This window comes from Theropithecus gelada, chromosome 18, assembly GCF_003255815.1.
Source record: "Theropithecus gelada isolate Dixy chromosome 18, Tgel_1.0, whole genome shotgun sequence".
Lineage (NCBI taxonomy): Eukaryota > Metazoa > Chordata > Mammalia > Primates > Cercopithecidae > Theropithecus > Theropithecus gelada.
The window spans coordinates 12301095-12372860 of NC_037686.1; the positions used below are offsets into that span (position 1 = coordinate 12301095).

General features: G+C 42.1%; 1 protein-coding gene across 1 annotated transcript; it reads right to left on the bottom strand.

Moving 5' to 3' along the window:
- Positions 1 to 18631: 18631 nt before the first annotated feature.
- On the bottom strand, positions 18632 to 26342 carry ADCYAP1 (adenylate cyclase activating polypeptide 1). The gene is given in 7 exon segments (XM_025365252.1): positions 18632 to 21313; positions 22415 to 22513; positions 22989 to 23120; positions 25290 to 25400; positions 25727 to 25990; positions 25992 to 26024; positions 26227 to 26342. Coding segments are annotated over 7 exon segments (945 nt in total). The 3' UTR covers positions 18632 to 21123.
- Between the last annotated feature and the right edge of the window lie 45424 nt (positions 26343 to 71766).

Here is a 71766-nt window from a genome sequence, read left to right on the forward strand (position 1 = left end):
ATCATTACAACATTGGATGCCTGTATCAAAACATCACATGTACCCCATAAATGTATACAACTGTTATGTACCCATAATAATCAAAAATAAAAATTTAAGAAAAAAATGGACATAAACCCTCTGTGCTGAGAAAAACAATGGAGTTCACCATTTTGAGTCATACAGTGAATATGAATATCAAGCCAGATTATAGTCAAACACACTAATGAGAAAGCCAAGCTTAACCAATTGATGTAACCAGCTATTGCCATCGGTTTATGAATAAGCGTCACTAAATTAAACATGACCTTGAGGTTTAGATCAAGAGAAAGTGAAAGAGTTTCAGAGGCCAGAGCAAAGAAGCTTCTCCATCAATGAAAGATGGTCCAGTGACATTCCAGCAAAGAAACCTAATACTCGGATTAGGGCTCTTGAAGTTAGAACGTTCTCACCCAATGGTCCACGCTTCAGCAGGAAATAATAACATCAGTATAGACAGTCCAGGTTTCACAGAAACCATGTCAAAGAGAAGAGTAGATATCTCTCCAGGCCTTCCATAAGACCAACGGCAAGCCAAAGTATTGCAATTGGGGGTTTCTCCAGCTGGATAAGGACAGAACTAGTTTATGTCTCCTCCTTAGTCTATAACAGATTTACTCTTTCTTTCAATAGTTATTAAGGCACTGCTAAGTACCAGTCACTGTGCTAAATGCAGAGGATATGGTGGTGAGAAAGATTAACACAGTCCCCATCCTGAGGAGGCTACCTAGACCTAAACCATGATACCAGAGGCACATTTACCCCGAAGCTCAAGAAGCTGCCACTTCAGGACCCATTTCAAGGCCTGCAGCTAATGTTTTTTCATAATTTTGTATAATTTTCTTTAAAAGATTCCCTCCAAAAAATGAGCAAACTTCGGATTCCACAAAACCTGGCCCCAACTCTGTTGATGAGTCCTGTGAAGAAGAGGTTTATTTCCATGGTGGCACCTCTTATATTGCTTTACACATATTTATTTATATCTGTCTTTCCCAAGAACCCCGAGCCCCTTGATGTTAGGGGTGTTTCTGGTTTTATCTTTGTGTCTCTGATGTTCAATGCACATTTTTTAAATGAATTAATAAGTGGAGGACTTTCATTAATGTTCAGTTCTCAATACGCTAAGCAACCAATGGTTTTTATGCTTTTGAATATCATTTGTTTCCTTTTTGCTTCCCTATAGTAAAGGTCTTATTAAAAATTTCAATCTGACCAAGTGGAACAAGTGGGAAATCATTGATTCTTACTGAGACCAGGGAGCCAGAAAAAAAAAAGAGCCTCTTTGTTGCCAAGTAAGGTTATGGCAGAGTGGTTGCAACAGAAAAATCAGTGAAACTTGAAGTTGCTGAGTCAATTAGGAAAATGAAGTTATTGGAACAAATTGTCTTCTCAGACCAACAGTTCTCCAATTTTAGCATACTCACCTGGAAAGCTTGTTAAAATATGGTTAGTACTCACCTCCAGATTTCTTAATGCAGTAGGCATCAGGTAGGAACCAGAAATCTGCATTTCTAATAAGGTCCCAGGTGATGCCGATGCCACTGGTCCAGGGACCACACTTTGCAAATCACTTTGCCCTGTACCACTGATCCACAATCTTAGCTGTACATTGGAATCACCTGGAGAGTTTTAAAAATGCTAGTCTCTGGGTCCTCCCTCACCCTTGTTTTCTAATTAATTGGTCTGGCTGCTAAGATTTAGGTACAGTTCCCTCAAATAATTCCAGAGTGCAGTCAAGATTGTGAACCACTACCCTACGCCATGGTACATTAGACGCTTAGGTCATAAGTCTTGACCTACCCATCACCTTACCAGAAGCAAGAGTATCTGAATCCTCATTTCTGGAAAATCTTAACAATCAGAGAAGAATTTTTAACATCTTACGTGGTTATGGCCTCCAGACACCTACCCTCTGCCCCATCCACCCCACCTCCCTTGGAACAATTCCAGGTGGAGGCAAGCTTTGTGCATTTAAACAGCCCTAGCTAGTAAAATCCAAGGAAGACTCATTTCGGCCTGGCTGCTCCACATACACCTTGTTTCCAAGCATTTGCACATACTAGTGACTACCTGGGATGGCTCCCCTACCCTGACTTCCATAAACCCCAATCTGCTCCTCTCTGACACTGTCTAGATCCCAGCCTCTTTAATTTGGTTAGTCCCTCCTGCTGGTTCCCACAGCAATTTTTATAACTACATTCTTCTCTCCTTACTTCATAATTTCTGGTTTGCATTTCCATCTTCCTCACAGAAAAAAAAAAAAAGTGAGCTTCTTGAGGGTAATCTCTCTCTCCCTGGTAGCCCTAGTACCTCCTTCAGGTATTAAATGTTTTTGGTTTTGTCTTTGCTTTTGTTTTTGGAGACAGAGTCTCACTCCACCACTACAACCTCCGCCTCCTAGATTCAGGCGGTTCTGCTGCCTCAGCCTCCCGAGTAGCTGGGACTACAGGCATGCACCACCACGACTGGGTAATTCTTTTGTATTTTCAGTAAAGATGGGGTTTCACCATGTTGGCCAGGCTGGTCTCGAACTCCTGACCTTAAGTGATATGCCCATCTTGGACTCCCCGAGTGCTGGGATTACAGGCATGAGCCACCATGCCTGGCCTTAAATGTTTTTTGAATGAATGTCAAGTATTGTATTATTCAGATCATTAACTCCTCCTTTGGGGCAAAGGAATTGACTCTTTTGTCCATTTGGGGCAAGAGAATTTCTTACTTTTCCCAACTGTCTCTCCATTTCTATATGTCATTGCTGAAGGCCTTTGCCTTTATCATAATTGAAAGGTAAAAAACTATATCGTAAAATCTCATACCAGAAATTGCAAAACAACCAAAATAAGCCCAAACTATTTGAATGGAATCTCAAAAGAAGAACCTGAAACAGAGTTATATAAAGTGAACTAATTAAATAAGGAAAATGAGAATTTTACTATTGCATTACAAGTTCCTGGTTTTACCTAAGTGAATGATTAAAAAAAAAATAGTGTGGAAGAGCAAAATGACTTAATGGTAAAAATCTAAGCCCCAGAAGATCCTAGCATCCCTTCTATTCTAAACATAGCTCAGCCACTGGCCCACCATGTGAATGAGTCACTGCTCTTCCTTGACTTAAATCATCCCTCTTATAAAACTTGTTAAAGAAAGACGTCACTGCAAATTAGATGTTGTAGCTAAGTTTAGCCATCCTCAGGACATAAATACTGTAACTTATGTGACTTCAATCATTTTTGTTTCATGATGACTTATATTTGGGCATGTGCTTGAATATGTGTTTATATACATAGTGTAGCTAAAGATATACCTTCTGCTTAGACATAGGTTTTATATATATATATATATATATATATTTATATGCAAATATCCACAAAAGCACCTTGCACAGAAACATCCTCGAGCTATTTTAAGAGGCAGCATTATTTTACTGATGAATGTTCAGAATTCAGCTGACTTGCCCCCAGCCCAACCTCTATGGATTGACCATTCTCCTCAGAGAGACTGTGTATGCCTGTGCATGCACACGTGTTGAGGGGAGGACAGGAAGACCTGCCCTCCCCCAGGCCCTGGCTTCTCTTCAGACAGTGCCATTCACATTGAGCCTCACAGGCAAGTACTGCCTGGTGTAACTTGGGGAGTAATGGGGCCTGTTGACCAGAAACACTCCTTCAAAAGCTTCACACAGAAGCCTGAGTTTCCAGTCATCGCCAGCAGTACTTTCAGTCTTTAAGAGTCTTCTTTATGAACATGCACATTTTACCTGGATCAGGACACTGTGTTATCTGGCAAAGTTTGCCCATTTAAAATGAGTGACTGGAAAGGTTCATTTTTCTGGTCAACCCTCTACTGCTCCCCTATTGTCACGCCTTTGGGATTAGAATCCTGAAAGAACGATGAGAAGAAAGGCTACAAATGGAGAGACCTAAGAAACCCTGAATCTTGCTTGAGAGGAGGAAATCAGACACCTGCACAGTCCAGCAGCCTGATCCCAGGCGCCAGGGAGCAGGGAGCAGAGGAGCGTGCCAGGGACCAGAAGCCGGGAAGTGGGATTAAAGACTAACACTGGCCATGCAAGACAGACCACTGCACAGGAATTTACAGTTCACAGAGCACTTTTTCATCTCCTTAAAATCTGGTAAAATCCCAGTGAATTGAGCATTGTTATTTTCCTTCTCGTTTCATGGGGGACAAATGTGAGACTCAGAAAACTTGAGTGGCTCATCTAAGGTCACTGAGCTAGTAAGCAGCAGAACTGGACTGTAAACCATGGTCTTCAAAATCCAGTGATCTGGTTTGTTTGTTGGTTTGTTTGTTGATTTGTTGGTTGGTTGGTTTGTTCGTTGGTTGGTTTGTTGGTTGGTTGCTTGCTTGCTTGCTTGCTTGCTTGTTTGCTTGGTTGCTTGGTTGGTTTTTAGAGACAGAGTCTTGCTCTTTCACCTAGGCTGGAGTGCAGTGTCATGATCATGGCTCACTGCAGCCTCGACCTCCTGGTCTCAAAAGATCCTCCCACCTCAGCCTCTTGAGTAGTTGGGATTACAGGCATGTGCCATGTGCCAACATGACCAGCTAATTTTTTTAATTTTTTGTAGAGATGGAGTCTCACTATGTTGCTCAGGCTGGTCTTGAACTCCTGGTCTCACATGATCCTCCTACCTCAGCTTCCCAAAGTGCTGGCATTACAAACATGAGCCACCATGGCTGGCCTCAGTAAGTCTCTTTACCATATTTTTCAGCCTATGTGTGTCAGGACAACCAGTAGATGTGCCAAATGATTCTGTCCCCTGCAATACACACGGATCATAGTTATATACCTCTACTGAGTTTCCATTTACTGTGGCCACAGCTGACCCCAGAGACCTAGCAGTAGTCAGCCAGGCTGCTCATATCAGGAAAACTGGTATACCCTGAAACATGGAGGGAATGGCTAAAGGAGAAATTGAAGAGGGAGGCTAATATTAAGACAGGTAAGCAAGGTATCCCAACCCTTCTAAATCAGGAGAGTGCGTCGCTCACATCTTCCTATGGGTGATAGGATGAGCTGAGACCACAGAAAATACGGTGCAGAAGAGGCCTCAAGGGTGCCTCTTTCCGGGAGGGGTTGAGGCCCTGCTGGCAAATATTTACCCAGTCTCAGCCTACACCTCAAATATCCAGTCCATGTTGTCATCTAGTCTGTCTGTAAATGGTGAAAAAGAGGCATTCTTCACTTTCCTTAAGAGACCCGTTCCTGTGTTCAGTACTCTTTCCTATTAAAAAGGTGTTCTTGGCCGGCCGTGGTGACTCACACCTGTCATCCTAGCACTTCGGGAGGCCGAGGCTGGTACATGACCTAAGGTCAGGCGTTTGAGACCAGACTGGCCAACGTGGTGAAATCTCATCTCTACTAAAAATACAAAAATTAGCTGGGCATGGTGGCTGGTGCCTATAATCCCAGCTAGTTGGGAGGCTGAAGAAGGAGAATCGCTTGAACCCAGGGGGAGGAGGTTGCAGTCAGCTGAGACCATGCCACGTCACTCTAGCCTGGGCAAAAGAGCAAAACTCCATTTAAAAAAAAAAAAGTATTCTTTTGTGTCTGATTTAAATGTTTTCCATCCACTTGCTTAGGTCTCAAAAAGAGATCATCAGTGCCCTTAAACAATATATTTAATATGTTCACGCCTACAAATAACTCCTTCAGGTTTTTTTTTTTTCTCTATTAAAGCAGCGCCAACTCCTTGGACATTTCCTAAGGCGTAAGTCCCATTTTTCATGGCTTTAATCAATTCCATTGCTCATCTGTGGTCCCTTTCCAATTTTCCCACATTCACCTTAAGATGTAAAGACCACAGCACAGTGTGCTGGATGCAATACTCTGAGGAACAGACCAATAAAAGGCTGGCTTCCCAGCTTCTGAAAGAAGACCACACAATAAAAGCCAGGGTCATGTTCATGCCAAAATATCACTAATACATAACAGCCCCGCGTTGCTGGTTCGTTCAGTGTGCGCTCCATTTGCCGCCCACCTCCCTGGTGTATTTCTGTGGGCTGTGGTGAGTGCTCCTGCACATAACCTTGTACTGACCCTTCCTGAACAGCACTGCTGGAGAAGAGAGAGCCACAGGAGTTTACAAGTTTAAAATGCGTTAAGAGCAGCCACTTCTTATTATCACAGATGACTAGAGCATCACAAAAGTTTAGAACAAAAAGAACGCTCAATCTAGCACCACAACAAGAAAGGAGGTACTATATATATATGTATAATATATATATACACACACATACACACATACATATATTCACATATGTGTGTGTGCATGCGCATGAGTGCATGTATGCACCAATGATGCCTCTATAAGTACAAATAGCCTAAGGACATTGGCAGGTGATTTATACACTGAGGTCTGTCTGTATAAAGGTAAGCATCATCCTCATTCACCAACTCACAGGGTTGATAAGCAAAAAGACTAAGAGAAAGCCAGAAGTACCTGGAGCTTGCTAGAAAATTGATCACAGCAGGAGCAGCAATCACTCGGCCAGTTTTCTCTCTTGTTTTTGCTTTCCACGTGCATATAAAATCAAGCTGCTTGCTCCTCACAAAGACAAACTACTACAACCTGAACTTTCCATTTTTTTTCCCTGAAGCAATACAAGATTGCGGAAGTGAAAGCCCCAGAAACGTTCTAATCAAGAATGAGAACTAAAACCCAACAACTAAGATTTAGGCAAAGAAGAAAAGAGACTCCAGAATCAGCACAGAGCCTGCTGCTGCTGCTGCTGGAGGCATTGCTAACACACTCACCCAAGCCTTAGCTCTTAATAGAGACATGTTTGTAGCTAAATGCCCCAGGCCTCTCTCTGCCTGAAGGGGCTAAGGCCCTGCTGGCAAATATTTACTCAGTTTCAAAACATCCCTTCCAGAGTGATATTTTTCTTTACTGTGCTGATGAAATCCACCCCTTGGAGTCCAGTAAGATAGCACCATGTACCACTAACCCACATGGAGCGTCCACCACAGGGCCCGCACCATCTCGCATAGTCCCAGAGTGAGTTTAGTTCTCTGAAATGTTGGTTTAATGCCCAAATTGCAAGCTAGGTAACATAAGGTGGACATTTCAACAGAAAGTAGCTTGCAAAACCAATAAATCTGATTATATTCATTTAATAATTGAATTATATTTCCAAAAGGATGGACCACTATGTGTGAGATACAGACCTATTAAAAACACAGTGAAGATAAGAGATACCTGCACTTCCACGTTCATCACAACACTATTCACAAGAGCCAAAATACAGAAACAACCATCTGTTGATATGCCCATCAACAGATCCATTGATAAAGAGTACGTGACATACACATGCAACAAAATATTATTCAGCCATGAAAAAGAAGAAGATCATGTGCTACAGCATGGATGGGCCTTGAAGACGTTATGACAAGTGAGATAAGCCAGACCCAAAAGGACAAATACCATGCGAGTCCATTTCCATGAGGTAGCTAAAGTAGTCGAATTCACCAAAGCAGAAAGTAGAAAAGCGGTTGCCAGGGGCAGAGGGGATGGCAAAATGGGGAGATGTTCAAAAGGTAGAAAGTTTCAGTTATGCAAGGTGAAAAAGTTCTACAGATCTGCTGTGCAACATTGTGCTTACAGTAAACAACACTGCACATATCGTATGCTTAAAAATTTGCTGAGGGTAGATCTCATGTTATGTTTTTAAACACAAATTTTTAAACCTGATTCATCTCTACTGCATTGTAAATGGCAAACTGAATTGACAGTAAAATTATGTGCATGTCAAAAAGTAATACACACACACAACGAGGATAGAGTAAGAACGAATGAAGATAGGGTTCTGGTGTAGACTCAGGCCGGGTCTGCTATGCTCAGCATCCCTACATCTAGAACCAGGGCCAGCTTCATGGGTGTATGAACCATACCCTGTGCTCAGAACAGGCACACACTTGATTTAATACTCTGCTGTTGCTATCTAGAAATTCTTAATAATTTTTTAAAATTTTCATTTTGTACTCAGCTCCACAAATTATGTAGCTAGTCGTTCCCAGAACTAATTGTGTCTGTTTACACACATACAGCGTTCATTCTATGTGACTGGAAATTTGTGATGTCCAACCATTATTGTATAATCTGTGCATGATGGAGCATATGTTATAAAATAAGAAAATAGCCGGGCGCGGTGGCTCAAGCCTGTAATCCCAGCACTTTGGGAGGCCGAGATGGGCGGATCACGAGGTCAGGAGATCGAGACCATCCTGGCTAACACGGTGAAACCCCGTCTCTACTAAAAATACAAAAAAAACTAGCCGGGCGAGGTGGCAGGCGCCTGTAGTCCCAGCTACTCGGGAGGCTGAGGCAGGAGAATGGCGTGAACCCGGGAGGCGGAGCTTGCAGTGAGCTGAGATCCGGCCACTGCCCTCCAGCCTGGGCGGCAGAGCAAGACTCCGTCTCAAAAAAAAAAAAAAAAAGAAAGAAAATATGTCAGGATGTTAGACACAGGTGGTTTGCCAAAGGCTGCTTTTGTAACCGTATAAAGAAATTAAGCTGGGGGGTTGGGGCGTTGTACTTGAGGGTAAAAGAGATTTGGAAATCCCTTACTTTGGGCTTCTCTCTACCCCACAGGACCCAGAATGTACCTGTGGGCAGGCAAATTACCATTGCTACCCACCCAAGCACATCTCCCTCAAGGAATTGGGAGGACCTGGAAAGCCATGTTCGTCAAATTTCCTCTAGCTCTAGCCTGGTGTCTCCTGACATTCTTTGCTAAAAATGCATCCTTTGTGCTTATCATAGTAATGGTGACTTCTAGAAAATGTAAGTGATGAACGCTCTTTTTTGCCAAGCCTCCAGCTCAGTTCGCTGAAGGAATTCTTCAGGATCATCTAAAGCAATCAGAAAAAAACAGATGCTTTCAGAGACTTGAATTGAATATCCTTTCAACAACTAGGCAATAAAGTTGAATGTAGTTTTTAGACAACTTAAATGAAAATGGAAAGTTAAGTCTGGTCTAAATGACTATAATATATACGGAGATAATTTATTAAGAAAGACTTAAAAATATATTTATTTCAAGGTATAATCAGACAAACCCTTACTCCCTCAGTTTGTTTAAGTTTTTTTGTTGTTGTTTTTTTGTTTGTTTGTTTGTTTTTGTCTTATAGTAGGATGCCTTTTATAGTAATGTCAGGGATGTAAACTACTCATTAACACTAATTGTCAACTTTAACCTATTAAAAAAAAATAGAGAGAGGTTCTACATCTCAAACAAAGGTCCCATAAGAAAAGACAGGATCCTGCACCAGGTATGTTGGCTCATGATTATAATCCCAGCATTTTCAGAGGCACAGGCGGGAGGATTGCTTCAGCCCAGGAGTTCAAGACAAGACTGGACAACATAGTGAGACCTTCTCCCTACAAAAAATAAGCAAACGTAGCTGGCCGTGGCGGCATTTGCCTATAGTCCCAGCTATTCAGGAGGCTGAGGTGGGAAGATCACTTGAGCCTGGGAGGTCAAGGCTTCAGTGAGCCACATCATGCCAGTGCACTCCAGCCTGGGCAACAGAGAAAGACCCTGGACCCTGTCTCCAAAGATAAAAAAGGAAAAACAAAGATCCTCTCTCCATTACTGATAATATGCACTGATTAATTTATGGAAAATCTAGGGGCCTTGCTTTGGTAATTTCAATCTCCTTTTTCATCAGCTCTTCCACCAGGATGCCTAGGAATCAGCAGATTGAACTGGCTTGAATTTTTGTTTCTTCTCCTTCCTTCTCTCTAATTGAAGCACAATTAAATAATGTTATGATCAGAAGAAAGAGTCTGATAATGGGATCATCAGCTCCTTACCTAATTATGAAAGTTGTGTGAGCAAGATGTGCCCCCTACAAAACCATACTCCCAAGACAGGTTCTATCTAATTATGCTAAGAGCATCATTTCTTTTCCCAGCTCACTCCACGACCAAGCATCTGGTTTGTTCATGTAAGAAAGTTTTTGAGAACAAGTAAATCAGACTACCTTTCCCTGATGAATGCCGTTTACATTCAAAGTGGACTAACCGGAAGATTATCCTAGGGATAATCCAAGAACATCTCATCTACAAGTCAGATGGAAAATTCCCAACCACTCAAGAGAGTCTCATGTCTGTTGTTTGAATGCCTTATATTCTTTACCACTTCTCTTCAAAGCTTACATTTGGAAACACCTATGGCAATGGACAAAGACAAATACACTTGAGGTCTTTGAGTAACTCCAAGGAATTTGAGTTTTATATTAATGCCCTGCCTTTTCTTAGAAAACAAATTCATTTGGTCAATCTATAACTTTTGGTGAGCACTTACTATCTGCAAATTCTATGTTACCATTCCTGCCTGTCATTGGACAGCATAAAATCTATCGCCGATTTAGATCAGATGCTAACAAGAAAATTGGAAAGGAAAACAATCCTTCAAAACTCAGACAACCTCAGCAAACATTTTCGGTATTCAAAGGAGTATGCTTTGACTTAAATCATTCAACAAGTATTTGTTGTAGCCCAAATCCTTCCTAATATCTAATCAAAATCTTTCTATGTGGCTGGGCGTGGTGGCTCATGCCTGTAATCCCAGCACTTTGGGAGGCCAAGACGGGTGGATCACTTGAGGTCAGGAGTTCGAGACCAGCCTGGCCAACATGGTGAAACCCCGCCTGTACTAATAATACAAATATTACCTGGGCACAGTGGCACGCGCCTGTAATCTCAGCTACTTGGGAGGTTGAAGTACGAGAATCACTTGAACCCGGGAGGCAGAAGTTGCAGTAAGCCAAGATGGCGTCACTGCACTCCAAAATGAAACTGTATCTCAAAAAAAAAAAAAATCTTTCTATGCTATACCTTAAATTATATAAATCATATTTTTTTCCTGTTGTCTGTGTGGTAGAGAACTATTTGCCAACTTTCATAGAATTAATTTCAATTCAACAAATAATTATTTAGTGCCCGTTACATGCCAAATACTACAGGCCCTAAGAATAGGAAGTTGAATAATTATGGTCCTCTTCCTATCAGCAAAATACATGCATGCAGCTACATGCTAAACTAGGAGTATAAAGAAATGCAGCAGAAAAACAGAGAAAGGAGTTTGGTTCTTCCCTGAAAGATCAGTCGCATTTCACTAGGAGGGCAAAGGGATAGAGGACTATTGCAGAGGCAAGGGACCACAAACAAAAGGTGATAGATAAGAGCAGGAAACTAGAGTGAAGAGAACTACTAAATACATGCTAAAGACTTTGGACTTCATCCAGTAGGCCACAGGAAGCCATAAACATTTATCAAGCCAGCATAGGATAGTAGCATGACCAGAGTCTTATTTTAGATCTGTCTGGAGACAGAGAAGACTGAACCGGGGGGAGTAACTAGAGCCAAGTTTTGAGAGGCTATTGCAAAAACAGCCAAAAGACTATGTGAATGTGGAGTTCTGCAGAAAGTAGGATTGAAAAATCCTAAGATTTTGTGACCAATTAAATGAATGGAGTAAAGGGGAGGAAAAGGAAGGGCACTCTGCAATACATCAGTTAAGAAGTGTGGTGGATATGATGCCAAAAACAAAGAGGAGGAATAAATGTGGATAATAGTTTTACCTGGGAACATATAATTGGCCCTCCATATTCATGGGTTCTGCATCTGTGAATTCAACCAACTGCAAATGGAAAATATTCCAAAAAAATTACATGTGTATGAACATGTACAGACTTTTTTTCTTGCCATTAATCCCTAAACAATAATGACTATTTACACAGCATTTACATTGTATTAAGTATTATAAGTAATATAGAGATGATTTAAAAGGCCGGACACGGTGGCTCACAGCTGTAATCCCAGCACTTTGGGAGGCTCAGGTGGGCAGATCACTTAGACCAGCCTGGCCAACATGGTGAAACCCCGCCTCTACTAAAAACACAAAAATTAGCCAGGTGTAGTGGCACATGCCTGTAGTCTCAGCTACTTGGGAGGTTGAGACACAAGAATTGCTTGAACCTGGGAGGCAGAGGTTACAGTGAGCTGAGATTGTACCACTGCACTCCAGCCTGGGCAACAGAGTGAGACTCTGTCTTAGATAGATAGATAGATAGACAGATAGATAGAGCATACAGAAGGACATGCACAGGTTACATGCAAATGCCACACCATTTATATCAAGGACTTGAGCATCCACAGATTTTGGGTTCTGCAGGGGTCCTGGAACTAATTCCACATAGATAATGAGGGATAATTGTATTGATTTTGGGTATTTACTGGATATCCAGGTAAATATCTCAACTGGGCATGTGAACTTTCTCACGAGGTCTGTAAGATTGCAAGTTGTCAAACCATCAGATCATAAAAGATAAGATTATCCAAGGTGAAAGTATAGCCCTAGGAGAAAGGGGGAAGGACAGGACTTGAGGCCATCTACCTTAAAAAAGGAAGAGGAGGCAATGTAAAAGATTGAAAAAGAGACAAACAGGTATGAGAGGGAAAAGACAAAAAAGCCATGATCCAGGAACAAGTGAAAAGAAAGTTTTAGGAATGAGGGAATGCTATAAAAAGATTATATAAGATGGGAACTGCAAAAATATTGCACTTGGCAAGTATGGGACAATTGAACATGAAGAAATTGCAATTAAGTGTTAGAGGAAATACAAACCTCAGGAAATTGAGGTGGGGATTTGAAGTGAAAAAAACACATGGAAATAGAGGAAAAGAAACTAGGGAAGTTTTGGTTTTTTTTTTTTTTTTTTTTTGAGGCGGAGTCTCACTCTGTCGCCCAGGCTGGAGTGCAGTGGCGCGATCTCGGCTCACTGCAAGCTCCGCCTCCCGGGTTGACGCCATTCTCCTGCCTCAGCCTCCCGAGTAACTGGGACTACAGGCGCCGCCACTACGCCCGGCTAATTTTTTGTATTTTTAGTAGAGACGGGGTTTCACTGTGTTAGCCAGGATGGTCTCGATCTCCTGACCTCGTGATCCGCCCGTCTCGGCCTCCCAAAGTGCTGGGATTACAGGCTTGAGCCACCGCGCCCGGCCGGAAGTTTTGTTTTGTATTTGTTTGTTTTTGGAAAATGGCAGGCAAAGTCAACAATGAGGTCACCCTGCAGGATGGGCCAAGGATACTGAAGAGTGAAGCAAACAAGTACAGGAATAGAAAATAAGACTGATTAGCAATGAGTGCTTTATAGATCCTACAGACACAGGTAATCATAAATTTATAGTAAGAAAGGATGAAAACAGAGCCAAGATTTTTCTCAATAGCCTTCAGCAACCAGGAGAAAACACATGGTTGGGTTGATCCAACTTTGAGGAGTGTTAATGTGAATGTGGCAGAAACGGTCAGGGAGTGAAAAATGGTCAGTGGGGGCGGGCAGGGTCACTAAACTGATCTGGGATGAGAGGAGAAACAGCGAAGAGAGAAAGGGGCAGGGAGCCTGGGGAAATGGCGGGCAGGGCATCAGAAGACTGGAGCCTCAAGTGTGATCACAAGTTTCATGGGTGTTAGGGAATGACAGCAGTGACAGGATAGCAATTTCTACTCAACAGAATTTCAAAAAATGTTTCAGAGAAGAGCAGTTCTAAGGTACTTGTGGTTCAAAGAAGTAGTACCGTTGGCAGCAAAAGATGGTGAGAGTTCCTCAAAGGATATTTCTTACTATGGTTAAAATCAGTGACTAGGGTTCACTTCTAGGTGCTCTGAAATGTTTTAATATTGAAACTTTAGAGTAAAATTTTAACGGAGGATGTGAAATCTTTGGAACACTGGGGCACTGGAACTCGTAAAGCTTCCTGTCGGCTGGAACCTCTGTAGACCACTCTTAACTCTCTTCTGTGTTCTGAGAAAACCATACTAAGCCAGTCTGAGTTGGGTTGTCCACTACTTGAAACACAGGTCCTAACTGATACTACAAATAACAAACCAAAAAAAAAAAAACTGACTTAGGCAATGAAGGGGACTTATTGACTTATTTAACAGGAAACTCAGGGACTCAGCGATGTCATCAGGAACCTGCCTTTTCCTGTTACTCCTCTGTGTCTTCCATGGTGACAGGTCCACTGTGAGGCTGGCTTCTTATATGGTGCACTACATTACACACCACACCATTCCAGAGAAGAAAAGGACTTATTTTCCAGAAGCATCAAAAAAAAAATTCCTCTCTAACCCCACTATTCTAAAATGGATCACATGCCACTCCAGGAACTGTGGCCAGGAGATGCAATTTTCCTGATTAGTTATATTTTAAAGTGGGGAGTTATTGTCCCCATAAAATCCATATCCTGAATGAGGTAGGTATAGTTAACCAAGCAAATATCAGGGTAGTTAACCAGAGAAAGGGAAATACCCATAGATACACATCATACTATTTTCTTTGTGGTTTATAGGCAATATTCCTCTCTGACTTAAGATTCTATAATATACAGCAAAGACATAATTAAAAAAAAAATTTAACTGGGACCAGACAACATCGCCTACTATAATGCTAAACTGTTAAAAAATATTTTTTCATTATATTATTTTGGCTGTTCATGAACTCATGTTTCAAATTACATTTCAGCTGATGAGAGAAATTTCTTCGGCAGCTGTAGATAACCGCTCTGTTAATTATCACTTTGAGAGCAGTCCAGTTCCCAGTCTGCCTCCCAAGGTATCCCTTTTCCTGTATTCCAGAAAAAAGGTATTATTGTCTTGAAGCATAAGGTGAATTCTGTTTTAGTTTGAAAATATGACTCTTCTTTTTTCTATGAGAATGAAAAAAATTAAAACCTGTGTGGCTTGAATCGATGATGGCCTTTTGCCTGTACGTGAATTTGGACTTTAGTTTATCTTAACTAATAGAAACACACTAATTTGGCATTCTTTCTATGTAGCTTTTCTTGGAGGTAGATCTAGTCTGATTCATGACGCCCATCTAAGTGATAAGTTAATTTTTCAGATCTTTGGCTCTTCCACATTAAAAAAAAAAAATACTCCTGTATATGCTTTGCAGTTGTCCTATTACAAGGGAGAAATATCATGGTGAATTCTACAGGTCCTCTGTTTATTCCAATCACTCAGAAAAGATATTTCTTAGGTTCCCAGAAGTGTGTTGGCACTAAAGTGCAAATGTATTGTCCACACCCTCTAGGAGGTCATCCAGTGGGGAGACAAGCCATGCTCTTACAAAACAGTTACAGAACTGGACAGAGCAGCATGGAATTAAAAGTCAGAAAGGGAATACAGAAGGGGCAATACAGAGTATAATGGTCATGGAAAAACAGTGCAGGTTCCCGGGGAGGAGGAGTGAAGATGACCGTGACTCTGAGAGGCTAAAGGAGATGCCTAGAACAGGAGAGCTTGAGTTGGACCTTACAGAATATTGAGGTTGGGTGGGTAGAGAAAGGACATTGTGGTCATGGGGGGATTGCTGGTAACTGATAAGGAGCATTTGCGTTCAAAAACTGATAAGAACCTGTTTTTTAAAAGAAGGAGGATTGGCCTGGAGCACTGGCTCACGCCTGTAATCCCAGCAGGAGGCCGAGGTGGGTGGATCACCTGAGGTCAGGAGTTCGAGACCAGCCTGGTCAACATGGTGAAACCTCATCTCTACTAAAAATTAAAAAATTAGGTGGATGTGGTGGCACGCACCTGTAGTCCCAGCTACTCAGGAGGCTGAAGCAGGAAAATCACTTGAACCTGGAAGGTGGAGGCTGCAGTGAGCCAAGCCACTGCACTCCAGCTTAGGCGACAAGAGCAAAACTTCATCTCAAAAAAAAAAGAAAGAAAGAAAAAGGTCCAGGTGCACACAGTGGCTCAAGCCTGTAATCCCAGCACTATGGGAGGTCAAGGTGGGTGGATCACCTGAGGTCAAGAGTTCAAGACCAGCCTGGCCAACACGGTAAAACCCTGTCTCTACTAAAAATACAAAAATTAGCCGGGAGTGTTGGCATGCGCCTGTAATCCCAGCTACTCGGAAAGCTGAGACAGAAGAATCCCTTAAACCGGGGAGGCGGAGGTTGCATTGAGCCAAGATCGTGCCACTGCACTCCAGCCTGGGCAACAGAGTAAGACCCTTTCTCAAAACAAAAACAAAAAAAAAAAAGAGGAAGGATCGTGTTAAAGAACAGAGAGGTAAAATTGACTACTGATTACCTTAAACCCTTTAACCCTTTGACAATGGAAGCTACTCTGGAACATCTGATCAGAGGGACATGATACTAAGATGGAGCTAAAACTATGTGGTTGCAAGGGAAATGACCAGGATGACCAACTACAAACCAACATGAGAATCCAGCAGTGATGCAATCTGCAGCAGCAGCGGCAGCTGCCATCTCCCTTCTACAGAAAAGGATGGCAACAAAAGAGAAGAGGGATGACTTGATCTTAGTTTCCAATCTTGTGATTATGTGAACAGTAGGGTTGGGTTGAAGGTCATAGTGAGCCATCCAAGAGAAATCATCTTGTGAACAGTTGGGGAGCAGTAAATACATTCAAACCAAATTGGGATATAATGCAACTGGAAGTTGACTTCCGGATCCCCAGAATTATGGCCAGCTAGCTGCACAAGTTCTCTTCATTATAGCGATAATCTCTTAGTCCTGTGATTGAATATTTTGGACCCAACTTAAAGGATCACTCTCCTTCCACAAGCTCCTGTAGGAGAGGTCCAACCAGCCTGTACAAGTAAAATAATGCTAACTAGTAGCTATAGTGGCCTAAAGGAAATACTGAAATTGTCAAAGAGCTTAATGACCAGATATCTTGGAAGAATATGGCAAGTGATATACTTATTACTGTGTGCAGGTAACGTGACCTTTTGCTTATTTTATATGAAAAAAAATTCAGACCAGCACATATGTACGTTTACATATGTCACCAATTCTAAATCTAGGCAGTCTCAAATTCTAGTGCACAGTAATCTAGGGTTTTTACTTAAAATGCAGAATCACCGGATCTGGCAGAGCCCTACAATTTTGCATTGTTAAGCCCCCCCGGATGATCACATTTCAGAAAAACACTCTGAAAAAAATACTACCTGAGCTCCCAAGTGTTAGTCAAGCTCTCTCGACCAGTGTGGTGGCCCACTTCAGGTGTTCAATAGTGTGTACTGTATTGAGTAAGTGTGTTCTCAGCCCTAACAGCATTAAGACACCTGTTACAGCTTCTTGAATACCCAAACATATCAAGTCTTCCTTTAAAAAGCTATAATTTGAGTTATCACAGAAGATAATATAGCAAGTTGCTAAATACATGAACTTCACTTGAAGTCAGCCAAGTCTGGGGTTTATCTTTATGTTCTTGACAAGTCGTTAGCCTAGCCCCAACCAAATAAATTCTTCTTCTTTATTTTTCCATTTACCACACTAATGTCTTCAAGGACAAAGAGGGGCAGTTAAAGATGGCAGTTAAAGACACTAATATCTTCAAGGACAAAGAGGGCAGTTAAAGATGGAGAAGAAAAATTCCTTATCTAATAAAATCAAATGCAAATATGAACTGTACTGGATTCATTTTCTCATTGACAACAAGTGGGATTTCTAGACTGTGGGCTCCTCCCTATTTGATTCTAGGCCTTAAATACTGAGCTAAATTCTGAATTTTAGAATCTTCACTCATCCTTTAATTCTATTGTGACACATTTATTGATTTACTAATTGAGCCCATTAATTTTTAGGATGAAACCCTGGCATTTTAAATTAAATGACATGTCACTTATTATGTGACTTTCTATACACTTTCTAAGCCAAAAATAGTCAAGGGCGCCAAAACACACACCACTAGGGAATTTGAGGGAATTTCATATGAAAGTTTTGCTCTAAAGTTTGTAAATACGAACTAAGACAGCATATAATCCACAAATGACTTCTTGTGTTTTGTCTTGTACTTCAAAGTACATTTTCTTTTAAAGACATCTAATTAACTCTTTACTTACTCATGTTCATGTTCCTTCTACCTAAAGCATTTTAATCAGAGACAATTGTTTGTATGTCTCTAAACACATTTTAAAACCTCCAAAACTGATTATTTAGATCATTTTATACAAAATTTTATCAAGACAAGTTTAGTCTGCAGTTTCTTGTATAAGAACAATGTTAGATCCCTATTTTAGGCTGGGCGTGGTGGCTCACGCCTGTAATCCCAGCACTTTGGGAGGCTGAGGTAAGAGGATTGCTTGAGCAACACCAGCCTGGGCAACATAGTGAGACCTGGCCGCTAAAACAAAAAATAAAAGAACAAAGTTAGATCACTATTTCAGATGTGTAACTAATGCTCCATTAGTTACACTCCAGTAGTGTCTCCCACTACTACCTAGTAACTTTCTGAATATTGAGCAATGTATATACACACTAGGGGATAGAAATTAATCTAAATTGTGTGTCTTATAATGTTGCAACATCGTGCCTGTCTATGAGCTTAAAACCTTCTTAGGCATCTCCATCTGAGAAGCTACTTTAATTTTTTAGCAGAATCCAGTAGCCCATCAAGTATTAAAGCACAGTTCATGAAAATACAAGGATGCTTAGATAGATATATATTCCAGACATAAAAAAATCTTATGGTTGCTAAAGAAATATAATACTTTAAGAGATTTTAAAGTAGTTATTTCCTGAATGTCTTTTTTCCCAAACATTAGACCAAGTTGCATTGTTTACAAAAATTTATTCATACAAATTTTACACACTTTATATAACAGTTATCAAAGTCCTAGTTATAGATATCATGTGTGTAATAATACTTGGTTAAGGTGTTTTTATAATCAGTTGCACACAAAATAAGAGCTTCAAGACTAATATCTACCTAAATTATCACTATATCATAAATCTGCTTCAGTTTAGTAAGGCTCTTGGCATTTCTAAAAAGTATACAAAAGATTAAACTGGGTGATCACTGTAAAATGCTTGCAACTAGCCACGGGAACACTAAATTAGACTTCATAAATAAAAGGTTAACTAGAGCCCTATTTCACCACTAACAGCTGACACAAATACAGAAAACTCTGCCCATTATCCAAGAAACAAATAATTAAGACTAAAATGCAAGCTGATGTGTTGCAGCATTGTAGGGCCACTAAATAGCCATCTGTGATTCGTGGCAATTTAAAAGGCGAAGAAAGGCACTAAAGCTGCAAACTGCATCCCGTGTCACATTGCCTGAGGAGACTGCAGAATTAAAGGAAGATTGATCCTATACACAGGACTCAGGCATAAATCGAATGCCTCTGTTTTCACTATTTGCAATGTGATCTCCTGGCAGCATCCATCCCGCCTGGGAATGCAAATCCAATTCTGTTTTCTTTGATTTATGACTTCATACTGATCAAATCCGTAAAGGAAACGGAAAGGTCCTTTAAACTTTACAAGCTAACGTTTAATCTTTCCTTGTTCTTTTTTTTTTCTTCTTCTTCTTTTTTCAAAAAATAAAAAATAAACTTGTGCCTGAAATTTGGGAGAGTGGCTGGCTGGTTTGTCTGTTGCTGCTCGATCTGGTTGCTGGGTGAAGGTTCTTTTGTTTATAAAGATTACTCTATATGTTGAAAGAATTGACAGGAAACAGACATGCTTTCTTTAGCCAAAGAAAGGATACAAGGGTAGGTTCTCAGGGTCTTTTGGAGCTTGCTTACCTCGCTCTTGACCACAGATATAAGATAGTACTCATACATATGAAGAAGAGGATTAAATGATTTATCAGTTAGCAAAACTGGGCAACATGTAAACACTACACATTCTAATATGACAAAGGTTGGTTTTATGAAATAAATTTTACTAAGCAATAAGCAATAATGTAGAAAAATACATTTTACCTACAAACTCAATAAACAAGAAACAAAGGGTTCATATTTAGTGCATAATTACTTATTAATAGCTACACAGGGGTTCCTAAAATTTACAATAAGTGCCTGCATCAAACAAAAAAAAAGAAGCATTCACAAGTTTAAGAGAAGTGAATGAAAAATGGTAAACAGTACTTAAACAGTGCAGGAGGGTAGGAAGGAGAGGTCTCCATAAAACCACAAAGGAAAAGGGTGGCTCCTACAGAGCAGGTTTCAAAGGGGAGGATCCTGGCCATTTCACAAGATGAGAAGCATGGACAGCACTGGAGAAAAACACATTGTACTTTGCATCCATTTCCAATACCCAGCGCCCAAAGTCAGGACCATTGGGACTGGACTTGCCCTCAGCTTCCCAGACCTGGGACAACCTCAAACCAGTCCCTTTCCAGGGTCCTCCTCCTACCACCGCATGCTCTGCCTCTTCCAATATACTTCTGTGTCCTTCACTTTGTTCCAATTGCCCTAATTTGGGGATATTAGATTCCCTGGCAACTCAGGAAGTACAGAAAAAAGAGCGGTCTAACGAAGTCGCCCTTTACTGCACTTCCTCAACTCTTCCCCCAGGGAGAGGCTGAATTCTGGGGAGAAGCACAATTTGGATCGAGCTGTTGTTTTATCAGGAGAATTTTCTTCTGGGCTGAGAGTCTGAAGAGAGACAACTACACATAAAAGGAGAATCAAAGAAAGCAGAAATATTGGAATTGTCACCCAACCAGGGGGACAGTGCCCAGTTGAGTTAGGCTGGGATTGAAGCAGCCTGCCCCAGAGACTCACTGGGAAAGAATGCCCTTCAGCAATTCTCCAAATCATTCCCTCAAAATCTCTCTGGAGCAGGGCATCATTGTTTATGTACAGTAGCAAATGGTAAGTAGTAATATCTTCAGGCCTGTCATGGATAAAAATACTATCCTTTTAATTCCAGTTTACAAAAATAGGAGTAATATTCAAAACAATGATTGTCTACTTTTCTATTTATTTTTATAAAAACATAAACAGCTCAGGCGAATTTTCAATCCTTGTGCACGCTTTGTATGAACTTCTCTCTATACTTATATATATATATTCTTTTTATATATTTATAATATATATCAATAATTGGTCCACAAAGTATATCTGTGCATTCTCTAGTGCTTTGTAAAAAGAAAAACAGTATTATTATCAAAATATTCATTTAATGGCTTTACTTCATTACATAAATACATGTTTGGATAGAACACACGAGCGATGACTGTTCAGTCAGTTTGGAAAACGACTTTTCATAGCGTCAGGGCTGTATACACAGGGTAGCTGGTAACTCATCGCTACAAATAAGCTATTCGGCGTCCTTTGTTTTTAACCCTTTGTTTATACCTTTTCCCTAGGACGGCCGCCAAGTATTTCTTGACAGCCATTTGTTTCCGGTAGCGACTGTAGCTGTCCGTGAAGATTCCGTCCGAGTGGCGCTTGGAGAGCGGCTCCGTGTCCTCCTCCACGCCGCCGCCTAGGCTCCCACTGCAAGCAAAGGGGTCGGAAAGAGGGTGGCGGGGCGGGAGACACAGGTTCAATCGCTGCGGGGAGCAGGCGGGCCCCACCCCACGCGGGAGCCTTCCGGGAGGGCCCGGGGCTCGCACTGCCCACCGCACCGCCTCCCTCTGCCAGGAAGCAGCCGTAGGGAGGGCTGAGATGGAAGCCCCTCAATGCCTCCCTCCCCACCCAGGATTTCCCGGCACGAAACCCCACAGAGGGGGGGCCCGGGATGAGATCCGGGCAGACGACACTCGCTTTAAGCCTAACCTTTCTCCCAACGCTGCCTCTTGAGATCTGACCATCCGTGCGTTCGCACTAAATTGTCCTCACCGTTCCTCTCACCCCCGACGTACAGAGAAAATAACCAGAGAGCCCTAAACATGCCAGGCTGGCTGCTGCCCTGGAGTTTGCATCGATCCTACAATTCCTAGTCAAACATGAACACTCCTCTCCCTCCTCACGCCAAGTTGAAAAACGTGGTAATAATATAAGTCGACAGGCTGTAGGCAATATTTTTCACTGCATGAATTATTCATGGCGAAAATGTAATCTGTCTTCCCACGGGCTTTATTAAAATGTTGCCTTCTGCTGAGATACGCTTCACGCAAGCCCTATGCTCTCAGTTTCTCTGGCGTGAGCAAAACTGTTTGGTTCCCTAAGTCTTCAAATTTGGCTATTTATCATTTCGATTTGAATTTTCAGTAAATACAACCACCCCTTTCCCCATCCCCCCCAAAAAAAAGTCATGCTTAGAGGAAATTATAGCAAAACCTCCCTGGAAGCTTGAAGGTTTTGAATGACCGAGAGGTTTGGTTTGGTTTCTCTTTCTTTTCACTCCCTCGCTTGAGTTCCCTTTTTCCCTCTTCCAGAGCTCTCTGGGCCAATTTAAGGTGCCACTTAAAAATCTCCACCTGCGACCTGTGGCGGGTACCCACCCCAGACCCTGGGGCGCAGTCTCACTCTGGGCCCCACGTGCACGCACGGCCGTGGAAGCAGCGCCGCCCGCCCTCCGTGCGCCCCACACAAGCACCCACTCCGGCGCGCGCGAGCCACCATGCGCGGGTTAATCCTTCCACAAACTCTTACCCCACGCCCTTGGCCACGAGCGACTGCAGGTACTTCCTGGCGGACAGCTGGTCCAGCACTTTGCGGTAGGCCTTGTTAAGGATCCCGTGGGCGACATCTCTAATGGGGAGGCAAAGTGCGCGCCCAGGGTCACTGATTCTGCCTCCCAGGTGGCCGCTGGAGACCCCCTTGTTGGGCGCGCGCCCCCTCGACTGTCAGGGAGGCTGACAGAGAAACCTCCAGAGGCACAGAACTCGCGAGTAACTCCCGGGACGATCCCGAGAGTAACTGCTAGGATTGGGAGTTAGTCCTGGCTCTAGGAATGGCAGCTGTGGAGTGTGGGTTCCTTGACGCCACTCACTGCCACTCTTTGGGCCACAGCCCCCTCGGTCCCCACGCGGCCCTCAGGTCCACATAGACCCGCCCGCTGCTAATTTTCTGTCACTGCAATAGGATCGGGCCAGGGAGAGGACAGGCTTGAGGACTTTCTTGGGGGAAAAAAAAAAAATCCTCGGTGGGTCACCACACCACCCCTCCAGTCACCGCAGTCCCGAGCGCCCAGCCGCGGGTGTGCGCGAGGCCGCGCGAATCTCACCTTCTCTCGGAGGGGTAGTACAAGGCGGAGGCGTCGCGCAGCGCGGAGGCGGGGCTCCCGGCGCCCGGCGGCTCCAAGTCGTAGAAGTCTTGCAGCGGGTTTCCGTCCTCGTCGTACGCCTCTTCCTCCGGCCTGCGGGGTGGCCCGGGACAGAAGGAGTGGTCAGTACAAGTTCCTCCCCAGCTCTGCGAGGACCCAAAGAAAGGGGCTCGCGCTGATTTTCACAGTTGATAAAAGTCCTCCACGGAGAATTGTCTTTTCTCCCAGGACTGGAGGTGGGAGTAGAGGTAAGGAGGAGGGAACCACACCCGACCATTCCTACCCCGCCAGGCGGCTCGCCCACCCCCCCTTTTCGCGGGTAAAGGGTGGTCCTGCAGGGCCACAGCCTCAACAAGCACTGGGAAACAGAGGCGTCTCCGCCGATCGCGCACACCTGGCTACTGAAAAGGACCGCCCCCCTCCCCGCCCGGCTCCCGAGCCTCCACAAAGCAACAACGGGCGGGGACGAGAAAGGCCCTACGAGACTAGGTGCTGACCCACGCGAAGACCCGAATGGGGAGGCCCAGAAAGCAAAGGAGAAGATGGGTGGGGTGTGCGGCGGCCAGCTCCGCAGCCACCCCCACCCCAGCCTCCGAGCCCAGGGGAGCCCTTCCCGGAGCAGATGTAGGTCACGGAGAACCTCGGTTTCTATTTTGGGCAGGAGAGGATCTGGCAGGAACATGAATAATAGATGCCCCTAAACTTAGCCAGTTTGGCGGCGGCTCAGACTGTGGCGTGTCCTAGCCCTCCGGTGCCTCTCGACCGGAGAAAGTGCCAGGCACACGGGAATTTGAAAATAGCTGAGGGTGAAACGAGGGTGTTTTAAGGCAACTAAACGAATAGTTCGCGCTAATCTGTTAGCGATGGCGGGGCCCCATCTCACCCCCAGAGCACAAGGAGGGGGTGCGATACCCAGCGAGTGCCTGGCGACTTCGCAGTCACCCTCATCTACAGCCTCCATTCTTGACATAGGACGGGTAGAGATGAGTTAAAACTAATCCTTCTCGCTTTGGACCCCTGGAGAGATTTGGAATGCAGCCAGCGCTAGTAGCACTCTCTAGGCAGGGATGGAGTCCTACTTCGTTACTTCACTCGCCTTTTCTCCATCCTTGGAGAGGTCAGGGCAAGGCAAGCACATACCTCCGCACGCCCCACACCCAGCCTTTTCTCGGCGATGCGCCTCAGCCCTGGCCCGGGTACCCCGAACCCTGGGTCTTTCTGATATTGCCCTGCCCCGAGTCCAGATACTGGAATCCTAATACGGAAGACAGAACCCATCTCTCCGTTCAAATCAATGGTCAGCGGCCCCCCAAGGCTAATGTTCCTAGGCGAGGCTAGGAGAAGGCAGCTTCGCAGACAGAAAGAGCGCTCCTCTCTGCCCCAGGCGCCGCGGGTGCAAACCCTCCCCTGCCCAGGGCTCTTCCACAGTCCGGCACATCGGCCCGCGACTCCCTGGGGCTGCCTCCGGGAACCTGGGCAGCGCCTGCCGATTAGAAACCCGGGGTTAAGAAAAAAGCCAAGGTTCCTCCATCCTGGGCCCGGCAGGGCTGCTCTCCCGCTCCTGCCTGCCTGCTGGCTTTCCCTTCCTCCTCCCTTGCGTCTGTTTTTCCCCCTCCTTCGCAGTCTCGTTCTTGTTCTTCCCTCTCTTAAGTCGCTTTTCCTCAATCACACCGGGCCAACACCCTCCCCCACCCCACGCCCCCCAAGACAGCCTGGGATTCAAAATGCAGTTGGAACACGGATCACTTGAAAGATAGCTCTTCAGGGGAAAGAACTGGAATGAAATGAAGAGAAAGGGTGGAAAGGAGAGAGAGGCCCCACCCGGATAGTCCAGAACAAGCGGTAACAAAGCAAAGTCCGAAGGAGCTTCACGCTCAACCCCCGGCCAGGCTCCAGAGCTGAAGTTCTCCTAACTCATCCTAAGAATAGGTAAAAGAAACCAACCTAGGGGCCATGCCCTGCCCCCATCCTGCTGGCCAGGTTGGGAGAGGCGGGTTCTCCAGCGGCCAGAAGCTCACTGACTCTACTCGGGACCCTGAGCTGCCTAGGGCTGGGGGAGGGTTCCGAGCCGTCGCGGAGCCTGCCAGACCCTCCGGCTAGAATGGGGACCCGCTGTCCAGCCAAGGCTGGCGGAGGCGCACTGGGGGCGCAGAGGGCGATGCTAGTAGTCTGGACCCAGAGGACTGCAGGAAGGAGACTGTGAGGAAGTGTCTGTGACTGGGAAGCCCCAGCTCCTGCTCGGCCCGGGCAGCCAGCACCTACCTGATCCCGGGGAACCGGAGTCCGGCGGCGGCAGGTGAGCAGTAGACGCTGCTGTGCATGATTATCCCGTAGACCAGCAGGGCCAGCCTCGCTCCGCTACACATGGTCATTCTGCGCAGGATGGGAAAGAGGGCACACAGCTGTGAGAACGTCCCTGGCCTTCCACCCTCCAACCCCAAAAAACTCTCAAAGCTGGGGGAGGGACGGAGCGAAGCCCCGGCTCCCTGTATTGAACACCACTTAGCGACAGCCGGCGCGCGCCCTGCCACTTCTTGCTTGCTATAGTTAGAAATATATATATATATATATGCATATACCCAGCGCCCAATAACTAGCCAGACCTGGTTGAAGGAAAGCTAACTATCCTGACGCGATGCCAGCGAAAGAATCAGCAGTCGAGTGAGTCGGTGGGTTTGGTAAGATTTTCTTTCCCTTGCCCTTCAACTCTTACCGCTGTCAGGAGAGGGTGTGCTGCCAAGTAGGACGGCGGGCAAAGGGCTTCTTCAAGTTTCTGCGCTGGAGTCACAACCCGAGAGGCATCACCGTCTGGCGTTGGTGTCTGAGCAGAAGCCGCAGGAACGAGCAGGAGCAGCAGGAGGAGCTGCAGGACTTGTTTGCCGAGGCTCGTGTTCTGTTCAAAAGTTTGTAGACGCGCAGAACTAGGAGGGAGCGTGACACGGAGAGAAGGGGGCGAAGAGAGAAGAAAGAAAGAGGGGGCGAGGAGGTAAAGCGCGGAGGAGCAAAGTGGCCGTAAGTCCACCCGGAGGAATAAGCAAGCGATTAAGGAAAAGAGGGAAAGTCAGAGAAGAAGGGGAGGAAGGAAAGGGAGAGGGCCGGTCGCCAGCCGGCCTTTGTAGGAGCGGCTGGTCAGGCAGCTGTGAGGGTCGACAGCGCCTTCTCTGCTCCAAGGTCTCTCTGGCTGCCTCTGAAGCTGCGGCTTCTTCAGCTGCTGCCGGTGGTTACAGAGGTGACTGGCCTTCTGCTCGTATTTATCTGTGCAGTTAGCAAAAATCTATCCGAACGTGGTTTTTGGAGAGCCCTCTTTGTCAACATCTGTCTGCCTGTTGCCTTTAAGAACAGAATATTTTGTTTCACTGTTGCGCTCCGATTTTTATTCATGAAATGACTTCCTTTTTTTTTTCAGTCACGTAATGATCGGGTATCAGAAAAAGACGTCAGCATCCTAGTCCCTCAAGGAACATATTAACTATTCTGTGCTGTCCTCTTGGATGATAAGATCCGGAGTCATCGACTTCTCATAAACACCTTTCACTCATACAATCCAATTTTTAAGAAGTCCACTTATTTTTGATGGTTTTCAAGTTCACCCATTTCTCAAGGACAGGTAAAGAATTTTTAGAATTTTGAGGATGGCAAAAGTTATGTTTTTAACTATATAATTACGATTTCTCTTTACTTTTTCATCAAGCCCCACCAATCAGAGCTCTGGTCTCTGGAGTTAAGCATCATCAAGCTCTCCTATTAATAAATTTAATTTAGATCTCCTAATTTCTTGCGTATGTTCTTTCAGATAGACCATTAAATGTGGAAGTCGTTTTGCTTTTAAAGGGAAGTCTTGGAGGATTTTCAGTAAATCTCTCTTGAGTCTGGCTGCCGTTGACAGTCGGGCTAGGAGTAGATTGATGAGAGCTCAAGCTGCCTCCGGAGCGCGGCCTGCGGAGCTGTCCAGACTCCGGGTGCTGAAGTGTTCGGTCACAGATGCTACAAACGTTGAAAATTGCCACTGGTTTAATTTTTCACCAGAGCCTCTAAATTTGAAGAGTTGGCAGTAGTGCTATTAACGTGGCGATTCATTGCCTAAATCACCCCCATCGTTCAGATACATCTTTCCCCTTTGTAGTGTCCACAAATGCCCTAATGCGAGAATGCTCTCCATCCCTGCCTGGATTTGAGGAAAAAGCATTCTGTCCTCCATTAGTCCTGGCTTTTGGATCTCTAGACTGGCCGTTTGGCTACCTTCACACCTTCTGTGGCTCTTACACATTTTAAAAATTGATGTTGTGAAATTGTGTTTTCCACAAGAAATGAAATGTTAAGAATTTTGGGGTGAGAAATATGTTTTTCCACTTTGTTTACAACTTAAGCTCTGTTTGGGAAACACAGATGGACTGGGAAAGCATGAGGGTTCCCAGTACAAGTTCACTTGATGAAGGTTTCTAACAGGAATCCCTCTGCTGGAAACAGTTAAATTTTTTTTAACTGAAAATGATGTGGTAAGAGGAAAGCAATAAGGGGAGACCATATCCACCCAGAGGCTTCCAATTTCCTGGGTAATTTAAGAAGGGTCATATATTTCTACACCAGTAAGAGAAATTGGGTCTATTTCTTGAAAGAAAGAAAGGAAGGAAGGAAGGAAGGAAGGAAGGAAGGAAGGAAGGAAGGAAGGAAGGAAGGAAGGAAGGAAGGATCCATCAGTAACCATTAGAGTGCATTTTAATTATTTGGATCTTACACAAAAATTAGGGGAAATTCCAGTTTAGTGAGAGGGTTTCCTGTTACTATGATTCAGATCTAACATTTAAATAAGCTATATTAGTTCTGCATGCTTTTTCCAAGATATTATGTTTCTCCTTCTAAATGCTGTTCCCGCTCTTACTTGAGATTTAATACTTCCTCCTTCTTAAAAAAACTAAGTTTTGCTTATTCCTGGCCATGAATGACCGAAAACTGTCTGCTTCTTCTTAGTTTATTCCTGGCCGTGCTTCAGATTGTCTGCCTTCAATAAAGCTTCAAACCACATCTACATGGGAATATGTCTCTTTTACTCTGATACATATGCTCACTGATTTATGTCGGAGTGTTTACCTGCCTGTGTTCCGTGTTCAGCTCTGCCTCTGCAGCAAGCTCGCACACAAAGAGCCTGTGGTGAACACTACCAGATAATCAAGCAGAGACGTCTTTCTTACTAAAGCGCCCAAAGCTATTCCCCACTGTGGCTTTCCTGTCTTCCGCCTTGCTTCACGCCAAAGGTGAACCCCATTAAAAACCTTACTCTTTCCTCCCACACGAATTCTGAAATGAGTTCAATCTGGAGAAATATTTGAAAATTTCCAAGACTCCTTGTACAATTCACTACTCAACTTTAGTAAAGGGAGCCACCATGTGGGGAGTTTGCTGACTTCACGGCCTATTAAAGGGGGAAAACCACAAACACAATTAACCATCTGGGGGGGACGACTAACTGCTGGCTCCAAGGGCCAACAGGGGCTGAACTGTGCCTCTGACTTACCAAGGCTATGACCCCTGTGCTCTTCTCAGCTTAGATACCCTCAGCTCAGAACTCAGGGCTCAGCACCCAAAAATTACAGGCCTTCAGACCTGAACCCATTCACCAGAGTGAAAGACTAAACAGAGAACTTGAAATTCTTGGTCCCTGAACTCCTGAAAATCAAGTTTGGAGACCCAGCAATTGCTCAACACAATCTAAAGACCCACCCAGCCCTGCCCACACTGCCTGGGGGAATCAAACTCCCACAGGATCGTGGCCATCATCTAGTTGGGCATGTTTGACATCTCTCCCAGGGGAGCTTTCCTATTCATGAAAATCTGGCCTTGGGCCCCTGGGCCAAGGGAAAAGGTCAATAGATAGGAGGAACTCGAAGCTGCTAAATGAGAGTATAGGCCCCTTCTGCTTTCTATTGCTTGGAGGGAATATGGGATGACTGATGTTTCAAAGACCAAAACTACCCCCAAACGCCCCTCTGATTCTAATCTTGGAAGGCTCCAGTCAAGCATTAGCACAGCATCCTGGAGGGACTTTCAGGGGCCAGCGAGGAAGAGGGGACTTGTCAGCCCAAAACCCCAGGCTAGAGAGACTAGCAGCCCCAACATGCACTGAGGAGGCATGGGGCAGTGGCCAGGTGGGATACTGTGGCCCAGTCCGACAGACATGCTAATTGCAAGTGGAGACCCCAGTCTGGCTTGAAATGCAGGTAGGAGCTGAAGGATGAATCCTAGGGGCCCTCAACTAAAGCACTTTTATGAGAGGAGAGAGAGAAAGGGAGGAGGAGCTAGAGGAGAATTGGGGAAGAGCAAGACCAGGGTACAACAGCCTTCCGGTTTTACTGTTCTTACCCAGTTTCCCTCACGAAGGGTATTTAGGTATTTAGGGTTAAGAGTACAAGAGAAACCTTCCAACCTCCTATATATAATTGAAAATGATGAAAGAGAGGATTGGGGGAGAGGAAGAAGAAGAGACCAAAGAATTAGAACTTTCTGTTTACAGATAACACAAAGGAATTTCAAGTCTTCTTTCCAATGCTCCCACTCCCTCCCCTCAGTGCTCACCAGAAGACTTCCCAGGCCAGCAAAGTAGATTTCCCAGGCTGGCAAAGTTTCTTTCCAGGCTATGAGGATTGTTATGTTAGCTGGAATCATATTCAGCTAGAAAAATTAGAAGAACAACGGAAATCTTAGAGTAGGAGGTCTAACCAGCATCCTCCCTGAGGCACAGCAACTGAAGGTGACTTGAGCTAAGCCCTGACCTGCCCCGAAGAGGCTGTTTATATATATTTGTTGGAAATTATTTAATAATACTCTGAACTTCAAGTCCCTAATGTATCAACTTTTATCCTGTTGGTCCTTCAGATGTGAAAACAAGTTTTGGTAAGAAATGATAAATACTAGCTAAAAGTCAAACTAACCCTTCCCCAAATTGGTTTTCCTGGTGGCTAACACATCCGCCTTTGTTGAAGGGTCAATCCTTGAACCTTGAATTAACATTCAATTTAAAGAACTCTAGCCTCTGAGGAAGTGGGCTTTTGTATTCAAACAAGAGGAATATGTCTAGTATACATACGGGGAGTTTGAATTGCAGATGGCTTCACAACATTAGCAAATAGTATAGTGTTTGTACTGTTGTGTCTGTGCCAGGTTTCTGCCTTTGGACCATCACCACTTGGGAAGTTGGCTTTCCTTCTTTTGCATGGCAATCTTCAACATCTTTTAAACTGCTCCCCTCCACCCCCATACTGCAAATCAGTGGTGAGCTAAATGTATTTTTGCCTTTAAGCAGCCCAGTGAAGTGTGGCTCCTGGTCACTTGGATAAGATTTCCACTACTTTCTTTTTGGATCAGTCACCCGTAGTACCCAGGATTTCTCCATCACATTCTCTTTCCTTAGTTACATAGCTCTATACCATTACCTTTTACTACCACTATCTCTATATCCTACAACATTAGATTTTTCTTAATCATATAAAAGGACATGTTTGCTCAAAGCATCCTCACACATTCCTAGTATAAATAATCTAAATCAAGATTGGAAAAGTTGTGCATTCTTATTCTTTTTTTTTTTTTTTTTTTTTGAGACGGAGTCTCACTCTGTCCTCCAGCCTGGAGTGCAGTGGCGCAATCATGGCTCACTGCCACCTCTGCCTCCCAGGTTCAAGAGATTCTCCTGCCTCAGCCTCCCGAGTAACTAGGACTGCAGGCGCCTGACACCACGCCCGGCTAATGGTTATATTTTTAGTAGAGACAGGGTTTCACTATCTTGACCAGGCTGGTCTCAAACTCCTGACCTTGTGACCCACCTGCCTCAGCCTCTCAAAGTAATGGGATTACAGGTGTAAGCCACCACACCTGGCACATTCTATTCTTTTTTAGCCAGTACTTAGCATAAGAAGCAGGCTATAATAAGCTTTTTCAGTAAACAAGCCTGATGCAAACCATCATCCTCTCCTGTGAGTGACAAAAGTGAATTATAACACTGTATTCCATTTCACTTAAACCTTTTCTCTTCTGACTCTTCCAGAAAATGCAATGACTAATGACTCACTCCATACCGATTACACCTGTAGGGAAACCCAAATGTTCTGAACCAGAACATCATGACCATCACTTACTGGACTGCATGCATCATGCCTTTCAGAACTCACTGTGAAGTAAGAAGCTGATGAGCTTACCTATAATGTGTCGTGACTTCTCTGACCTTCAAAATGTTGTGCTTCACACACGCTGAAAACAACTAGGAAAGGAAGCCTTTCCAAACCACATGAGTAAAGCTTCTCTCTAATCTAAGAACAGAATTGCATATTCACAGAGCCAAGAAATTTTGCCTGTTGTTTTAAGACATAAAGCAGACACCCAAGAAACAAAAACCAGGATCTAACCTTTGCTTACAGGTTTGGATGATTCCAAATATCTCACATATATGGCTCTACTAAGGCCTTATTCTCTGAACATTAGTTTACTGGGTACCAAAAATGTATATCCCAGACTTCACTGTGTAGCATCTTCCAAATTCTCCCCACATTTCCAGAGCACCTCCTCTAAAAAGCCAACAAGAAGAAAGTCTGCTCTCTACTTCAGTTTAAATCCTCTGTTCATATAAGGCTTAAATGCAGAAGGAAAAGCTTGGACAGGATCCAGGAAAACCAATATCCTAAATAAGTTTTTGAGACCACTTCAGAAAATGTTGGAAGGGGAATCTACATGCAAAATAAAACAAGGTTATTGTGTGTAAAATCAAAAGAAGATATTCCTTTGTGAGTTCCTAGCATCCCTCTGCCCTTTGGGCTCAGGCTTGGCATTATCTACCTGTGAATATAGGTTTACCTGTAATAATTTTGGAGCCTTTGTTTTTATTATCATTATTACTAACTAACACTGTATGGTAATCATAGCTTTGCAGTTTTTGTTTGTCTATTTTGGTTTGTTTTTTGTTGGTGTTGTTTTTTACAGGGTCTTGCTGTACCCAGGCTTGAGTGCAGTAGTGTATTCATAGCTCACAGCAACTTCAAACTCTGGGGCTCAAGTGAGCCTCCTGCCTTAGCCTCTTGAATACTTGGGACTACAGGCACATGCCACCACCATGCCTGGCTAATTTTATTATTATTATTATTATGCAGAGGCAAGGTCTCCCTATGTTGCCCGGGCTGGTCACAAACTCCTAGACTCAAGCATCCCAAAGTGCAGGGGTTACAAGTATGAGCCAGTGTGCCCAACCTGAAAATGAAAATACTTTTCAAATAACCCTTTGTCTCTACCCAAATATACAAAGGCATAAATTTTTAAAAACTATCATCTGCTTGGAATACTATTACATTTGTCATAAATGTACTGCTTGAAATTTTTAATTATTATTTCTTTAAATTATTTTAAATCCTTCTTCCCAAAGGGACTGTGTGGTTTTGCTACTCACCAGCGAATAACAGCAACAGCAACAACTGTTTAATGAGCGCTTACTGGGCTAAGTGCTTGACTACTTATTTCCTTTCCCTCGCAACAAACTTCTTTGTAGGCACTATTATTACCTCCATTTTACAGATGAGAAATCGAGGCTGAAAGAACTCAGGTACCTTATCCAAAGTTACACAGCTGCTACATTGTAATGCTGAGCTTCAAATTCAAGTCTCAATGACTCCAGACACTCTTAATAGCCATAGTATGTTATACTGGCATATTTATTTTCTGTAGGAACTTTTTTTTTTTTTTTTGAGACGGAGTCTCACTCCATCACCAGGCTGGAGTGCAGTGGTGCAATCTTGGCTCACTGCAACCTCCACTTCCCGTGTTCAAGCAATTCTCATGCCTCAGCCTCCCGAGTAGCTGGGACTACAGGCATTCGCCATCTTGCCCAGCTATTTTTTGTATTTTTAGTAGAGATGGGGTTTCACCATGTTGGCCAGGATGGTCTCGATATCGTGACCTCATGATCCGTCCACCTCAGCCTCCTAAAGTGCTGAGATTACAGGCGTGAGCCACTGTGCCCAGCCAAGGAGTTTCTTTTAAGCACATAACAAATTTTGCTGCAATCTTTTTTTTAATTTTTAATTTTTTTAATTTTTAAAGATTAAAAATTTAGAGATTAAAAATTATGAGCCTAGAAAATACTGAGTTTTTGTTACAATAGTTTTAAACTAAAAAAAAATGTATACCGACAAAGCTGGTCTCAAACTCCTGAGCTCAAGGAGTTTCTTTTTCTTTTCTTTCTTTCTTTTTATTTTTATTTATTTATTTATTTATTTATTTATTTTCTTTTTTTTTTTTTTTTTTTGAGACAGAGTCTCACTCTGTCACCCAGGCAGGAGTGCAGTGGCGCGATCTCGGCTCACTGCAAACTCTGCCTCCCGGGTTCACGCCATTCTCCTGCCTCAGCTTCCCGAGTAGCTGGGATTACAGGCACCTGCCACCACGCCCAGCTAATTTCTTCTGGTTTTTAGTACATCATCATCATATCTTATTAAATCATCATGTAATTCAATACCACAGAAATCGTATGATTAGTGAGTCAAGACCTTTGTGAGTCAAATGCGATGATGTATATAAAAATGCTTTACAAACAAAAATCCTAGACCAGTAGAAGGAAAGGGAAATTAACATTTATTAAGCTCCTTCTTTGATGGCAGTGATACACTCTGTATTAGCAAACATTGTCTCATTTAATCCTCTTATTGCCCTGTGAGATAGGTATGGTATTATTATCACTATTTTTATTGACAGCTAAACTGGGTTTCTTAAAGATTAATTAGCTTGCCCAGAGCACACAGCTAACAACTGACAAAACCAGGTTTCAAAGCTAAGACTAGCTATTTCCAAAGTTACCATACTTCCTCTCCCCAGTTGTCCTCCCTGGAAGGGCTGTACAGTTACAGTCATCAGGAAGGGGAGAGGAAGCATAGCTTTCCCAAAATGCACTTGATTCTTTAACTAAATGCCAGTTTTAAGGCAGGCATTTAAAAAAATCATTTTTGTTTTTATTTCACATCTTAAAATAGATGAAAAGGTTATGTGCAAGTATCATTTCCAAGAACATTTCAAAAGAGAAGTAATGAATAAAGTTGCCCTCACAGGTATTTAAAAAGGTGATAAAGTTGCAGCAATTAAAACAGTGTGATTCTGATGAAATAATAGAACAATAAATAAATACAAAGTAGTTAAATATAAAAAAAACTACTAGTATATAATCCCCAATGAAAACAGTAGAATACTGGGATAACTGACTGCTCATTTGAAAAAAGAGATAACTTAGATGTCTACTTCATGTCCTACAACCTCAAATATATTCAAATGGATTAAAGACTTAAATGTAAAAACCTCAAAAGTACTAGAAAAAATATATATAATTTTAGAACTGTAAAGGAAATTTTAAGACTGCCAGTTAAAAAGAAACCATAAAAGGAGATAATAACAAATCGACTAAAATGTTTTTCATGTTTTTATATTAAAAGAAAATTCACAAACTTAAATGCCAAACGAAATTTTGAGAGAAATTTTATCATTTATGAAAAATCAAGAAATCAAATTGCTGAAATAGAACACAAATCCATAAAGAAAAGACAATCACACCTAAATGCCAAATGGGTCAAGGACATAAACAGGCAATTCAGAAAATTAGAAATATGAATGACCAACAAATTTGCAAAAAATCTTCAGGAGAATTTTTTCCTTTTCCAAATGGATGGTCAGTTCTCCCAGTACCCTACTCTTTCCATTGGAAATTGCATACTAGCATTTTTATTTCTTTATATTTATGTACTTAATATTTATTCCTTTGATCAATTTGATGCAGCACCGATGGGTATACAAGTACAAATCATAATCTATCAAATTGAAACAATGTTTTATATTCTACTGTGTTGTACTGTCACACATGCTAGGAAGCACATGTCCTCAAGCACTGCTGGCAGGAGTGTATATTGATCCAGCTTTTCCAGAGAGCAGTCTGTCAATTATGCATAAATTTAACCCACTGACTTGACTTCTGTGAAGGAAAGGAAATGCTGAGGAAGTAAGTTAGCATGAATCTGTTCAAAGCTGAACTACAGCTCTATGCATAGCACCACTGATGATAATAAAGAATATTTGACAACAATCATAAAATGTCCTATAAGAGCATTGATTAAATTTATTAAATTATTTGTACATTCCTACAAGGGAAGATAATTTCTACTGTAAAATGATGAAATGACATGATGCTGTAGAAAAATATTTAACGACAAAAGAAAATATTTACAATATGTTACTGAAAAGAGAGAGAGCAGATAATAAACTCACATGTACAATACAATATCAATTTTTTAAAAACAAAACATTTCTACGGTTTTTTTCTTTATATTTTTATTTCTTTATATGTATGCACTTAATATTTATTCCTTTGATCTATTTGATGCAGCACCAATGGGTATACAAGTACAAATCATAATCTATCTTCCTCCTAGAAGAGTCTATAACAAAACATTAACAATGTGCAACACTAGTTTTGGAATTAGGAGGGAGAATATGGATTCTTGTTATTTTCTTATGTTTGTCTATTTTTTCATAAAGCTTTTGAAGTATGTATTTTTATAAAAGAGAAAAGTATGGGAATTATATTTTAATATAATGCCTGACATCTCTTTATTATGTTTTTAGTAAAGATATACTTCCTCTTTGTCAAAGTTTCTTTTGTCTTATATGGAGCTAAGCATCTATGGATTCTTCTGATTATGCTGATTTTTGACCTCCGCTTGGAAGGAAAGCTAACGGCAAACCAGGACAGATAAAAGAAGAAGAGAACCAAGCCAACATATTAAGGAAGCAAGCTGGGCAAAGCAAGTGCGAGAAGAAACAGCAGAAGGGAGAGGCAAGCAACCCGGCTATCAGCAGTGCTCATTTCCAGTGTAGATAATGAATCATCTCGTGTGTAATATTTACTGATAAGATTAATTGAATGTGTTAAATCAAATTTGTGCTGAATGAGGTTAAGCTGTATCTTAGAAGCACAGTTCACCCCACATTATTCAGAGGTAGAACATCTAGCTTGTGGTTTAGTCAGTGTTTGGCTCCTTTATGATCCAATTATCTTGTTATGTTTTGTGGGACCAAGGAGGTCCAGATACCTGGTGACTGTCTCCTGACTCCCCACACACACAACCCATAAAGTACATCTTCCCCATGTCAGGTTTCAGGGCTAGTTGTTACCAGGGCTGAACAACATTTAGAAGCACGCTTGGTCAGGGGCCATGTTGAGGCCATTAGTCAGAAGTTCCAAAAGGTGGTGGATATAGGTTGATGTCTTATGCCCCAATACCTCGGAATGTGGTCTTATTTATAAATAAAACCTTTGCAGATGTAGTTCAGATGAAATCATTAGGATGGACCCTAACCCAGTATAACTGATATCCTTATAAAAAGGGGAAATTTGGGCTGGGCACAGTGGCTTATGTCTGTAATCCCAGCACTTTGGGAGGCCAAGGCAGGTGGATTGCTTGAGCCCATGAATTCTTGACCAGCCTGGGCAACACAGCAAGACCCCGCATCTACAAAAAAATACAAAAATTAGCCAGGGATGGTGGCACGTACCTATAGTCTCAGCTACTCAGGAGGCTGATGTGGGAGGCTCAGTTGAGCCCAGGAGGTGGAGGTTGCAGTAAGTGGAGATTTACCACTGCACTCCAGCCTGTGTGACAGACCTCATCTCAAAAAAAATTAAAAATTAAAAAAGATAAAAAGGGAAAATTTGGACACAGACACAGACAGGTCCAAGAGTAGATTATGTGAAGACTGGATTTGTGCTGCCACAGGGCAAGGAATGTCTGGGCTACCAGAAGCTGGAAGAGGCAAGGAAGGATCCTTCAACTACAAGTTTCAGAGAGAGCATGGCCCTGCCAACACCTTGATCTTGGACTTCTAACCTCCAGAACTATGAGACAGCAAATGTCTGTTGTTCTGAGCCCCCAGATTGTCATCCTTTGCTAGGGCAGCCCTAGGAAACGAGTGCAGATGATAGGGTCTCTCCCTCTCCAAAAGAAGGGCATCCCATGGGATGCTGGGAAATAATCAAGATACTCAAATACTACTGTGCCCAACTAGCCTGGCTGCTGTAAAGCTCGTCAAAGCACGAGCAGTCTCCTGCCTGCATGCATAGGCAGAACCTCTGTCTGTTTTATACATACGTACATATACCTTCACCCTCAACTTCCATTTTCCACCTTTTTTTTTTTTTTTTTTTTTTTGAGATGGAGTTTCGCTCTTGTTGCCCAGGCTGGAGCGCAATGGTACGATCTGGGTTCACTGCAACCTCCAACCCCTGGGTTCAAGCGAATCTCCTGCCTCAGTTTTCCAAGTATCTGGTATTACAGGCGTGCACCACCACACCCGGCTGATTTTGTATTTTTAGTAAAGACGGGGTTTTGCCAAGTTGGTCAGGCTGGTCTTGAACTCCTGACCTTAGGTGATCCACCTGCCTCAGCCTCCCAAAGTGCTGGGATTACAGGCGTGAGACACCGTGCCCAGCCTTCCATCTTTTTTTATTAAACAGAGAAAAAGAATTGGTCATCCTCACAGGATTGCTGCACAGAACTAATATCTTCAAACATATTGGGAAGCACTTTGGAAAGGAAGGGAATACATAAATACAACAGAACTAAGTAAGATGACAACCATACTAAACATGCTGAACAGAAGTAGCTACAGGGCATGATACATTAGGCCAATTGTTAACTCTAATACTGTTTAAATGGTCAGCAATTTCACGATGCTTCTCTAGCGGAGGTTAAAACAGCAAACCACTGCACCAACTCATTGCTGTGCAGGCTGAGTGATCTGCATGGAGCTGTCTGTATGGTTTACGTACTCTTGGGCAACAGTGTGTGATGGTTATTCCCTAGAGAGTCACAGGACAGACACCTAATAAATAAGGCTGTCCCCGGAAGGCAAGTGTTTTGCAAAATAAATAAAATCTCTCTAGGAAAACTGCATGACTCAGAGGAATAGGCAGAGAACAAAAGAAGGAGACCACAGTGTCTTTAAGATGACGCATCTTGAAGGTGTCTCAACACTCATAGATTCTAGATTCAGTGAAAGACACCATTCTAAGAAAGTCAGCCCCATGTCAGCCTCATTCTGAAGGCAGGACCATTCGTCTTTCCTCTCCAAATGCCCCCCTCTAGGGATAAACACATATTTTAGAGCTGGAAATATTTTTACCTGTCCTCTTTTAATGCAGTCTAAATGCTAGGCAAACTTTTACATTTAGAACAAACTCCCCAAAAATGTGAAACAAATGTCCTGTCTCTTGAGCCCAGAATTATGTAAAAATCTAAACACAGTAATATCATGTGTAGGCTGCACATAGAGCAACTGGAAGGTTGAGGTCAGTAGTTTAGCACTATATGTACAATTGTAGACAGCAGACCTCTACTACATCTTCTAAAGCCAAGTCAAAATACAAATATCAGCAAGCTTTTGTCAGTTAACAACATCAAGTGTTGAAGGGGCTACAGAAGCCACATAAGACTTGAAAACCTCCTGCCATCAAGAAGTTTGTAATCAAAATAACTAAAATCAACATGCATTTTCGTAAGTTGTCTATTGAGTTCCTTAAGTCAGGTCCTCTCTACTTACCTGCTACTGCCCTCATTCAGAAAATATCTGCAGATGCACACAGCTGCCAGAAATATTTTGTTTTGAAACTTCTAGCAAGTATCCCAATTAAAGAAGACTGAGTCAGTAAGTAAGACATTGCCACTCACAAGGGTAAGTGCTGTGTTGTTACCTAAGGCAGTAGGTATGAATGGAAGCTTCAGCAGCTTTGCAAATTGTTTTTAAAAATCACTGGGCTTGTGAAGACTACTTGGCCTGCAAACTGTGCAAGTGCATCCTAATACAGATGTTACCTAGGCTATTATCTTTCAGGTCCACAATAAAAATAACAAAACAGACTGAGCTCAGTGGCTCATGCCTGTAATCTGAGCAGTTTGTGAGGCCATGGTGGTTGCTGGAGTCCAAGAGTTCAAGACCTGCTTGGGCAACGTGGGGAAACCCTGTCTCTACAAAAAATACAAAAATTAATGGGCACGGTGACACGTGACTGTGGTTCCAGGTACTAGGGAGATTGAGGTGGGAGGATCGCTTAAGCCCAGAAGGTTGAGGCTACGATAAGCAGTGATCACACCACTGCCCTCCAGCCTGGGTGACTGAATGAGACTGTGTCTCCAAAATAAAAGATAATATATATCTTTGTGTTACAAATAGCATACCCCCCCCACACACACACACACATCATCATCATCATCATTATTTACTTTACTGTCACGGCACATAGCAGATTCCACCCGACAATTAAATTAGAATACATAGAAGAGGCAGAAATTAAATGTCATTCTACTTACAACGTTATTTCTCTTAGAATTTCCCCCAAAGTCTTATAGAACATGAACACATACACTAACGAAGATCTTATGACTGCTATCTCCTTGCCTTCACTGTTTTTTTTTTAAAGTCACACCACTCTGAAATTAAAAACATGCAGTTGGCCAGATATAGAAAAATCTACAATGCTTCGAAAGTTGCTAAAATCATGCCTGTGTTTAACCTACGATGACAAAGGTATAGTGGTTTCCTTTAAAGGAAAGATATTGATGAGGTAGGGACAGGAAGGAGCCTTCTGGAATGGTGCTATACCTTAATCTGGGTGATGGTTTCATATATCTAAACATAAATAAAAGATTATCAACAGGTAGACTTGAGATTTGTGCACTTCAAGTTATACCACAATAAAAATTTTTATTTCTGTTTATTAAGTGTATTCCTGCTCAAAATTAGGTAAATCGGTACTACGTCAAGTTATAGTAGTAACAACCTATAGATTAATAAGTTAATAATAATTAATAAAATTATTGCATTTTACAAGTCATGAGATCAGCCAGGCATGGTGGCTCATGCCTACAATCACAGCACTTTGAGAGGCCAAGGCAGGGGAATCACTTGAGGCCACGAGCAACATAGTGAGACCTTGTCTCTACAAAATACTTGTTTTTTAAATTAGTGGGGGATGGTGGTGCACGCCTGTAGTTCCAGCTGCTCGGGAGATTGAGGTGAGAGGATTGCTTAAGCCCAGGAGGTCGAGGCTGCAGTGAGCCATGATAGCACCACTGCACTCTGGCCTGGGCCACAGAGCAAGAACCCGTCTCAAAAAAAAAAAAAAAGCAGTTGTGAAATCCCTTGAAGCCTGTATACAGTGGTTGAATATACACCACATGGCCATGACTATAGATTAGCCATAAAACCAAGCCTAGATATTTGTTGGCAATAGTTGAATCTGAAGGATCAACACAGTGGAAAAGGTTTGTTTCCTAAAACCTAATTCTTTTCTATTGCAAAAGCGCAACGAGCACAGGAAGAGCAAGACCAACCCCTGTTGAACACCTGACCTTTAAAGCCACCTGTAACTGGCTCCTGGAACCTGAGGTCCCAGGGGCAGTTATACTGTCACTGATAAAAATGAATTGCAGTTTCTCAGCCCCAGTCAGGGCCTGAATACTGAATTCAGCCGCAGAACTCACTAAGAGAAACATCCATCCTGGGGGCCAAAAAGAGGGCTCAGTGTGGAAGATAATACTATTTTGATTTCTTGCCTTCAGCTTGCATGCAAATCACAGGTAAAGGATAAATAATTGACAGATGTGGTCCAGGCTCCCAGGACCCAACTCTCTCCATTCCCACCACTGTGAAGCTGGAAAGAATTTCCTTGAAGTTGGTTCAGTGTTATGAAAAATTCAGGGACTTTTCACAGCAGAGCCAATCCTCAAATGCTAGCCAACCTTCATTTACCTTATTTTTTCCTTTCTCTTCTTCTTCTTCTTCTTTTTTTTTTTTTTTTTTTTTTTTGTTAATTTGTAGAGATGAGTTCTCACCATGTTACTCAGGCTGGTGTTGAACTCCTGAGCTCAAGTGATCCTCTCTCACTTTGGCCTCCCAAAGTATTGGGATTACAGGCGTGAGCCACAATGCCCACCATCACTTACCATTTAAATAAAATCTGAAAAACACTGAAAAGTTATTAATGAGATGGTTTATACTTTTTTCACTAACTCTTCAAATTCCATGTGCACTTTACTTGTGGCACATCTCAATGGGAACTGGCCATATTTCAAGCACTCGACAGCCATGTGCGGCTAGTGGCTACCATGTTGAATAGAACAGATCTAGTCCTTACCTAGTCCTCAACCACCCCATTCTACTAACTAGGCATCTGCAATATATTAGCATTTCATAAACCCAGCATTTCATTCTATATCTCTGTGCTTTTTCAAAGGATGTTTCCCATATCGGAAGGCTCTCCTCATCCCTCAAGTATCTTCTCTTCTATAAAAGCTTCCCTACGAACTGATTCTCCCTAAATTAGGCAAAGTTAATTATTCCTCCCTTTGTACTATCTCTGGGATCACCATAAACTTAGCTCTATTAAAGCACTTACCACATTGGATTGCAACACTCATTTTCCTCTCTGATTCTGCTTAAATAAAAATGTGGGCTTACTGGAGCCAATGTTTGTATTTTATTCATGTATATATTCTCAACATTGACTAAGGGGCTTCGGACATTGTGGGTGCTTAATAAACCATTCTGCCTGAATGAAGAGCAACATTGCAGATTTCAGATTCAAGTACTATTTATTGAGTACCTTAAAATGTCTTGGATACTTTGATTTCATGTATCTTATCTCATCTAATCAATATTTATTAAGATCTGTATAGCCTATACAATGGAATACTACTCTGCCATAAAAAAATAACGAAATCATGTCTTTTGCAGCAACATGGACAGAACTAGAGGCCATTATCTTAAGTGAAATAGCTCAGCAACAGAAAGTCAAATACTACATGTTCTCACTCATAAGTGGGAGCTAAACAATGTGTACACGTGAACATAAGAGTGTGGAATTATAGAAGGTGGAGACTCAGAGTGGTGGGATGGTGGGAGGGGGTGAGAGATGAAAAATTACTTAATGTGTACAACACACATTATTCAAGTGATGGTTACACTGAAAGTCCAGACTTCACCACCACACAATATATCCATGCAACAAAACTGCACTTGTGACCCTTAAATTTATACAAAAAATGAAAGATTCATAAAGCCAATCCTGGAAACAAGAGCTTACAAAGTATTGGCTCTTACTTAAATTGCTTATTAAAATATGCATATGCCAGATCAAGAAAAGGAAATACATTCAACAACTATTTTTTGAATATTTATTTATAAATATTTTGAACACTTTGTAAACCTAGGTACATTTTTAGGTTTTGAAAACAGATCCACAAAGAAAACAGACAAGGTCCATGCTCTCAGGGAGCTTACATCCTAGAGATAGTGTGACAGAAGGTAAACATGCCAACAGGTAAATTAGCAAGAGAATTTCAGACACTAACAAGTTCGTGACTCATATATCACTCTTTCCCCTCACGGTTTTATGGTAGACATAGGTGATTAATCATGGCACTCTTTCCTCTTGAGCCCAGACTCAGAGTCATAAACCTTCTCAATGCAGCATTCCAGGCATGTAAAATCCATCAAAGTTGTCATATCAATGAAGTTTATTTGCCATCCTAGGCCTAGACCCTTTTATAGAATTGTTCTTTTCAAGCACCATGAACTCGTTGTAGCAAATATAAGCCCAAATCATCTTCCAATACCCACAAAATGTCATAGCCTGTGTATGTATAGAAGTGCCTTTTTTTTTTTTTTTTTTTTTTTTTTGAGATAGAGCCTCACTCTTGCACCCAGGCTGGAGAGCAGTGACACGATCTCGGCTCACTGCAACCTCCGCCTCCCAGGTTCAAGCGATTTCGTGCCTCAGCCTCCCAAGTAGCTGGGTTTACAGGAGTGCACCACCTTGCCCAGCTAATTTTTGTATTTTTAGCAGGAGACAGGGTTTCTCCATGTTGGCCAGGCCAGTCTCAAACTCCTGGCCTCAAGTGATCTACCTGCCTTGGCCTCCCAAAGTGCTGGGATTATAAGCATGAGCCACTGAGCCCGGACAGAAGTGCGTTTTTAAAATGACCAATTTGCTTGTGAAATATGCATAGCAACTACTTTTACTTCCTTCAAATAATGTCTTCTTAAACATTTGTCCATAAAGACAATATAGCAACATTAAAGATTGACTTTTAGTAGAGAAAAAACGCCCTTCTACTGTATCACTTAGAGTTTTCCAGGGTTCCCAAACAATAGGCTATTTTTTAAATAAATCGGCCCATGTAATCATGGGAGCTGGCAGCTCCAAAATCCATAGTAAGGCAGGTTGGCAGGCTGAGATCTCTTGAGCAAAAGTTGACCCTGCAGTCTTCAGGCAGAATTGCTTCCCTGGAAAACTACAGTTGCTCCCCTGCCCTCTGATTAAATGAGGCTCACACACATTATCAAATGATTATAGATGTTAACTATGTCAACAAAATATTTGCACAGCAATACGTAGATTAATGTCAGATGAAATCACTGGGTACTATAATCTATTCAAGTTGACACATAAAATTAAGCCATTCATCCCTTGTTAACTTGGCATTCATACACATGTTAACCCATACTTAATCCCCGAATAAGGACAATTACGAAGTCATACTTTTGCCTAACATGATACAGCTATCCAAAACATACAATTAAAAATGCACTAACCGTTCCTCAGAAGGGTTATATCCTTAGGGTGATATTCACTCTTCTCCTTGATATCCTTTGACTTAACTGTTATTAACACATCTTAATGTTGTACAGTAAGGGAATAAGGGAGGAAAGAAAACACAGATATTTGCTATAGCTAGAGATAGATAAACAGACAGATACACTCAAACCCATTAATAACAAAATAAGGAATGAATACTCTTAATACTTACTGCACTCATTTCCACAACTGGTCATATGGTCGTTGTTGGTATTTATAACTACCTTCTTCCACTACCCTTCCATATTCACTTTACCCTTGGCAAACAACTCAGCTAATCATGGTTCTTTCCCTGGTGAGGTGACTCAAGTCTTTATTCCTGAAGAGTCTGGGCCATTAGCAGCCTGACAGAATTGAGTTGTAGTTTGTCATTCACTTTAATCACAGGGCACAATAGTACTAAGAGATACCCGAAAGGATGTCCTGTATTCCAGACATACTTTTCCTTACTTCCTTATGTAGTAGCAGCCCAATTTCTCCTTCATAATCAAGATCAATTACTCCATCCAGTACAGCAGTGCCTGTCTTTGCCTGTTGTTTCAAATGCATGAGAAGTCCAAAGTAACCCAGAGGCAGTCTTAACTCCGAGTTCAACAGAATCAATGTTTCATCTTCTGGTCAAAGAATTCTTCCCTTTGAAACTAAGTCCTCCGGACCAGCAGAGTATAAGGTCATAGGAACAGGAAGAAAAAAATTTGCTAGAGGAACACTAGGGCTAATAGTGAGTGGTGCCACTCCCATTTTCACCTGTGGATTCCTAGAGCCATGAATTCTGGCTATAGGAGAAATAGTATTATATATTGGATGCTGATTTAAGGTATATATCCTGGAGAACATTACTCCAGTCCTGAAAGGTAATGCCACCTAGATAATGCTGTAATTGAGTCTTCAAAGGGCCATTCCACCATTTTATCAAACTAGCTCATTCAGGATGCTGGGAACCATGGTAAGACCGGTAGTTCTATGGGCATGGGCCCATTGTCACACTTTATTGACTGTGAGGTTAATTCCTTGACCAGAAGCAAACTATGTGGAATACCAAGATGTTGGATAAGGCATTCTGTAAGCCCACAGGATGATAGTTTTGGAAGGTGCATTGTGTGCAGGGAAGGTAAATCCATATCCAGAGTCAATATCTATTCCAGTAAGAACAAATGCTACCCCTTTTATGATATAAGTGGTCCAACAGGCCACCAGGTTAACCCCCAGAAAATGGTGCCATATCAGAAATTCAATATTTGTCTCTACCACCAACAGACTGGCCACTCAGCCGGGGCTATAACCAGGTCTGCCATGGTGTACAGAATTCAATGTTTCCATGTGCATGCATAGACTCCATCTCTGCTACATGGACACTTTGTTCATGAGCCCATTGGGCAATGACAGGGGTGGCTAGGGAAAGAGTCTGCCTGGTGTCCACAGAATGGGTCAGCCTCTCTACTTGATTATTAAAATCCTCCTCTGTCGAGGTGACACTTTGATGAGCATTCACACATGGCACAGATATCTTCATGGATTTCACCCATTTAGAGATATTCCACATACCTCTCCTCCTCATCACTAATTTTTCAACCATGTTCGTTTCAAGTCATTGACCACCAAGCCAAATCATTGACCACAACTCATGAATCAGTATACACTTGCACCACTGGCCATTTCTTTTTCCAAGTAAAAATAACAACCAGGTGTATTGCTCAAAACTCAAAGTTCTGCCCACTGGGAGGATTTCCCTTCACCAGTGTCCTTCAGGGATGTCCTAGAAAGGGACTACAGTGCTGCAGCTGTCCCCACTTTCAGATGGTGCCTGCCTATCATGCAGAGCCATCTGAAAACTGGGCCCAAGTTTATGCTTCCTCAGTCGACTGATCATAGAGAATGCCACATGAGGCCATGGGTGCAGGCTGGGAGAGAAAAGGCAATGTAGCAGGAGTGAGAGCCATGGGCTTTGGGTCACTTCTTCATGTAATTTACTTGTGTCTTCAGATCTTGCTCAAGCCTGATCTCATGTATCCCACTTTCATTTGATGATGGATGGAATGCTGCTGTACATGCCCAGCCTTATGGCTGTGAGGGCCGTTATGAACACCCAGTTCATAACGGACAGTGGCCCATGGTTAAACTTTTAGTCTCTACTAAAGCCTAGTAACACGCCAAGTGCTGTTTCTCAAAAGGAGAGTAGTCCTATGCAGAGAGTGACAGGGCTTTGCTACAAAAAGGGCCTGTGGTGTGATTCACCTACAGCGGCCTGTCAAAGGCCCCAAATAACACCTCCAACTGCCATTGACACCTCAAGCACCACTGAATCTGCTGGATCATGATGCAAGTGGCAGAGCAGCTTGCACAGCAGCCTGGACCTACCAGAATCCTTCTGTCATTCTGGGCCCCATAGAAAACTAGAAGCTCTTCAGCCACTCAGTAAATGGGCTAGAGTAGCACATCAAAACAAGAATATGCTGTCTTCAAAATCCAAAGAGCCCCATTTGGTGTTGTGCCTCATTTTGAGTTGTAGGAGAGTCAAGATACAACGGCTCTTTCACCTTAGAAGGGATATCTAGAAATTTCAATGAAGTAGAAGACCCTTGAATTCTTGTCAGATTTATTTCCCCCACCTTCTGACATGCAAATGTTTTACCAATAAGTCTGAGTAGCTTCTACTTATTGCTCACTTGATCCAATCAGACTGCTGTCATCAATTTTGTGAACCGATGTCATATCTTGTAGAAGGGAAAGATGATTAGGTCCCTGCAGACTATAAACTGTGGCATAGGGCTGAAGAATTATATACCTCTGAGATAGGGCAGTGAAGGTATATTGCTGGCCAACCGAAACAAACTATTTCTAGTGGTCTTTACTAACAGGTGTGGAGAAAAATGCATTTGTCAGATCAATAGAGGCATACCACGTAGCAGGGGATGTGGTAATTGGCTCAAGAGATGTAACCATATCCAGAACAGCAGCTGCAGTTGGAGTCATCATCTGGCTAAGTTTAGGATAATCCACTACCATTCTTCAAGATTCATCTGTCTTCTACACAGGCCAAACAGGCTAGTTTAATGAAGAATGTGGTAGAAATCACCACCTCTTTATCTTTCAAGTCCTGAATGCAGGCAGTAATCCCCGCAATCCCTCCAGGGAAGTAGTATAGCTTGTAGTTTACTATTTTTTAGGTAGGGACAGTTGTAGTTGCTTCCACTTGACCTTTCCCATCATAGTAGCCCTCACTCACAGGTCAGAGAACCAATATGGAGCTTCTGCCAGCTACTGAGTGTATCTATTCCAATTATGCAATCTGAACTAGGGAGGTAACCACAGGATGGGTTTGGGGTCCCACTGAATCCACTGTGAGATGGACCAGAATTAAAACTCTATGGGTCACCTGACCTCCATAAGCCACTACTCTAACTGGTGAACCACAGTGATAATTTGGGTCTCCTAGAATTAGTGTCAGTTCAGAGTCAATGTCCAGTAGTCCCCAAAAGATCTGATTATTTATTTTTCTTCAAAGTACAATTACCATTGTAAAAGGCAAACATCTCTCTTGGGAAGGCTGAGAGAAAGAGTAACAGTGTAAATATTTCTCACTTAGTGGGGGTATTCCTCGAAGGGACCTGGCCTCTCCTTCATTCAAGAGGTTCTACTCTACAAACTGGCTCAAATCTGGAAACTGATTGAGGGACTGTGACTCTCTGCTTCAGAGATTCAAATGAAACTTCTGTTCTCTTGACCTAGAACCCTTGCACTTATACAGCTCAAGTAGCAATTGAGTAGACTGCTCATGTTTGTTTGTTTGTTTGTTTGTTTGTTTGTTTGTTTTGAGATGGAGTTTCACTCTTGTTGGCCAGGCTGGAGTGCAGTGGCGCAATCTTGGCTCACTGCAACCTCCGCCTCCCGGGTTCAAGCGATTCTCCTGCCTTAGTCTCCTGAGTAGCCTAGGATTACAGGCACCCACCACAGTGCCCAGCTAATTTTTCCACACCCGTGGAACATGGAAGGACTAGTCTGGCTGAGTCTTTGGCCTCATTTTTCTCCTGTGCAGGATGCTTCCTGCCCTCAAACATTTTTGTATTTTCAGTAGACACGGGGTTTCGCCACGTTGGCCAGGCTGGTCTCAAACTCCTGACCTCAGGTGATCCACCTGCCTTGGCCTCCCAAAGTGCTGGGATTATAGGCGTGAACCACCACACCTGGCCTCTTTTTTTGGGGAGGGTTAATGATGAGTGTCAACTTGATTGGATTGAAGGATGCAAAGTATTGTTCCTGGGTGTGTCTGTGAGGGTGTTACCAACAGAGATTCACATTCAGGGGACTAGGAGAAGTCGACTCACCTTCGATCTGAGTGGGCACCGTCTAATCAGCTGCTGGGATAAAAGCAGGCAGAGAAACAAGGAAGGACTAGACTGGGTGAGTCTTCCAGTGTCCATCTTTCTTCCGTACTGGATGCTTCCTGCCGTCAAACATCAGACTCCAAGTTCTTCAGCTTTTGGACTCTTGGGCTTACACCAGTGGTTTGCCAGGGGCTCTCGACCCTTCGGCCACAGACTGAAGGCTGTACTGCCGGCTTCCCTACTTTTGAGCTTTTGGGACTTGGACTGGTTTCCTTCTCCTCAGCTTGCAGATGGCCTATTGTGGGACTTCACCTTATGATCTGTGAGTCAATATTCCTTAATAAACTGCCTTTCATATATACATCTATGCTATTAGTCCTGTCCCTTTAGAGAACCCTAACTAATACACATCCCAATCTCCTTAAGCCTTGGATGCCTTTCTCTACCACGTACCAGTTCTGCCATTTCATCTTCACTTAGAGTAGTCTCGCCTTTCAGTTCATGTTTCCGTCACCAACATACCAAACTGTTAGAGCTCTTTCTAACTCCTTGAGTTACAACACTGAATTCAGAATCTCTACCTAGTGGGCCCATGGCAATAAATTCGACCTGATTCAATTTTCTGCTCCTTGCACAATTATCCTACACCTTCACTATGCATTTGCCTGATTTGTGTCTGTATAAATTGCAAAAAACAATGCAGAAGAATCAGCAGGGTCTTGCAAATCAACAACCTCAAAGGAGGCCATTACAGGTTCTTCAGGCAAAGCAGGGCCAGCCACCTCTGACAGGGGTGGGAGGCTGCTTACACTGGTAAAGAAAACTCAGAAGAAGGTAGAAGTTCAGTGTCCCCAGCTTCATCGGGATCTTTCCTTATGTCCCACTCTCATTTCCAGGATTCCATTTCTTCCCAATCAATGCAGTCACTTCAACAGAAGACACTTGGCAAGGTTTGAAATTCAATTTGTATTGTAGTTTGGCCACTTGCAGGATGATATTGTGAGCTTGGTTTTCAGAAATCTCAGGTCTGAGCCAACAGGACAAATGAGTTTCTTTCAGAACACGGAAATTTTCAGGTCATTTATGCAGAACTTGAGCTGGGAATGTAAAGCCCTGAGCTCATCCTTTTCTTTCTCCACTTTCTCCCGTGCAATTAAGAGCAAGCAGCCTGTATTAGCATTCTCAGACAAACAGAGCCAATAGGATATACATGTACACAGTCATGCACCACTTAATGATAAGGATATGTTCTGAGAAATGCATTGTTACATGATGTTGTCATTGTGTGAACACCATAGAGTGTACTGACACAGACCTAGATAGTATAGCCTACTACACATCTAGGCTATATGGCATAGCCTATGGCTCCCAGGCTATAAACCCACATGGCGTGTTTACTGAATACTGTAGGTAACTGTAACATAATGGTAAAATTTGTATATGTAAAAATATCTAAATATAGGCCAGGTGCAGTGGCTCACACCTGTAATCCCAACACTTTGCGAGGCCAAGGTGAGCAGATCATTTGAGGTCAGGAGTTTGAGACCAGCCTGGCCAACATGGTGAAACCCTGTCTCTACTGAAAATACAAAAATTAGCTGGGTGTGATGGCGGGCGCCTGTAATCCCAGCTACTCGGGAGGCTGAGGCATGAGAATTACTTGAACCCAGGAGACAAAGGTTGCAGTGAGCTGAGATCTGTCACAAGAGTGTGGGGGCTGGCAAGTTCAAAATCCATAGGGCAAACTAGCAGCCTTCAGAGGCTGAGGCAGGAGCTAATGCTATAGCCTTGAAGCAGGATTTCTTCTTTCTCAGAGAAGCCTTGATTTTGCTCTTCGGCTTTCAATTGATTGAATGAGGCCCACACATAAGAATAGTCTCCTTTACTTAAACTCACTTAATTGCAGCTGTTAACCATATTTACAAAATACCTTCACAGCAACACTTAGTGTTTGATTGAACAATTACGTACTATAGCCTATCCAAGTTGACACATAAAACCAGCCATTACAATCTCCAATAGTTATTTCTGCTTTCATTATAATTGGTAAATAACACAATTCTTTTGGTCCTCCAATTACAATGAAGACATCACAAGTTTTGTCTAAACTGTCAAAGCAGTCACTTCCAAAATCATGAAGAAACTATTATTATAATAATATCATTATTATATTAAACTATCTTATACACAATGCTCCCAGCCCTCCCAAAATCAGAAGAAACTATTATTTAAATTTAATTTATATCAGTAGTATTTACTCATGGTTAAACACTACTTATAGCATCCAAATCTCAAATAGAACAGCTCTACCACTAGGAAAAAACCCTTAGTGGTTTGTGGATAGTGTTTTGAAAACGTTTATTTATAGCCAAGAATTGCCAGGAATAACAGCCAAATTAATAATTAAATAGAAAGCTTTTATTGCAAAAGGAGCAAGCTAAAATAAATAGCAACCATCTGAAACTTTTCAATATACAAATTCATAAAGCTTTTAGTTAACTGAACAGTTATTACAATAATAACTAACAATCTGACACCTTCGAGGACCCCTGGAGCTCCTGACCTTTAAATCCGAGAAAGCTGACAGGGACAGCCTAGCAATTCAGCCCGTGTGGGAGGAAATAAGAAAGAAACCAGTGCAAAACTGTGGGAAAACACGGAGGCAGGCAGAGAATATTAGGATGTGTTTTGCATTATTACATACAGGGGAATGGGTTTTTATAGTCAAGGACTAAAGTGCATAAAATTGTATTTTCATTTTCTTACAATAGGATTTAATTGTTTCCCTGAGCTTCCATTACTATTAGCAGAAAGTTTAATCTAATAATTTCTAGGTAAACTCAGTCAAATCAACGATTACAAAAAAAATTGATGTTATTAGTTAAGTCAGAATTTTTTTCCCAGGGAAATCCAAGGAGCTTATGTTCCACTTCCACCTAAGGGTGTGAGTTTTAGAGAGCTTGTGGAAGTGCCTATATTTGAGTAGGAGAAGCAACTGGGTTTTTTTGTTGTTCTTTTTTTTTTTTTTTTTTTTTGAAACGGGGTCCCACTCTGTCGCCGAGGCTGGAGGGCAGTGACGCAATCACAGCTCACTGCAGCCTTGACCTCCCAGGCTCAAGCGATTCTTCCGCTTCAGCCTCCTGGGTAGCTTGGACTACAGGCCTGTGCCACCACACCTGGCTAATTTTTTTTTTAAGAGACAGGGTCTCACTATGTTGCCCAGGCTGATCTCAAATTTCTGGGGTCAAATGAGCCCCTAGTCTCAAAGGCTTAAGCCTCCCAAAGTACTGGGATTGGAGGCATGAGCCCCCAGGGCCAGTGGCATCTGGTTCTTGATGCCTCTCCACCTTCCAGGGCCTCCACGGAGCTGGCACTCACCTTGCTGGGACTTCAGTGAGGGGCACCTATGCCAGCTGTGGTTTCTCTTTCAAATGGGCCATGCAGCATCTGCTGACGGCTCCCCTTCATCATGATTGGCAGCCACTTATACTCCATCCAGCTTCTCTCAGCCAATCTTAAGCCTCTCTTGAGAATACGAGAAACTTTCCAGCACTCTCCTGTCCCACTCACCATGACTGGTGGTGGGCAGTGTGGGGAACAAGACCCAGGCACCCTGACTAAGCCACCACCCGCACAGGCATTTGCCACTGCCATGCCAAGCTTTGGTGGGAGGGGGCTTCTCTGCAAAGCTTGGGTCATCCGCAGCCTTACTTGGGGAAGGAAGCATTTACACACCACTAGCCTACCTAGAGTTGAATGTTATTATACTACTCACGTGCACAAACACACATATAGAACCCAGGGAGGGGAAGCAGAACTCTGGGACCCTTCTCAACTCTACTCTTTGCTGTCACTGAACAAACATATTTTTCCAATTAGATCATCCTCTTGGACAGGGGAGAGGTGCACGCACAGACCCCTGCCTCTTAGTAGTCACAGGCTTCTCTCTCTAACCTATTTTCTCCCTTAGGGAAACTCTAAAGATATTTTTTCATAACGATTGTTTTTATTTTGGCTGTTTCACTACTCACTAGAAAAAACAAAGTTCCACAGATGTAATGAGCTGAGAGTTTTGGCAGAAAATGAAAGTGAAGAAAACCTTAATTTGGCCTTTCATGCTACAATAGCTACAATGTTCTAACAGAGAAACCATTTTTGTTCCCTGTTGATGATGGCACATACAGTGGAGACATTTTCTTGGGTTTTAGGTGATCTAACAGGCTTATATTTGAATCCCAGTTCCATTATGGTCCCTCTAATCACTCTTGGACAAGTTACTTAACCTCTTTGAAATTCATTTTCCTCATTCCCCATACCTATCTCATAGGATTATTGTGAAAGTTAAATGAATTACTCTTGTTATCCCGAAAAATGTTGGTTCCATAACCCAATTAGGCAAAATTTGAAAACCCCAATTGGCACAATGTAAACATAAACTACAGTATAAATGCTAAGTTTCTTTGTAAATTAAATAGTGGTAAGAAAATCATGATGAAAATCATGATAAACAACTGTAGAACTCTAGCAGGTGTTCTTAAATGCAGGTTTCTAATAACTTTAGAAATTGTATCGTTAGACTAGAGGAAACAACTTTCAGAACTCTCATGAAGAGCTGGAATGTTCATGAATATCAAATAGAAAAGGAGTTAACTGAATTAACTGAACCAACAGAAAACTGAAGTAATCTTTTTAACTTTGCTTGAAACACTGCTGATCTTTTGCTTTGTTTTTCAGAGTTAAGGAAATTTTTCTTTTGAGCTATTTACAGCTTGTAGCAATTAAGTAAATTATACTGCTGTGAACAAAATTGGGAGCACATTTGTTTCTCTCTATCTAATGTCTCCAGACTTTGGAAACTAGTTGTGAGTATTCTTAACTTATGGCAATATAGTTATTTGCATAAGTGCAATAAGAATCTGTTTTCTTTTATAACAGAACACAATTTGAGAAATTGGTTATTTTACCAAGGCTTTAACTGGAATGGTGTGTTTTCCTTTAAGGAATTAAACTTAACTTATATAGCCAATAAAAGCCCTATGGGGAACTGGCCTCATCCCTTGCCTACAATAGTCCTTGTACAGGGTTTCTAACCTGTGGTAAGTAAAGAATGTCACTTTCTTACAGGTCCAGGAACCCAAGTTATCTTGGCACCACAAAAGGAAAGAAATTTACCCAAGTCATTGGTATTTGAGGGTACAAACCCATGGCTGGGTTCAGCTTTTAAAAAGTCTTATCTGAAATCCCTTCTATGGAACAGAGTTCCATCAAAGCCAATTTTAAAAGAGCTTATGTGAAAAATAATTACTCTTGCTACATTTTATGCAAATAATCAAGCCAAGTATAATAAAGCAAATCAGTCTTACCATGATTTGTCTTTAGTAAAAATGGGAAACTGGAGAGAGAAATATTACATCTCAAGAACTATGGTACACTTGTTATTAAATTCTAGTCTCATTAGTTGTTTTTAAGTTGTTTCTGCAATTTAGGCTAACCTTGTTTATTCCTGTGAACCAATCAGTAACCTCTGACTGCTACTCAGAAGAAACAAGAGTTTTGGTAATGCAAAAATCTGGATCAATATTCTAATTCTGGGCATGTGCTGGAATCATCTAGCAACCCCATATCAGCTTAGTTCTAACAGTTGCCCAGTTCATGAAAAGCCTTCTAATTTAGTTTAGTTGGAATAACTTTACTTAATTTGCTTTACTCTTGTGGAGTATATTGCTGTTATACTCTTTGTGTAGGAATACAGGACAAGCTTACTGAATGTTTTCTTAAACACTTATTAATCTTCCAGATATCACCTTTCATCGAAACTCAAGACTTACAAATGGACCTTATCATACTGATGTTTTCTGACTAAGCTCCTCTCTAACCTGAATGCAGGAGACCTTCATAGTTAGGCAGGAATATCATTGCCCCTATTCAACCTAAGAAGTTACAGAAGAAGAGTCTTCATCCCTCTGCAATCCTTAGGATTAAGAGTTCTCTTATAAAAAGAAGGGGGGAAATGTCAGAGGCATGTGAACCAGAGCAACTCTATCTTAAATAGGAGCTGGGTAAAATGAGGCCAAAATCTACCAGGCTGCATTCCCAGATGGTTAAGGCATTCTAAGTCACAGGATGAGATAGGAGGTCAGCATAAAATACGGGTCATAAAGGGCTTGCTGATAAAACAGGTATAAAGGGCTTGCTGATAAAACAGGAGGAAATGGATTCCTGGAAATGGGAATGGGACATAAGGTTGCAGTGAAGGAGCTGGTCAAAACCCACCAAAACCAAAATGGCCATGAGAGTGACCTCTGATCATTCTCACTGCTACACTCCCACCTGCGCCATGACAGTTTACAAATGTCAGGAAGTTACCCTACATGGTCTAAAAAGGGGAGGCATGAATAGTCCACCCCTAGTTTAGTATATCATCAAGAAATAACATGAAAATGAGCAACCAGTGCCCTCGGGGCTACTCCGTCTGTAGAGCAGTCAGTCTTTTATTCTTTCACTTTCATAATAATAAATTTGCTTTCACTTTACAAAAAAAAAAAAAATCATGATAAAATAACCACCTATTCAGGATACTTTTGAAGATTTTTTTTTTTAAGATGGAGTTTTGCTCTTGTCACCCAGGCTGGAGTGCAGTGGTGCAATCTCGGCTCACTGCAAACTCCACCTCCTGGGTTCAAGTGATTCTCCTGCCTCAGCCTCCTGGGTAGCCGGGACTACAGGCACCCCCACCATGCCCCACTAATTTTTGTATTTTCAGTAGAGATGGAGTTTCACCATCTTGGCCAGGCTGGTCTCGAACCCCTCTCGTGATCCACCTGCCTTGGCCTCCCAAAGTGCTGGGATTACAGGCGTGAGCCACCACGCCCAGCCCGCTTTTGAAGATATTTTAATATCTAAGTATTCAGAATGGGATGACGTCTTAGGCCAGTCACTCACCACTCCCTACCTCTTTCTACGCAAACAAACATACATTTTGTCTGCTCTATAACTCTGTTTTGCAACCAGCAGAGCAGAATCTACCCAGAGTGGTCAGCTCTTACATTGCAGCAGCTTTTCTTTTACATTTTTTTGGTCTGGAAATTAGAGCATTTTATTTTATTTTATTTTATTTTATTTTATTTATAATTTCAACTTTTAGATTCAGGAGGTACATGTGCAGGTTGTTGCTTGGGTATACTATGTGATGCTGAAGTCTGGGATACAAGTGATGCCATCACCCAGGTGGTGAGCATAGTACCCAGTAGTTCATTTTTCACTCCTTTCCCCTCTCTTCACTGCCTGCTTTAGTAGTCCCCAGTGTCTCCTGTTGCCATCTGCATGTCCATGAGTACCCAATGTTTAGATCTCACTTATAAAAGTGAGAACATGCGGTATTTGGTTCTCTGTTCCTGCATTAATTCACTTAGGATAATGGCCTCCAGCTCGCTGCAGCCTTTCAACATTAGCTTGGCCATGCCCTGAAAAGGCCAAACACTGGGTCCTGGTGCATCTGGGATTATGTGAGAGTCTTCTGTGGTTTAGAGGCTCCTTGATCTATGGATATTGTGTCTGTGCCTGCATTTCTGAATCGATGCTTGCTCCTGATTTGGTACTTGCTCTTCACCCCTAAGGGGAGTTTTCCACTTGATCTATTCTCAAGCTAAACCCCAGACTCACCTCTGCTATTTCTGTCTTGTTTCTGATCCTGCTTCCAGGATTCATGCTGCCCACAGTGTCCCTCCCCAGGAGATGACCTAAGTCCAAAGTCCCATGGAAGCTGTGCTCCTAAATTTAAAGCCAAAAACAATAAAAAGGATTTGAAAGTTTTAAGGAAAAATGATCACTATCAAAGTAAAAGAGAAAGATGATATATGCTAAGTATTGTGGCCCTTGAAGAGGATGTGACTGGCAACAGGAGACAGAGATGGGATCTTTTAAGAAATGAGGGATTTCACAGGCAGAGGAGCTCAAAACCTACAGTATTGTACCATCCTTGCAAAGAAGGGGTGAATCCTATTCACTATATTCGTGATTATCAGAAAGTGGGTTTCTAGCCAGAGGTGCCTTAGAAATCAATCATCCCGTCTAACCCCCGTATGTCACCTTTGAAGATTCTGACCCAGGAAGGTTAAATGACTGCACCAAGTTCATACGGCTGCCCAGTGGCAAAGGTGAGACCAGAACCAGCCCACGCTTTTCCCACTGTGCCTCTTTCCCACTGCTTTTCTGCTTCTAGAAGTTGGACCAAGACCACCTTCCTCTAGGTGGATGAGGCAGTCATACAGTTACCGGTATCATTTTCTCCAGATTTCCTTCCACATGGCTATATCTAAGACTATAAAATCAAAGTTTTAGAAATTAACTCCACTCAACAAGGCAGGCTTCTGCCTCTGCTTCCAGAGTCCTTTCCAGATTCTACAGCCACATGTCACCCACGCCCTCCTTCAAACTTTATTCCCCATTCTTTTCCCATTTCTTCAACTAGCTGGTTTTGGCTAGTAGAGTGGTAAAGTATGTTTTCATAGAGGTCTACTAAAAGCCAAAAATCTTCAAACCCTTAGGAATCAAGTTAATGGTAGGACTTGAGAAAAGATAACACGTGGTGAAAAGGAAATCTCCCCATCACAGCTCAACTCTCATAAAAGGGACTGGGAAAACGCTAATGGAAAAATTATGTTTTTCACTCGTCAGTGAATAGAACTTAAGGAGAGTAAGTTTATCAGAACTTCCCAATATGATAACTGAGAGCTACTTCTGATGGGGGGCACGGGGAAGAACGTGTTCTGAAGTTGGGAAGACAACTGTGTGGACGACTCTTGTCTGCCTGGGTAGCTTGATGGCACTGGGAAACTGAACAGAGGGAGGATGGTGGTTTGAGCGAAGGCCAGGTCCCCAAATGGCACTGAAGACAAACTTCACTTAGTTCATATATGTGTTCAGGGCTGGCTTAGCACTCGTGGCAGTCTCCAGAGGTTCTGTTTTCTCCGTGATTTCTGGAGTTCTTTCGTGCTTTGTATTTATCCATTGTATCAGTCCGTTTTCACACTGCTGATAAAGACATACCTGAGACTGAGTAATTTATAAAGAAAAAGAGGTTTAATGGACTCACAGTTCCACATGGCTGGGGACGTCTCACAATCTTGGCGGGAGGTGAAAGGCATGTCTTACATGGCAGCAGGCAAGAGAGAAGTAAGAGCCAGGTGAAAGGGGTTTCCCCTTATGAAACCATCAGATCTCATGAGACTTATTCACTTCCACGAGAACAGTATGGGGAAACTGCCCCCATGATTCAATTGTCTTCACCGGGTTCATACCATAACATGTGGGAATTATGGGGAGCTACAATTTGAAATGAGATTTGGATGGGAACACAGCCAAGCCATATCACCCATTACCCAAGCATACCAAACAAATATTTTTTTTTTTGAGACCAGTCTCACTTTGTCACTCAGGCTAGAGCGCAGTGGCAGTGGGATCATAGCTCACTGCAGCCTCAACTTCCCAGGCTCAAATGATCCTCTTTCCTCAGCCTCCCAAGTAGCTGGGGCTACAGGTGCACACCATTGCACCCAGCTAATATTTTATTTTTGTAAAGACAGGGGTCTCACTATGTTGGCCAGGCTGGTCTAGAACTCATGGCCTCAAGTTATCCGCCTGCCTCAGCCTCCCAAAGAGCTGGGATTACAGACACGAATCACTGCACCCAGCCGAGAAGCTTTTCTTCATCCATCTGAACTCTTTCTGCAGCACAATTCTAGCACTAACTACCTGGAGATCACACAGACCCCACAGGCTGAGAACACAGTCCTCCACAAGAACCTCCCCGCTTAGGCACCAGCCACCAGCTCCAGAGTCCCAAAGCCACCCATGTTTCTCTGTCCAACTAGTTAAAAACCTGGAGGTTCCTATCTGCCTCAGATTTGATAATTTAATAGGACAATTCACAGAACTCAGAATAGCACCATATTTATTGTCTTCAGTTTTGGGGTTCTTTTGGGATTGTAGGGGGGAAGTGTCCCTTGAGGCATTCCCATTTTTTGAGACGGAGTCTCGCTCTGTCACCCAGGTTGGAGTGCAGTGGCATGATCTCAACTCGCTGCAACCTCCGCCTCCTGGGTTCAAGTGATTCTCATGCTTCAACCTCCCAAGTAGCTAGGATTATAAGCATGCACCACCACACCTGGCTAATTTTTGTATTTTTAGTAGAGATGGGGTTTCACCGTGTTGGCCAGGTTGGTCTCAAACTCCTGGCCTCAAGTGATCCACCAGCCTCAGCCTCCCAAAGTGCTGGCATTACAGGTGTAAGCCACTCTACCCAGCTTATTGTCTTCAATTTTAATATAAAAGGTACAAACCAGGACCAACCAAAAGAAGAGACCTGTAGAGTGAGGGCTGGGAGGGTCTCAAACATGAAACTCCACGTCCTTTTCCTGTGGAATCAGGATGTTTCACCCTCCTGGCTCGTCGTGTTCACCAGCTGGGAAGCTCATTGGAGCTTCAGAGTCTATAGATTTTACTGGGATTTCATTATTTGGGCATGGTCCATTGCATCATTGGCTACCTGACTGAACTCAACCTCCAGCCCCACTCCCCTTTCTGGAAGTCGGACTGATACCACTTGGCTCAAAGCTCCGCCTCTCTCAATCACATAGTTGGTCTTTCTAGCGTGGCCAGTTCCCATTCCAAAACTAGGGGCCCGCCATGAGTCATCTCACTAGTGAAAACTCAGGCTTAGTCTGGGGGGCCCACCATGAAAAACAGACACTCCTATCACTGAGGAAATTCCAGTGGTTTAAATTCTCTGTCCCAGGAACCTGGGGCAAATACCAGACAAATTCTTTATTACACAATACCTAATGTGACTTAAGATGATGCCTATAGATAAATGGAGACTGTTGAAATGTATCGTATGAAATTCTTGTAGACTGTTTTAGTCATTCTAGATGTCATTTTGTCAGTGAAATGACTTCTAATTTATGGTCCCAAAGGGAGTATTAACCAGCATTAAATTATCAAATTAATTATTAAAATTTTAAGAGAAATGTCAAGCAGTCTTTTACTATGTCTTTATGTGATTTTTATTTATCTTTTGAACTATTCAGAAAACTTTTCAATAACTTGAAAATAAAATTTACCTTTTGTCTTATTTTTTAATTATTATTATTATTATTATTTTTGGAAACAGTCTTGCCATGTTGCCCAGACTAGAGTATAGTGGCTATTCACAGGCGTGATCCCACTTCTGATCAGCACAGGAGTTTTGATCTGCTCCCAAGAGGTCACCGTATTGATGCCAAACTTGGTGCAGACACCAGATCAGCATAGTGCACTACAGCCCAGAGCTCCTGTACTCAAGCGATCCTCCTGCCACAGCCTCCTAAGTAGCTGAGGCTACAGGTGTGCGCAACCGCACCTGGTAAAGTCTCCCTTTTGGTAATCATTTCCTTCAATTCTTCTCAGAACTTAAGGAACCACGCTTTCTAATATGATGCACACTCTTAAATAGAAAGAAGGATAAGAAAATGAGTCCTAACTTCACTTATTTTAGAAAGAAATCATAACCCCTTCATAATAAATACTAGAAAACTGTCCTGGCATTTACAATAAACTTCTACCATTTTAAGTTGACCTAATTTCATACTACATTATAGATAAGAACCCAGACAATAGAGCTGATTAAAGAAAAAGTGGTTATGGCCATTAAAACATGTAGTGGTATTAAAGATGCATAACTGAACCAGGTGTGTCATGACCAATGTAAAGAGAACATATCACGTTCATTTCTTTTACTGTGACTTCTAAGGCACATGAGCCTTCACTCAAGGTTTGTGGACCAACATCTATAGATGGGCTCTAGAGCTTCTGTTAGCTGTCGATGTGATATATAAAATATTACATGTTGGTATGGAAACTGCATCATTTTTATCTGATTCCCAAAATTCATGTCCGTGACCTCAGAATCACTTTTGTAAAGAATCCCTCCTTTAAGAACAGTCACTCCCTAGTGTTTCCCAAGCTTTGAAAACTAGAATTCCTGCCATCATAACCCAAGGGCCTGATACTGGGTGTTTCCAACTTCCCCAGCCTTCCTGAGGCATTTGTTCCTCAAATAAGTTGCCTTGGGCCTCCATCCCACATGATGTCTGCAGCCTTCCTCAGTACTTGTAAGAATTCTTGGTGGGAAGTGTCTGCATTTCTCCTGGTCACCTCTCACTTGGATTTTCTACTCTACTCACTTCCTGTAGAAACATCTGCAACCTGAAAAACAGATGTTTTGTTTGTTCTCCAAAGTGCTGTTAACATAAGCTAGTTGCATATGATAGAACTTTATGGAAGGTTTAGAACTACTGAGAAGGACTGTGTACTGACCATGTTTCTAGCTCCTGGGAAAATGCTTTTATATCTGCCCTATGTGCATATGCTGGGTGTGCCTCGTTTGGGATATAACATGCCTAAGTCACCCTGCCTGGGCCTCCTGCCTCCCTCATTGCCCCTGCCCCCTTCCTCTTGTGGTATATACAAAATGTGGTATATACTTACAACAGAATATTATCCAGCCATGAAAAAGAATGAGGCTGGGTACAGTGGCTCACATCTGGAGTCCCAGCACTTTGGGAGGCCAAGGTGGGAAGATAGCTTGAGCCCAGGAGTTCAAGACCATCCTGGGCAACATAGTGAGACCCTGTCTCTACTACTACTAATAATAATAATAACAATAGTAAAGAAATGAAATTTTGGCCAGGTTCAGTGGTTCACACCTATAATCCCAGCACTTTGGGAGGCCTAGATGTGTGGATCACCTGAGGTCAGGAGTTCGAGACCTCCTGGCCAACATGGTGAAACCCGTCTCTACTAAAAATACAAAAATTAGCCGGGCATGGTGGCAGGTGCCTGTAATTCCAGCTACTCGGGAGGCTGAGGCAGGAGAATCGCCTGAACCCAGGAGGCGGAGATTGCAGTGAGCAGTGAGCCGAGATCATGCCATTGCACTCCAGCCTGGGAGACAAGAGTGAGACTTCATCTCAAAGAAAAAAAAAAATGAAATGAAATTTTGATACATGCTGTCAACCCTTGAAACCTTGAAACTGTTATGCTAAGTGAAATAAGCCAGACATAGAAAGACAAATACTTTATTATTTTACTTATATTAAGTATCAAGAATAGGCAAGTTCATAAAGATAGTAATAATTAATAATTGTTGTACAACATTGTAAATGTACTTAATGCATGGAATTCGTAGAGTTCCTCTTGGAAACTATGAGTAATTATCTTTCAGTGGCAATCATTTCCTGATCTGTTGGCCTTACTATACCTCAAATTTTCTATTAACGTATTTTATTTTAGAACAGATCACAACAGAGCACAGAACAGGAATCAACTTACAATTTAATACCAGATATCATTGTCACTCAGACATTCCCTTAAAGGGAATTTCTTAGCAGCCATATTTGCATGGGACTCGGCTCCCTTCTGGGGCCATTTCTCCCCATGGTTTTTCTTCTCTCAACCTTGGAGTTTCCCATCCCATCCCTCTTTGGGTAGCAAAGGAAGTTGAGAATGTTCATGGTATTACTTTATTAGACAGAATGGCTTCATTTTCCTTTTTTCAATCTTCACCAGTCTAAGACTTCCATAACCAAAAGATCTACTAAGATTTTACCTAAAGAAAAAAACAAACCATCTGCCTCTAAAATAAATGCTGCTACTCCCTACATATGGATAATGTGCAGCAACAATTTAATCTTTTAAAGTAAATGTTCTTTCTGTTAAATATATATATTTAGTAAGTACAAAAGCAATCCATGCAGAGAAGGATCCTAAGTACACTACCAATTTAAAACATTAACAGTTTAGAATTTAACATATAAATATTATAAAGAATGGTATCAGTAACAACATTACTATGCAAGAATTAATGGCTTTCTAGTATACCAACAATAAGCAGTAGAAAACAAAATGGTAAATATTCCACTAAAAATAGCCATCAAAGGCTAGGCGCAATGGCTCACACCTGTAATCCTAGCATTTTGGGAGGCCGAGGCAGGTCGATCACTTGAGGTCAGGAGTTCAACACCAGCCTGGCCAATATGGTGAAACCCCAACTCTACTAAAAATACAAAAATTAGCCTGGCGTAGTAGCACACACCTGTAATCCCAGCTACTCAGAAGGCTGAGGCAAGAGAATCGCTTGAACCCAGGTGGTGGAGGTTGTAGTGAGCCAAGATCATGCGCCACTGCACTCCAGTCTGGGCAACAGAGCGAGACTCTGTCTCAAAATAAATAAATAAGTAAATAACCATCAAAGAACATACCTAAAAATAGTCTTAAAGAATGCAGAGGAACAATATTAACGTGCTCAAAACTCTACTGAGGGCACAATTATTTAAACCTGAATAATAGCGAAACAAGACATAATACTTGAATGGGAAGTCTCAATAGTGAACCAATGTCAATTCTGATATTATGCAAAACAAAATTTTAAAAGCATTTGACGTTAGAGAGAGGAAATTCAGCAGACTATTATCAGATTAACCAGAAAATACTAACATGACGGAATTGCTAGAAAAAGAAATGTAAAAAGAAGGATAATGGGAGGAAATACACATTGAGGGTATGATAAAACTACATTCCGGATACTTGTACATCAATATTCATGGCAGCATTATTCACAGTAGCCAAAAGGCGGAAACAATTCAAATGCTCACTGACAGATGAATGGATAAACAAAATGTGATATATACATGCAACAGAATCTTACCCAGCAATCAAAAAGAATGAGGCTGGGTGCAGTGGCTCACACCTGGAATCCCAGCACTTTGGGACGCCAAGGTGGAAAGATAGCTTGAGCCCAGGAGTTCAAGACCAGCCTGGGAAATATAGTGAGACCCTGTCTCTATGAATTATAATAAAGAAATGAAATTTTGATACATGCTATCAACCCTTGAAACCTTGAAACTATTATGCTAAGTGAAACAAGCCAGACATAGAAAGACAAATATTTTACTATTCTATTTATATTAAGTATCAAGAACAGGCAGATTCATAGAGACTGAAAGTAGAATAGAAATTACCAGGGGCTGTTGGGAAGGAGCATGAGGAGTTATTATGTAATGGGCATAGAGCTTCTGTTTGGGATGATTAAAAACTTCTGGAAATGGATAGTGATAATGGTTGTACAACATTGTAAATGTACTTAATGCATGGAATTTGTATAGCTGAAATTTGCTGAGAGATAGATCTTAAATGTTCTCACCACAAAACAAAACCAAAAAAAATGGTAAATAGGTGAGATGATAGATGTGTTAACTAACTTGATTATGGTTGTCATTTCATAATATATATGTTTATCAAATCATGGGTTGTACACCTTAAACTTCTACAATGTTGTCAATTATTTCTCAATAAAGCTATGGGAGAAAAAAATAGGGATTTGTCAACAACATAAGATTATTGTGAGGACTAAAATTAAACAAGGTGTGTTCCACGGCTATCAGTCAATTCTTCATCAACAGACATCTTCTTGTACCTTCTCATCTTTCCTGAGTTCTAACTGGAGCACTGCAACCTATCAGATGTGTAACTAAACTTCTCAAGATGTAGTTTTCCACCTGTAAAATAAGGGATTAGATTATCTTCATTGCTATGTTCACCTTTAACATTCTCCAATTCAATACAAACACCCTGAAAATCGTCCCTGAGGAAGGGGTCATTCTGATTGCTAGGTGTGAATTTGGCACTTAGAAGAAGCCCAAGTTGTGGAAGTGATACAGAAAATGTCAATAAGGAACAACAGGAGACTTTGGCTGGGGACGGTGGCTCACGCTTGTAATCCCAGCACTTTGGGAGGCTGAGGCAGGCAGATCACTTGAGGCCAGGAGTTCGAGACCAGCCTGGCCAAAGTGGTGAAACCCCATCTCTACTAAAAATACAAAAACAAATTAGCCAGGTGTGGTGGCATGCTACTGTAATCTCAGCTACTTGGGAGGCTGAGGCAGGAGAATCTCTTGAACCCAGGAGGCAGAGGCTGCAGTGAGCCCAGATGGTGCCACTGTACTCCAGCTTGGGCAACACAGCGACACTCTGTCAAAAAAAAAAAAAAAAAAAAAAAGGAAGAATAAGAGACTACAAACATTCTATCTAGGGAGTAGAAAGAGGAGTTCATTGTCAGAATATATGCATCTCACACAAAGGATCATCATTAAAATCAAATTACTCATGAACAATGAGTAGGACTTTGTAATATTTCAATTGCATCAAAACTGTCCTTGAACAAAAAAAAATACTTCCTCCTCCATTCAGGTAAGAGTATAGCCTGTGTCATCCGATGCACTGTGGCATTTGTTCCCTGAACTATTGTCCTTCTCAAGAGATGGTTTTTCACCCTAACAAAAATAACTATGAATCATTGATTCTGTGAATATTTTCTCCCTTGCTTTTTTCACAGAACGAATGACAAATTTCCATATATTTATTTCTTAAATAAGCAAAAGTTACCATGAACCTGAAATGGTCTCTACTACAAATGCAAACTGTTGCTTTTTAAATGTCAGTTGGGGGTAACTATGAGTTTCCAATTAGGATCACAATTCTCCTAAGGAAAGGATATTCTCCATGAGTAACAGGGGGAAAAAGTTTCACAGAGAATGAAAAGTCTACCGATATTTTGAGGTTTTTAAAAAAATTTTTTAGTTTTTAGAGTTGTTTTTCCTTTAGCTACACCTGCTAGAATAAAATAAAGTTTTGTTATATCCAACTATTTATATGCCTTGAAAACTAAAAGAAAAATATTACCCTAGCATTTATTTTCACAGCTTTACTCTAGTGACTATGAGTGATTTGTTCAAAACATTTTATGTATGTTTCCAGGTTTCCAAAGGCCAAAAAAAAAAACAAAAACATTTCACACAGACACAAAATGCTTTTTATCTGTTTCCTGTTAAAGGATTATTTTTATAAACATCTGTGTATAATCTAATCTAACATACAGTTCTTTCTTCATGACGCTGCTATGAATAGTAATTTTCATCTCTATTACAATGTTCTCACAGGGATTCTTCTCCACTTAGATCACTTACTACACATTCTTATAATGGCTTGGCGAACTAATTGTCTGTCCAGAAAAATGTAGTCTCCTTGAAGGCAGAGTCCATAAGTGGTTCTCTCAATAAGTAAGTTATATAAAAGAAAAGCAATGAATATGTTCATTCAAAGGGAATATATATGACATTTCAAAATATATCATATCCCCCCCAAAAAAATTGTATAGAATTCTTCAAGGTCAGATTTGTGATACAGAAATTCTATAGTGATTTTAAATGTAGCAGTAGAAGGCTAATGTTTCTAAAACATTTACAGCTCTAAGATGCTATCATAATAGACTTTGTTTTGGGTTTTGTTGTTGTTGTTGTTGTTGTTGTTTTGAGACTCAGTCTCGCTCTGTTGCCCAGGCTGGAGTGCAGTGGCATGATCTTGGCTCACTGTAACCTCTGCCTCCCGAGTTCAAGTTATTCTCCAAGCTCAGCCTTCCAAATAGCTGGTATCACAGGCGCCCACCACCACGCCTGGCTAATTTTTGTATTTTTAGTAGAGATGGGGTTTCACCATGTTGGCCAGGCTGGTCTCAAAATCAAGTGATCCGTCCACCTCAGCCTCTCAAAGAGCTGAGATTACAGGCGTGTGCCGCCATGCCCGGCCCAGACTCTTTAACTCCTAACCTATTATTTATTTAACTAAAACTTCAAAGTTTTCATTCTTGGAATGCCAGGAATGAAAATCACTTCTGGTATTAGAGAAGAACTTTATATGTATATATATTTTTTATTTTTTATGTATATAAATACCATATTATGAAATGAGGAAACTGAAATCAAATTAAATGTCTCTCAAGATCTCCTATACTTTATTATTTTGCAACTGCTTAAAATAAAATAATCGAAGGCTGCTAGAATTAGAAGGGACCTTGGAGTTCTCCAGTCCAAATCTCTCATATTGCAGCTAGAAGAGGCCCAGCAGGCAGGTGCCTCACCCAGCAACCTGCTAACTCCTTATTCAGATTCCATGGGGTAGCTCAGGCCACCTGAATGCCACTTGGGCCACCAGTATTTCACTTTTCCATTCAGCCATCAAGTATCTTCAATTTTAGCAAAGTCTTAATCATTCAACGAAAAACAAATGAATGGGATTTTTGTTTGTTTGTTTGAGACAAGGGTCTCACTTTGTCACACAGGCTGGAGTGCAGTGGCCCGATCTCAGCTCACTGCAGCCTCGACCTCCTGGGCTCAAAGGATTCTCCCACCTCAGCCTCTCAAGTACTTAGAACCTCAGATGAGCACCACCACACCCAGATAATTTTTTTTAAATGTATGTTGGCCAGGCATGGTAGCTCATGCCTGTAATCCCAGCACTTTGGGAAGCCAAGGCAGGTGGATCACATGTGGTCAGGGGTTCGAGACCAGCCTGGCCAACATGGTGAAACCCTGTCTCTACTAAAAATACAAAAATTAGCTGGGCAGGGTGGTGCACATCCATAATCCCAGCTGCTCTGGAGACTGAGGCAAGAGAATCGCTTGAACCCACTAGGGGGAGGTTGCAGTGAGCCGAGATCACACCATTGCACTCCAGCCTGGGTGACAGGGAAAGAATCTGTCTCCAAAAAAAAAAAAAAAATTGTAGGCCTGGCACGATGGATCACCTGAGGTCAGGAGTTCGAGACCAGCCTGGCCAAAGTGGTGAAACCTCTTCTCTACTAAAAATACAAAAATTAGCAGGGCGTGGTGGTGCACACCTGTAGTTCCAGTTACTTGGGAGGCTGAAGCAGAGAATCACCTGAACCCAAGAGGCAGAGGCTGCAGCAAGCCGAGATCACGCCGCTGCATCCCAGTCTGGATGACAGAGCAAGACTCCGTCTCAGAAAAAAAAAAATAAATGAAATGAAATGAAATGAAATTTTACTAATAATCTTCACAAAATCTGAACTTTGGCTTTACCTTGCCAATTTTTCAAAAACACCATCACAGCTTTTAGAAAGACAAACAATAGTTTGATGACTTAATAAATTACAGCCTCAACAAAAGCTAAATAGAACATTCGGTTACAAGATCTATAACACAGAGAGACCACCTCTGCTGGGCCAACTTAACGCCTCCAGTGGACAAACGTCAGTCATCAGAGTTCTCTCTGCAGTAACATTTCCCAGCCTGGAAGCACCAGAGCGAGCGGCGTTCTGGCACTAACGGTGCAGCACCGCCACCTAGTGGTCTCTTGAAGGACTCACGCGGCCAAAACCTCAGTCCTTGGCTCTTGTGGTTTGCCGATCTTTTTAGATTATCCGGACCAAGATGTGGTCCTGAAAATACTTCCACCTTATTACGAGGACGCCTCTGATCCACAGATTACAATCCGTCTAACAAAGAAGAATCATCTACGATAAAGCCAAGTGGGACCAGAAACAATTTATTTTGTTGAGCAGAAACCTCAATCTTCATATCTTTCATTTTAAATAAATATTTTTTTAAATTATTTTAAAAATTATTTAAACTGCACTGTTTTATTTCCAGCTGCTTCCTATGTATAAAACATGGCAAAATTGGAATTTACAGCAGCAATCTGAAGTGCAGCATTTTACAGAAACCTTCATGAGACAGAAAAGAGAACACAAAAATGAAATGGGAAAATACAGCATTTGTTTGACCAGTATGTATATACTAAAGTTGACATCCTGCACCAAAGAGGCACTTGATTATCTCTGAATATAGGTAGAAAAAAGAGAATACGAGATATTTTTCCCCAGGTTTGTTTGGCTTTAGTGATATGTGAACTTGGACTTCATAAAAGTTCCTGATCTTGTGCTGTGTTTGCTTGGACTCATGTACTTTAGATGTAAGCTAAAATGACATTTCTTTTTTTTTTTTTTTTTTTTTTTTTGAGATGGAGTCTGGCTCTGTCACCCAGGCTGGAGTGCAGTGGCACAATCTCAGCTCATGGCAACCTCTGCCTCCTGGATTCAAGCAATTCTCCTGCCTCAGCCTCCCAAATAGCTAGGATTACAGGTGCATGCCACGACGACCAGCTACTTTGTGTATTTTTAGTGGGGACGGGGGTCTTGTTATGTTGCCGAGGCTGATCCCGAACTCCTGGCCTCAAGTGATCCACCCTCCTCGGCCTCCCAAAGTGGCGGAATTACAGACATGATGCACTGCGCCCTGCCCAAAATGACATTTTTAAAAAGAATCTCCTCACCCCTGAGGACCAATGGCTGAAGAGTGAAGCCTGAAGGAGTCTTCGTTGGTTGGTGGATCCCAAGTTAATGGCCAAACTTTGCTCTTCACAGTCTATCTCCCAAGTAGTTCATGCATTCTATTCCGCATAAGAGAAGTCTGCAAGTTCTCTGCAGGGTGATTTTCCACAGAGGAAGACCAGAAAGTAATTTCTAACAACCTTTTATTTGATTAATGTAAGAGTGAATTTGGTAATTTCAGGCAGGAAAAAAAAATAGAACTGCTTGAGTCAGTGCCTTAAGAATTCATTCATGGCCGGGCGCGGTGGCTCAAGCCTGTAATCCCAGCACTTTGGGAGGCCGAGACGGGCGGATCACGAGGTCAGGAGATCGAGACCATCCTGGCTAACACGGTGAAACCCCGTATCTACTAAAAATACAAAAAACTAGCCGGGCGCGGTGGCGGGCGCCTGTAGTCCGAGCTACTCGGGAGGCTGAGGCAGGAGAATGGCGGGAACCCGGGAGGCGGAGCTTGCAGTGAACTGAGATCTGGCCACAGCACTCCAGCCTGGGCGACAGAGCGAGACTCCGTCTCAAAAAAAAAAAAAAAAAGAATTCTTTCATGAGAAAGAAATTCAACAAGTCGTGTCTGGGTTTAAAAAAAACAAAAACCATGAGTGCAAATAACCCTGTTGCAGTCTGACACTCTACCACTTTCTGTGTGTAGATGACTCTTCCAGACACTTGCCAGCAGTTACTGGATGATGCCTCGTGTTGAAAGTGACCTTGGGCTTTTATAAACCAGGAGATTGTAAAAATGGATCTTCATTCTACAAGAGAAGTTCTCAAAAACTCCTTGCACATCTCAGGCTATTCTTCATTTCTGCACTTTATGAAGGAACAGAGTGTCCCTGAGAACTCTGGGTAGCCTTGTGGAGAATGAGCTTCCCTAGGCTGCTTGTCCTTATCCTACAGGTCAGAAATACAAAGCATTGCCTGAATTGCCAATGTCACTTGATAGTCAGTCAGTCAAAAACAAAGGGTGAGGCCGGGCACCGTGGCTCATGCCTGTAATCCCAGCACTCTGGGAGACCAAGGCAGGCAATCTCAAGAACACCTGAGGTCAGGAGTTCGAGACCAGCCTGGCCAACATAGTGAAACCCCATCTCTACTAAAAACACAAAAATTAGCCAGGTATGGAGGTGCGTGCCTATAATCCCAGCTACTCGGGAGGCTGAGGCAGGAAAATCACTTCAACCAAGGAAGAAGAGGTTGCAGTGAGTGCAGATCGTGACACTGCACTACAGCCTGGGCAACAGAGTGAGACTCCATGTCAAAAAAAAAAAAATAGCAAAAAAAACTTAAATAAATTCTCAGTGCAGAGGTTTCTAATATACGTGTGACCAATTCTAGAAACAATTTCTATAACAGTACAGGTGCTAAAGAGAATGAGAACTAAAGCTGACTCAGGAAATGGCTACGCAAAGCCTAAGAGCCAAAAAAGGAAGGTTTTTCTTCATTATCATTGATCATCCTCTTCTATTTTTCTTATTCACAAAATTAATAGATGCTTCCTTGGTAGCTTCAAAGTGAGACATTTGCTGCACCGTTTCCTTTAGAAGAAAAGAGGAAGGGATTTAGTATCACAAAGGAATTTAGAAAATAGTAGCCTTATTCTGGAAATTGCCCGAACCCAGTTTATGAAAAAAGAACCACCATAAAGGCAGGGAACTCCCTTTGATCGAAAAAATCATTAATATCAGAATAAAAGTTAGAAATCAGCAGCTACGTCATTACTTCTCAAGTATGCCCAAATATTGTCATTTTAGGGACTAATTATTCTTTTCTCATTATTTTCTTTCTCATTATCATTCTTTTTTCAGTAATGATACTTGGTAAAAAAAAAAAAAAAATACAACATTTTGCTTTCAGGTGAGGCTCAATATCACTACCTTCATTCTGATTTTTTGAAATGATCTAGAAGCATTTTTATTTTCCCTTAATTTCCCCCAGACTCATAAGGAAATGTCAGATTTCCTTTTGTTGGGCAGCCTTGCAAAAAAGAGACCCTTGAAAGACACGAAGAGAGAGCTGGGAAGGGGAGACACCGTGCACATGGCCTAAAGCACATTCCACCTTTTTATTCAAACGCTGCAGCTCATGCACTTTTGCTGTCTTGTCTTGCCATCTGCGTCCTTATTATCGTTGGGAAGGAAAAGCAAACTCAGGGTCAAGCAACTAGATGTTAGATCAGTCTGGGTCACGCTTTAACCTTTGTCTGATTTAAAAAAAAAAAAAAGAAAAAGAAAAAATTATATAAAAATAAAAATAGAATAGTCCGGGATCTCCTTTTATATAGCAAACCAATGATCTTGGTTGCTAAGGATACCTTTTCACCACAAATATATAAAGTAGGCAGACTTTGACAAAAGATTAGCAATACTGAATGGAATCTTACAATGAGGCTGCCTGTTTCATACTGTTTTTCTTATGCCTGAGTGTTGTTTTAAAATGGCATTACACTTATAAATGGTATCACAAGCTCAGCTTGTTCAAAAATAATTTCAGGAACCTAATAAATCAACCTTAATAAAATCAAATTCTGCAGCCTAACCTGCAAAACTAGAATTACTACAGTTAACACTAGAATTTTTAGAATTTGTACACAGTTCCAAGTGAAGTCGAAACCGGGACTGAATTTACCACACTGACTGCCTGAAAAGCTAAAATTCACTACATTCTGCTAACTTGAGCTTCATTTCCTGCTGCCTGGTCACAGCCTAAGAGATCATTCCACACAAAAGGAAAAGGAAGAGGGGAGAGAAAATAATTGCAGTGCTAATTCTTTCTATACATTATATATGGACTTTATTTCTTGGACCACGAGAAATGAATCCTTAAAACTGTCAAAACAAGAGTAACAAGCTACAACTAGTAGCTTATTAGAAAATTGTCAAAACAAAAGACTAAGAAGCTACAGGTCATCCAGAGCATGCTACCACTCCGAGAATGTCTACGTGAAAAAAAAAATGGGCATAAGAAAAATGCTGGAAGTCACATAACTCATGAGAGTCACATACCAAATAAAAGATTCATCAAAAAACACATTGAGCCAGGTGCAGTGGCTCACACCTGTAATCCCAGCACTTTGGGAGGCCGAGGTGGGAGGATCACTTGAGGCCAGGAGTTTGAGACCAGCCTAAGCAGCATCACAAGACACAGTCTCTACAGAATTTTAAAAATTAATCAGGCATCTGCAATCCAGCCTAGGCAACAGAGGGAGACCCTGTCTCTCAACACATGCCCACATAACACACATACACATGTTAAACAGTATGTCTCTCGTACAAAACAGAAAAAAAATAATTCTTCAAAGTGTGAGCATTACAGAGGAGGGTGCTTTCAAGACAATGTCATCAGAACCCTCCTGAATAATGGAAGTCGGGATTCAGAAGATGAAGAGGCTTCCCTACATGGGACCAGGCAGGTCAGGAGCACAGCCACCCAGAT